This window comes from Solanum dulcamara, chromosome 12, assembly GCF_947179165.1.
Source record: "Solanum dulcamara chromosome 12, daSolDulc1.2, whole genome shotgun sequence".
NCBI lineage: Eukaryota > Viridiplantae > Streptophyta > Magnoliopsida > Solanales > Solanaceae > Solanum > Solanum dulcamara.
The window spans coordinates 65,382,219-65,443,166 of NC_077248.1; the positions used below are offsets into that span (position 1 = coordinate 65,382,219).

Consider the following 60,948-nt stretch of genomic DNA (forward strand, 5'->3'; position numbering starts at 1 on the left):
AGTCTTATTCAAGGATTTTAGATATCTATATTAAGTATGCACCTTATTAGGCAGGTTTTGGAATTTACCTTATACTTAGGAATGCTGCTTGGATTATTGAAGTCTTTTAGGCAGACCTTGGAACTGTATATAGGCAACTGTTATAAAGGGGTATTCTGATGATAATTGACTTGCCTGGTTCATGTCTTCGATAACCTACCTGCTCAATTCATACATGTCATATGGACTCTACAGCAAGGTCAGACCAAAAGTAGATGCAGAATACTTGGTCTAGTTTGGAAAGGATAGCTGTCATTGGGTACTTGACTACAGTTAATCCCCACTGTTGCATAGACTATGCCTCATGGATTCTAAAGCTTCTGCATGCCTATCGTCCTCTTTTTCCTCTCTTGTCGCTCTCTTATTCAGAAGATGATTTGTGTTTAGATTGTTGTTCCAAACTATGTATGTTTGTCAATGTGCACTCTTTTTGATAGAATCTCCTTTCTCTTTTTCCTGTCAGTCTTTTCAGTTCATATAATCCAAATACGCTGATGTCAACTGCATATTATCGAACAGATCTATACCCTCGTCGACTAGAAGAGGTACATAGTTAAAAATTATTTTTATGTTTGTTTCTATGCCGTTCAACCTTCCTCTCCCTCCCCCGAAGAAAAGGAAACAAATGGAAAAAAACCTCAACGGAAAAGAAGAAAGAGAAAAGTAAAGGACTTAGTCGAGATGGGTTAAACTAGATGTAAGGAAAAGTTGCACTTCTGTGGTGCATTTGATGTACAGTTGATTTGCAAGAAGTTTAAGATGTTAGCTTGAATTGCATGATGGTTTTTTAGTAGTAGAAGAAATTTCCAACATAGTTATAAAAAGTTTAGTTTGATAGGAACCTACTCTTCATCTAAATGCTGTGCACTTCATTTCTTTTAGTTACGTACCATGAGGGTTAACTGGTGTCAGAAAACTTGCTTTAGTATGTAGAAATAAAGTATAAAAAAGGTGCTAAAAAGGTCCAAATAGCACAAAAAAAGGGCAGCCCGGTGCACTAAAGCTCCCGCTATGCGCGGGGTCCGGGGAAGGGCCCGACCACAAGGGTCTATTGTACGCAGCCTTGCCTTGCATTTCTGCCAGAGGCTGTTTCCAAGGCTTGAACCCGTGACCTCCTGGTCACATGGCAGCAACTTTACCAGTTACTCCAAGGCTCCCCTCCAAGGTCCAAATAGCACAGAATTCTACAAATCCTTATTACCTTTTTATGTTCAAGATTGTAACAACAGATTGAGACTAACGAGTTTTCAATTTAGATGATTGCCTGATATGGTACTTCTGCAAAACAATTACCTTGTTGGTTTTTGTCACATATTGGGGAAGGGGAATTTGATCTTGGTACTTTGAACTGTAGTGATATTATTCTGAAACTGAAACAGTCAATGACATCTTTACTCTGTCATTGATAGGTACCCGTGACAAACTTTTTTGGTTCAGTCATGGAGACGATACACACTGATTCCGCATATAAAGCATTCACTAGCAAAGACTTCAAAAAGTTTACATTAGAAATGCCTCTTCAGCAGTCCAGCCAAGACTTGCGACGAACACTAGCAAGTTCAGATGTTCAGTATCCAACTAGTGACTCAAATGTTGAGGTCAGTGTTAATTGACGCCTCTTTATAAGCTCTTTGTAAACTTATTAAGTTATTGCCAACCCAATTTAGAAGAAAACAAAGTTTGATTTGGAATGATGCTACAGGATCCACAAAATTCTTGTCCTTTCACAAATTTTTGGATTTCTATGCATGGTAAAATGACCAAGGTTGAGGGTATTGATAGCTGGGTGAACTATGGCTTGTTTTTGATGTTTCCAATGGTGGCAATGTCTTCTTGGCTCTCATCTTGAAGGTAAAAAAAAACCCTCCTTTCTGCTTCATATTCTCTTTGATGAGTAGACTAAATATCAGTGGTAGCAGAAAGGGATTAAATTCTCAGTTACAAGGTCTAAACAAAGTTGTGTCACAACTATAGAACTGTTTGTTTATCCACCATCTCTTTTACGTATCTACTCCTATCACGTGGACTCCAAAAATTACACAAGAAATAAGAAGATATTAGAGGTGTGAAAAACAGTACTTTCCACTCCTTCTGAGGCTTCTTTATCCGAACTGTCTGTTTAAGAGCAGGGGGGATTAATGCCAGATTCCGGTCCTCTCTTTGTTGTTTCTTTTCAGCTTCTAACATGCCGGCAATTGGTTAGTATATTCAGGCATCACAGAGCTGTGCATCATGGTAACAGTGGAGCCATATGTGGTTAGCATCCAGTCTATTATAGTTGCAAAGGAAGCACCTGCTCGTGTAGTTGTAGTCTCTTCAGTTGTGCTAGGATAAACCGTCTCCTTCCTGATTTAGGCTAGGACCTTCTTTTATCATGATGGTGTTCAGACTAGCTTTAACACACCTCGACTATTCCACCAAGTACTTACTACCTCCCACTTTCTTCCATCAAGGTTAGGCAGATGAAAGCACCTAGTGTTTTCCCTTGTCTTCCATGGTTCTCATACCACCTTAGTGACCACTATGCCACACACTTGAGTGATGATTTGTGCTAGGATCTTAATCTGCATCTATTTTCTGTTCTTCCAATCTGTATAGTTTCTACATTTCTCTTTTGGTTTTCTTGACATTTGAACTCTCTTTTCAGTCTCAGAAGTGGACACAAGACATCAAATGGATACTCTAAAGGAACCCTATGGTCCTGCATTGTTTCATTTCCATGTTTGTTGGGAACGTTGGCGCGGTGGAAGGTGTTCTATCTCACCAAAAATACGCGAGCTACTAGTTGAGGCGCCTCCTTTGCACTGTAAAATAGAAATTACAGTAAATCATTGTCAAATAGTGCAAAGTAGAAATTCTTCGTAAGTTCTCTGATTTGGAAGACATCAAATAGCTGAGCTATTACACTTTATTAGTTTGTATTTCATTTAAACTCTAGGTAGAAGTGACACTATTTGATTCCAAATTTAGGTTTAGCTTAGCTTTTTCATTCTTTAACAATGATAGGTTTTTTGAAAATTCAGCCCCAAGTATTATCGAACAAATAAATTTGGATCCATCGGGTCTGGGAGGTGGTCTAATATCCACATAGTACAGTATTGAAAACTTCGATTCGGTAATTTTGATTTTCAATTTTCTAAAAATGCTATCCCATATCAAATTAATTCGGTACATTTTAGTATTTCTAAATTCAATTTAGGTTTTTTGCGGCACCGTATACTCATAACCATAATTTATTCGACTTCAATTTATATATATTCAAATAATAGAGAATTATGACTTTGATTTTTCTAGAAACGTCTCAATTATATCATACTACCATCTTATACATGTATAAATTTTCAAAAGAAAGTATAAGTAATTCTCTTCCTTAAATCAATTACTCAAAAAAAAAAAATTCAATCAAGATAAAATAGTCAAAATTTCAATGTCTAAGCAATTAGTTTTGTACTAATACGAGTCTACATATTTATAAGTATTATCATATGTATACGAATTGTAAATATAAGTATATAACTAAATACTTAGGTACACTATTCGGTATTAGAACTTATTTTGATTCGATCAGTCTATTCTATGAAATTTCGACTTAGGTCGGAGTATGGACAGGAAAAAAAAACAATGTTGATTGACATAAAGCCTCTGGGATGAAATTCCCTACCAAATGAGTCTAGCTAGCATTTACTTATTCATATTCTACTTGACACATTAGAAGAGCTTACCTACAAATATCTCAACGTGATTTTGCTCCTTTTCCACAATATTCATCTCCACTACAAACAGAATAATGAGAATCTCGTAAATCTTTCCATACACCATTTTAAAAAAGAATTCATATCAAATACGATACTATATAGTATTAAAATATCAAAAACACAATATAAAAAACGAAAAAGGGTTAAAATGCCCTTAAACTATGTGAAATGAATAAAAATATTATTTGTTTATAGTTTGGTCCAAAAATGTCCTTACCGTCAATACTTTGGTTCAAAAATACTTTTATTGTTATTTAACGGGTCAAAAATGTCCCTTTTCAAATAAATATATTATTTATTTTCTTTTCGAACACATTTTTTTCCTAATAATATTTCTTTTATTAGTAAATGTTTATTCTACTTCAATTAGAAAAAAAAATTAAAAATCTTATTTTATTATAATTATTTGAATAAAAAATTAATGATGGATTTATTATGATCTTATATATATGATATATATTATCCGTTAAAACTTAGAATATATGAAATTATTCTACTTTAATTGATAAAATGAAATTAAGAAGAAAAAAAATAGTTTCCTATATTTTTATTACTTAAAGTGGTTTAAAAGGAAAGAAAACAAGAATAGAGTTCCTTAAAAGTAATATTTTTATAACGAACAATTTTTTTAAAAAAGAAAATATATACATATTTGTTCGGAAAAAGATATTTTTTTACCCATTTTGCAACAATAAAGACATTTTTGGATCAAATTATCAACAACAAGGATATTTCTGGACAAAAATATTGACAACTAAGATATTTTTAGATCAAACTATAAACGAAGAATATTTTTATTTATTTTAAATAATTTAAAAATATTTTTAATCTTTTTTTCGTATAAAAAAATTAATTTTAATATGATAATTCGATATCAAAGCCCAACCCACCCAACCAAACAATCCCCTCCTTAAAATGGATAAACCCTGTTAAAAGAAAAATCTTCATCTCCTTCACTCACCATTAGCACACTGGAAATGCTATCTTCAGTTCAAACTCCTCGTCTTCTCCGTTTCCAATCCTTCTCTCTCAAATGCCTCCACACCCACCCCACCCCCTCCCCACCCCCACTTTCCCAAATCCTCACAATCCGTAAATCCCTTTTATCCCGTGAAATCTCAGCCGTTGATCTCGCCGGAACATTCTTGAACCGGTTACGCAATACCGAACCCCACCTCAAGAGCTTTCTGTATGTATCCGAAGTTGTATTGAAGGAAGCTGAGGAGATTGATAGGAAGATTGCGGAGAATGAGGAATTAGGTCCTCTTGCTGGGGTTTTGGTTGGGGTTAAGGATAATATTTGTACTTTTGATATGCCATCAACTGCAGGGTCAAAGATTTTGGAAAATTATCGACCCCCTTTTGATGCTACTGCTGTTGGGAAGATGAAAAAGTGTGGTGCCATTGTTATTGGGAAAACGAATATGGATGAATTTGGTATGGGGAGTACTACTGAAGGCTCTGCTTATCAGGTGTGTGTGTGTGTGTTTTTTTCTCATTTTGCTTCGAGTTTAGGAATTGTTATTTACAGAAGAAATGAGTATTCCCAAGATTTTATTTTGGTTGACATTTTCGAAATGCATTAAGGGTTGTATAGTTTATGGACTAGATATGTATGATAATGATTCCGATAGGAATTTGAATTGGTAATGCAAAGTTCTATACTCAAAAGCAAAACATTGTATTGACTAAAGCAGAATTCTGTGCTGGGATATCTTTTGATTATTCATCAAACTTAGCGAGCCCCATGTTTCTCGAAATGCACATGAGTTATACTTTGAAATTGGGCGAACATGAAATTTTGAATCTTCTGTGTGGACTGTTTTACAGTTTGCAACAAGTTGAGTAGCCTAGTGTTCAATGAAGTGGGTTGAGAATCAGGAGGTCTCAGGTTTGAATCCTAACGGGTTCTTTATGTTTGTCCAAGCCTTGATGGTTAGAGTTACCTGATACGTAGGTGGGAGGTAACAGGTACCCTGGAATTAGTCGTAATTAAGGTGCGCACAAGTGTCCCCTGCGTATGGAAAAAAAATAGTTGTGCTTGAATATTTTCTTGTCCGGCGGCTTAAGGTCTGCTTATGGACTTGAGTTAGGGAAATAACTTAAATTCTAATTTGTGGGCAAAAACAATTTCAAGTTTTCATTTTTCCTGTTTAATGGAAATAAAGTTTCCATCTTTATCTCTCCAGCCTCATTTATTTGGGGATTCTGAATTGAATATATCTAGGTGTATGCATTAGAAGGGATAGAGTGAATGCCCTACCATGTTGAATATGTGAGTAATGTATGGCATAAGTGTAGTTAAAGAATCTGTTCAAACGAGTCCAGTTTGTAACTTAACATGGTTTACTCAGGTGATGCATCTTGGTATTATTAGGTGACAGCAAATCCTTGGGATTTGTCCCGGGTACCAGGTGGTTCATCTGGGGGCTCAGCTGCTGCTGTTTCTGCTAGACAATGTATGGTATCATTGGGAAGTGATACTGGTGGAAGTGTTAGGCAACCGGCATCTTTCTGTGGTGTTGTTGGTCTGAAGCCAACATATGGGCGTGTCTCCAGATACGGACTTGTGGCATATGCTTCATCTCTAGATGTTATTGGTTGTTTTGGCTCATCAGTTGCCGATGCAGGCATTCTCCTTCATGCAATTTCTGGTCACGACAAGTTTGACGCAACAAGTAACAAGAAAGTAAGCTTCCTATACAAGTTTTTTTTTCCTTTCTGATAAGGTCGTGAATTCTTCAACAAGCTCCAAGAAAGTACTAAATCCAGTACAAAATAATGGATTTGTTCAATCCTACCTCATAAGGGGATCAAACAAGTCCATAGCTTATCATACTAGTTAACAATTTATTCTTTCAACCAAAACACTAAGTTCTGAATGCATCTATATTTAGACAGGCAATAAAAGATAATTTATAGTTAAATAAATATCTATAACTTCTTTTAACTTACAAATTTCATTTTTCTTAAAAATTTCGTGCCTTAATAAATTGAGACGGAAGGAGTAACAATTGAGTCTTTCTTTCCATCAAAACATGTACTACTCCTTTCTAGCTGTACTGTCCATGTAATGCAACGGGGAATGGTCTTCCACATCTTTTTCTGTCTCTTTCTGATGGTCTGTGTGTGTCAGCAGTCAGCTGCATAAGAGGCTTCTAAACCTCTGTGGCATCACCCAATAAACACCAAAAACATTTTCAAAAAATAAAGTCCAAATCTGCCTATCTGATCACAATGCAAAAATAAGTTGCTCACTGCTTCAGAAGAGTTTTCACCCCAAAAAAAGGTATCTGGTGCATCAGCTGATTCCTTTTCTCTGCGACATATTTTGAGACTTGAGTAAGACGTGCATCATGGGCACTTTGGGTGGTGCTATGGTCTTCCATAATATTTTCCAAGGCCAGTGTTTATCAACATTCCCACAACTTTCCTGCAACAAGTTATAACATGACGTACCAGAGAACAATCCATCACCGTATCTGAGAATCCTCCTGATGTTCAATTGACTTCACCTCCTGATGTTTCTGCAGGAAAGGACCCATCTCAGTAAATTTTCCTTCTTTTAAAACTTTATGAGGAGAGCTAACAGTTTTTGGTTTCTAGAACTCGTTTTTCCCATATTTATTAACAATGACATTCTTCCAAGTTCTATTTTTAGTCTGTACAAGCACTTTTCTTGCTGTACTTCATGACTCCTCCTAGATCATTTTTCTATTTTAAAAAGAGGAAGAGAATATCATCTCTATCAAGTTCTGTTCATTTTGACACAGTTGATCTGCTATGTTCAGAATGAATACGAAGAAGATTGACATACAATGCCAGAGAGTTAGTTCTATGTTATTAGTGAGTGGCTGGGCAGGTTGGGCTAGTACCTTACCTGCTGATTGCTTGTTGGTGTATATTAGAACGGATTGATGATACTGAGACCCTGTTACAATTCATTGAATCTTTTGTATAGATGGTCAGAGCTTTACATTTTTTTATTGTTCTTTTTTTTCAACCATTGAAGACCCAAAACGTTGGGGATTCATCTAAGTTAACAAAAATAAATGTTAGAGTTAGCAACAATATTATTAACTCATAATAAAATAAAGAACTAATTAAAGTAAAGAACTGAAGAGAAAGGGGCATTCTCTGGCTCATTTCTGCTTCTGTTGCTGCCGCTATGTTCAAATTGGACTCTTCTAAGTCCAAAATCCCAATTTCTTAGTCCTTTGGGACTGCCCCTGCGACCTGCTACTGCTCATGGATTTTAACCCAACAATATTAGCTTCCCTTTCAACTACTTGATAGAGGTTGACTCGAAGAGAGATCGAATGCAAGGATGGGGAGTCCAACGGACTCAAACAAGAGAGCTTTGCACTTTTTGGGTTCTGTTTTGCGTACTTTTTGAAATACAGAACTTTCTTAGTGCTATCTTTTGACATCAATAATGAAAAAATGAGTAGCTGGGGTGGCGTAATATGATCCGATTCAAGTCTAATGAGAGTTTGTTCGCATTTCCTTTTATATATTGTCTGCTAGTGGTATATATTTATAGGTTTGCTTTAATTATTTGACAACATTACTTTTCAGGAAGTTCCCGACTTTGCTTCCCAATTTATTGCAAGAGATCATTTGGACTGCAAACCTCTGAAAGGACTGAGAGTTGGTCTAATCCGTGAAACCATTGAAGATGGTGTTGACCCGGACGTAATTTCTTCAATCCGTGGTGCTGCTAGTCATCTTGAAGATCTTGGATGCACTGTCAGTGAGGTATTCTTCATTTTCAGTATTTATGACCCTCGTGTTGACTTTACCATATTCTTTGGCATTCCTTATTTGAATTATTTGGAATTTTGTTTTTTGCAGGTCTCTTTGCCATCCTTCTCTCTTGGATTGCCAGCTTACTATATCCTGGCTTCATCTGAATCTTCTTCGAATTTGTCCCGTTATGATGGTGTCAGGTAATGGAGCGAAGAATTATTCTCAAACTATATATATATATATATATATATATATATATATATATATATATAAATTCTCAGAAAATGCAGCGGAGATTTTATTTTTTGCATCTGACCTTTCCTTTCCATTCCTCAGAGCAAATATAAACATAATCCTAGAAAATGATAGATGAACTCTTTGGATATTTGTATATTTGGCTACCAGCATAGCTTTTATGCTGATGAATATACTGTACCATTATCAAAAAAATACAAGTACATAACAATAGTACCATCTTCACTTCTGATATTTCTTAGGATTCCTCAGCTCTAACCCTCAGTTTTGGTAGCTAAATTGAAGGAGGATAACTAAGTAATTTCTTGTTAATTCCAACCATTTAAAGAGAATAGAAAGCAGTGGGGAGTACCCATGATGAGTTCGGATGGATATATTCTTTTAATTACTCCATACTAGTTGCAAGAGCGAAGAATTTACTGCCATTTTGCTAAGAGAACCAACCATAATTTAGACAGAAGATGTAATTGCGGAGACTGCCTTACATTAGTAACGATAAACTGTCAATAAACTTTCAAAATGTTAAACCTCATAATGTTTGCTCAATTTTTTATGAAGAGCCAAGGAATAATGTGGTGTCAAAAATGCAGGTATGGGAAACAAGTTGTTGCTGATGAGCTGAACTCCCTATATGGGGAATCCCGTGCCGGAGGCTTAGGTTCTGAGGTACTAAGGGAAAAAAAAATTCTGTGTAAAGTAGTTCTATAATTGTTACATCTAAAAGGGGTCTCCTGCTTCCCTTTCTCATAATCTTTGCATGCAAGCTGGCCCCAACACATGGTCAAAAAGAACTATTGGACTGACTGTATTAAATATTTTTTCAGGTGAAAATGAGAATCCTAATGGGGACATATGCTCTGTCTGCTGGTTATTATGATGCATATTACAAGCGAGCCCAGCAGGTTGTACATCTATGTCCTCAGAATAGTCCAAGTCCTCATAGCTATTAGAGTTAAAAGTGCAAACGCTTTCTTGATATTCTCATGCATCTTTAGATACTTGATACTAATATAAGCCAATCAGAACTAAGTAAATATTCAATCACTTCAATGATTCTCTTTTATATCTCTGGATAAATGATTATACAAGACATTCTTCACGTCAGTTATTCATTGTGTCTCTTAACCGTTAAGTTCTAGATCCAAAAAATTTGTCAAGCTGAGTTTGGATCATGTGTCTATGTGGCAGTTAGAACTAACTGTTTGGTTGATCCATCTATTAGACTTTTTGCTACTCTCATCATCTCACAATGATTCACATTTTAATGAGTTACGTAACCCCAATTTACGAGTGCTTTGATAAGTTCTTGCTTATCTTAATTCTTCAAGATGTTAAAGAGTGAGTCTGTTCCAGGTTAGGACTTTGGTAAGGGAAAGCTTCAAGGCAGCATTAGATGAGAACGATATTTTGATTTCACCTGCTGCACCATCAGCAGCTTACAAAATTGGTACACTTCTTTTAGCTTTCGCGTTTACTGATGAATCTACTTTGCAGTCTTGCTTAAATACCTTTTTTGTCCCAAGATCCTTCTATTGAAAGGCGATGCTAACTCTCACTATGACATGTGAAATTTACAGGTGAAAAGAAGAACGATCCGTTGTCAATGTATGCTGGTGATATTATGACTGTAAGTAGTTTTTCTTTTTGCTTCTTACATTTCTCTTGGTGATTTTCTTTCTTATTTTCCCTTCTATTCAGATGATGATGAACTTGTTCAGTCTATTTTCTGGTCTCTTCAATTGATGATTATTTTTATCATCGGCAGGTCAATGTCAACTTAGCTGGTCTTCCAGCATTAGTTCTCCCTTGTGGGTTTGTTGATAGCAGTGATGTGTTCCTTCCCGTTGGTATTCAGATGATTGGTGCTGCATTTGAAGAGGTGAGTTTCAGTACTCCAACTATTTCCAGTGTTAAGCAAAAAAAAGGATATTTGAGTGTGGGATAGTTTGAGTTATCTAGATATCTCTTTTGAGAAAAGTTAGAAAGATCTGTAAAAGAGGGGTGATAAAGCTACTTAGCTTGAAAATGGAATCGAGTTAAACTGGAGCATCTTTAAAAGAGGTGTGGAATATATTCGCTTTTTGTATGACTGTAAAAAAGAAAAATGGAAACTATGAAAGCACCAAGCGTTCAAATTTAATGCTAGCAAAACTGAAGTAGAATATAATTAGAAAGGAAATGAAAACACCAAGGAGTTTAGAGTGCAGTGAAGGATATGTTTGTCTATATTACAACAACAACAACAACAACAACAACCCAGTGAAATCCCACAACATGGGGTCTGGGGAGGGTAGAATGTACGCAGACCTTACTCCTACCAAGGTAGGACGGCTGTTTCCTGGAGACCCTCGGCTCAGTAAAAGCATAAATGCATAAAAAAATGTTAGATAAGAATAGAAAATTAAAAGCTTTATGAGAAAAACAACAAACAAATAACAAATAGATAACAAATAAATACAAATAAATAAAGACTAATAACAAATAACGATTAAATAAATAATGAAAGCGTCACAGGTAAAGTTTGTCTATATTCTGAAGAGATTTTTAAAATCATTTTAATCTTGTCTCACATGGTTTCTAGCTATGTTGCTCGAACTCTCCAAAAATGTTGTTGTATCCTCCAAAGTGCGCTTGCTTGTTTGTTTCTAAAGTTCTTCATATTTTACATACTAAATTGAATGCAGGAGAAGTTGCTTAAGGTAGGGCATATCTTTGAGCAGACACTGCAAGGCTGCTCTTTTATTCCTCCTCTAGTAGCTGATGAATTGGCATGCTAGTTGTGAATTCTTACGCAGTTATGTTCCAGTTAACCAATGTAACGATTTCATGAAAAGTGCTCGCGAAATAGCTATGGTGAAAGCTCTGAGCTGACAGCAAGACGGATGCATCTATCTGGTATCAAATGTTCCACCATTCTTTCTGGGCTCGTGCCACTGTTTCCAAACGAATCGTTACGTTCAGAAAACTTTCTTGTGCTTGATTTGTTTTAGGAGAATTGGCGTATAAAAATATGCTCCAATTGAAAATTCAAAACAACTCTCAATATCTGAGATACTTGTAGCTTTATTGCAAGCAATTCTTTTTTGTAAATTAGCATGCATCAATTTTGACACTTTGATGTATACATTTATTTCATATTTATTTTCTGGAAAGTTGTTTTCAAGTTTTTTTCCCGGGGTGGTCTTTAATATTTGCATTTGCTGTTTATTTAATGAAAATTTTACCGGCCTAAGTACTCTTATCTATGACTTTATTTTGCAAAGCATATAAGTTTAGAGAATATTTGTCTTGTTTGGCATAAGTTCCGTAGAAATTAACTTATTTGGTTTAAGTTGTGTAGTATCTAATTTCTTTGGCATAAGTTCAGAGATTTTTGTTTAAAACGTAATTCAGATGTTGGATAAATGCGTTGATCAAACGTGATTCTTTCCATCTGTCCTCGTCTTGGTGGGCGGAGTTACTTGGTACATGTTGGTTGGTTGAAGGTTGCAGGTATTCCGTGGAATTAGTCAAGGCGTATGAAAGTTGATTCGGACATCATGGTCATCCAACCCCCCCCCCTCCCTTTCCTTCTACCATTATAACCCATTGCGATCTATAGATCACACAAAGATAACTTTATTCTTACTTGAAAGATCTACTTTTGCTATTGTTACTATGTTGCATACATTATATTTGTATTATCAAAAAAGATCAATTAGATTAGATTTAGTAAGATCGCGTCGTTACATTCATCATATTTGTATTATCATTACATTACTTTTTTTTCTTTGGCTTTCTAATCCCTTCACAATTAGGTGAGAATTGAAAAAGGAAAAGACAGGTTTTCCCACGTGAGGACTTTGACGTTACTATGTTTTCTTGTCCCCAATATGATAGTAATAATTACTGAATGAGATACTTCATTGAATATTATTTGAATTTATGGAGCAAAACTTTTTATTTTTTACCTTCACAATATATAATTACTGTTTGGTCCCATTTTTAGCAATGAGTATTTATATTAAATTTCCCACAGTAGCATTGCAGTGTGTACACTGATTCCTCAATGTTTGGTGTGTTTAATCTATGAACAAAAGGGACCATTTCCAAAGATACAATGTGTACAAAACTGCAACAAGTGCTTAAGTGAATTTTTCTCCCAATGATCTAACATGGTTCGGATACGTGAAAAGGAGATGCAGTACGGTTATCTCCATGTGAATGTGTGAGATGTTGGCTATGAATGGTTTTGGGAGAGATAAAGGTAGATCGAAGAAGTATTGGTGAGAAGTGATTAGACATGACACAACTTTAGCTTACCGAGAACATGATTTTAGATAGAAAATTATAAATGGAGAACACAAATTAAAGTAGAAGGTTGATAGGTAGTTGAGTGTTTTCTCGCATGTCTTTATATACTAATAGTCGTAGTATTACTCTTGTAGTTTCTTGTTCTTCGAATTCTGTTACTGTTTACTGTTTCTTGTACTTCAATTATGTTATTTGTTTTCTCACCCAATTAAAGGCAACATGATTTATTCCCTTTAATTTATATTATTTGTTTTTTTGTCCGAAATAAATGATTTTATATAATTTAAAAAGTATTAATTTATATTTTAAAATTTACTCTTAGTTCATTTCGAAGAAGTTTTTCTAAATTATATTTTTTTTTATGAGTATATTAAACAAACAGATATTCTTACTGTTTCTTTAAAAGACATTTGATAATATTATTTCATATTGCTTTCCCTTTAAGAAGATGCACATAATTTTATGTCATACACCTCAAATTCCTATGTTCTTCAAACTTGTCAACAAATTATAAATATGAAAATTTAATTAAGGTAATTCAATCAAAAATTCTTATTAGTTTCTAAGAGTAACTTGAAAAATATTTTTTCTTTCCATACCAAACACATCCTATGTTGCCATTATTTTTTCGGAAAAGGGACAAAAATATCCTCGAACTATTGAAAATAATATAAAATTGTCTATCATCCATCTGTTGGGCCTAAAATGCTCTTGACATCCACCTTTAGGTCTAAAAATGACTTTTTTCTTTAACGGAAAAGGGCATTTTAGGCCCAATAGATGGATGAGGGGCATTTTTGTATCATTTTCAATAGTTCGAGGATATTTTAGACCCTTTTAATAGAATTTTAATTAAATAATTTGAATAATTTTTTAAACACGTGGCGGCCATCTATTGATTACAATTTAATTATTTAAAAAAAATTATAAATTAAAATTTATTTAAAAGAATTTTAATTAAATAATTTTTTAAAAAAAAGTGGTGACCATCTATTGGTTACAATTTAATTATTTAAAATTAATTATAAATTAAAATTTATTTAACAGAATTTTAATTAAATAATTTGAATAATTTTTTTAAACATGTGACGGTCATTTATTGGTTACAATCTAAGTATTTTAAATTAATTAAAAATTAAAAAAATTTAAATAAATTTTAATTAAATAATTTTTTTAAACACGTGGCGGCCATCTATTGGTTATAATTTAATTATTTAAAATTAATTATAAATCAAAAGTTATTTAACAGAATTTGAATTAAATAATTTGAATAATTTTTTAAAACACGTGGCGGCTATCTATTGGTTATAATTTAATTATTTAAAATTAATTATAAATTAAAATTTATTTAACAGAATTTTAATTGTGAAAAAGAGCCTAAAATGCACTCAAACTATTGAAAATGGTACAAAAATATCCCTCATCAATCTATTGGGCCTAAAATGCTCTTTTCCATTAAAGAAACGGTCATTTTTTGACATAAAGGTAGATGTCCAAGACATTTTAGGCCCAATAGATGGATGAGGGTCATTTTTGTACCATTTTCAATAGTTCGAGGGCATTTTAGGAGAGCTTACACAAATCTCACTAGTTTAGGAGTCAATTACTTAGATATACTCTTATTTGTAATATTATGTATCTTACCATATTTTTATGCGTCCAAATACATTCAGATACATCCAAATACATGTATCTCCAGATACATGTAACGAGATCAAAATTAGGTGTAACTTGTTCTAGATACATTGTATCCAATTGGATTTGCATGCAGTGGCGGAACCAGGAATTTTACGAAGGGGGTTCAAAAAAAATTAAATACGCTAATCGCCTAATCATATTCATAAATAAACGGGTCGGGTCAAAGATACCTGTTTTGCAAGAAGCGGGGTCTTTCTCTATTTTTTTCAGTTTCTTTTGAATTATCTTTAGCTCCTGAAAGTGCAAATGGAGAGCAAACATAAACTTTTACATTTAAAAAGACTTAAAATAAACACCATCTCAAAATAAAAGCACTCTTCCTCCACAAAAAAATGGCATAAAATGGCTTCAAAATAATACAAAAACACCCTGAACAATATAAATTATTATATCTTGATATGTATTACAAAACATAGTGATAATTACACCACCTTGAAGGGGGATTAAGAAACCAAACATATGAATAAGCCTATCAAAATATTATTTTGCAATTAAAATTCAACCACATACACTATTACAATTGTATTCTACGAGGTTTCATATCTTGAAATGTCTTAATAATAGCATCATTAGAAATACTATCAAATACATCTTTTTCTAAATAAGGCACCAAACAACCACTAAAAAAATCATCACTCATTTGGCTCCGCAAGTCATTCTTAATAAACTTCATTGCCGAAAAAGCTCTTTCAACGGAGGCAGTGACAACTGGTAGAAGTAGAGCAAGTTTCACTAAACGGAATACCAAAGGATAAGTAAAATATTTCTTTGTCTGAACTAATCTTTTGGAAAGATCACAAAGCCCATTTATATCGGAGAACCTTTCATCAACATCACGAACATCAACAATATAACTTGCAAGTTGATTCCTAAGAGCATTCATATTAGATTCATCAAAGTCATCTGGATATAATTCCGCCATTCTCATTACTTTTTTGATGTCAAAACTTGAAAATGAGTTAATTGGATTCAAGCAAGCAATTCCATGGAGCAAATCGGTAGTCACCTCATCAAAACGATTATTAAGTTCTTGAAGTTGCCAATCAATAATATTGCAAAACACTTCAACACGATAATGATGTGAGATTGTATAGTTAGCAAGCTTTCGTCGTGATCTTAAAGAGCTAATATATGGCTCATCAAAGTTAGGTATCAAAACATCATGTTGGATACAAAATGTAGATACCTTAGCAATAAGAGAGTCTCATTCATCATCCCTTAAAACTTGCAACCTTCTCTTTGCTACTTCAACAAGTAGCATGGCATTTGCAATATCTTGCTCCTTTTTTTGTAAGCATTTATTAAGCTCATTTGTAATTCCTAAAACATCTCTCATCAAATGCAACATGAAAGCAACCTCATATGTTCGACAAGCTTCGAGATGTCCCATTGCCTTAGCTCTTTCATCCAAAGTTCGTGCATCAAGAGCAAGTGATTCAAGAACATCAAGAATAGAGCCAAACATAATAATAAAATTATTAAAGGATTTATAATGAGATCCCCAACGAGTGTCACAAGCTCTTGAAAGACCAAGTTGTTGATTCAAGCCCCTACCGGTTGTAAGTTCACCCATATCTAATGCCTCTTTAATTATTTCTTTTTGAGAATCACGTAATTCATCCATATGTTTAAAAGATGATCCCAATACATTTAAAATATTTGAGACCAATACTACAAGTTTTCCCACTTCAACACACTTTTTAGAGACCCCAACAAGAGTTAGTTGAAGTTGATGAGCAAAACAATGGATGGAATGAGCCGATCTACTTTCTTGCCTAATCAACATTTTAAGGCCATTGATCTCACCTTGCATATTGCTTGCCCCATCATAACATTGTCCACGCACACTTGATGGACTCAAAGAATGTTGAGCGAGTAAATTAACAATTGCCTCCTTTAGAGATGGAGCACTAGTATCTTGAACATGAACAATGTCAATAAGTCGCTCCATCACAAATCCCTTTCTATCAATATATCGAAATACAATAGCCATTTGCTCCTTGCGTGACACATCAAAGGATTCATCAACGAGCAAGGCAAAGTAATCACCATTTAATTCATCAAGAATAACTTTAACGGTCTCTATTTTACATGCACTCACAATTTCTTTTTGAATCTTTGGAGAAGTCATTTGATCATTTTGAGGAGCATGTTCTAGTACATAATCACAAATTTTATCACATTTATTTGCATATCATGAGAGAATTTCAAGAAAGTTACCCCTACTAAGTGATGATTTAGATTCATCATGACCTCGGAATGCAAATTCCTGAGTTATGAGAAGTCTTACTACATCAACCGAAGCACTTAAGCGAATCCAATATCCATACTTGAGTTGATTATATTGCCTCTCAAATGAAAATTGAATAGATTGCCGTTGTTGTAATAAATCTTGACATTTCTTTTTTGATTGATTATGTATGCTATTTGGTTGACCAATATGTTTGTCAAGACTACTCTTTTTATTCCAACTCTTAAACCCAACACTTGAAAATACTTCACCTCCTCCTTGATGAATGTTATGGTCTTTAAATAGATAAAAATACAAACAATAGACTGCATCTTTACTAACACTATACTCCAACCAATCATGATATACATCATCAAACCATTCATGATTAAAACGACGTATTGATCCAGAAATATTTGTTTGAGGATACTCATGCACCGCTAAACGAGGTTGGCAAGGACCATTTAAAAGGTATGCTCTTCTAATAATATCACGATGATTTGGATGATGGTTCAATATTGAGATTCTTTCACCGGGATCAAACTTTAAAGAACCCAAATCAAATTCTTGAGAAGAATGTAATGATACTTCCGAATGATTAGCATTTTCTTCTTGGTTAGATTGACTATGACTTTGAGAGGCTAAACTTGATTTTGAAATTTTGGTGAAATACTTCTTCATTGAATCTTGAAACTGAATCGTAAAGACTAAGAGCACATAAATAAGACAATAAATATCATTATACCAAAGCCAAAGCCATATAGATTTTTTAAAAAAAATTCTAAAAATTTTAAGAACAAATAAAATGAAGAAGAATTAAGAACTTACTCTTACCGGCAGTGGACGACGGACTAGCGGAGAATGGACAGCAGGGCAGCCGGCAGCACACAGCAGCACACAGCAGCAGCACACAACAGTAGCCAGTAGCAGGCACTCAATTTGAAAGAGAAGAGAAGAGTTGGGAGAGAAAGTGAAAAAATGAAATTCCTAGAAAATAAAAAAGAGGGGATTTTAATGTCTTGACTTTTCAATTAAAGAGTGAATTTTTTTAAAAAAATAATATGTTAAGAAGTCATTTTTTAATTTAAAAAAAGGATAAAAACTAAGCCTAAAACGTAACTAAAATCGGGAAAAAAATATGTTTGTCTGGATTCGAACACGCGATCTGTGACATCTAAGGAGAAATATTGAACCTCCTTTGCCACTGAGCTAGTCCTTTGGCTTATACTCAGGGGGTTCAATGTTAAATATATACACATAAATTAAAAAATTTATCTTATATACACAGTGTAATTTTTTAACGAAGGGGGTTCGGATGAACCCCCTGAACACCACGTGGGTCCGCCCCTGTTTGCATGTATCTGGGATACATAACAAGTCTCGCTCGCCTCCCTCGCCTCTCTTCTATCTCGCTCATCAGTCTTGCATGTATCTGGTATTTCAGATACATGTGAATCACATCAAATACATACAGATATATGTATCTAGTGTATATTTAATGTGATTCGCATGTGTCTGCAATACATACGAATCTCTCTCTCCTCCCTCTCCATATCGCTCGCCTCTCTCCCTATTTTAATGTATTTGGTAGTAAAAATACATGTATCTAAGTGTATCTTCCTCAATATATGGTAGAAAACTTTTCATTAGTGGTAAGATACGTAATATTTTGAGAGTATAGGTAGTAATAGTAAATATGGTAGTGAACTATGTGTAATTATGTAGGTTTTCCTAAAATAAAACATATGTATAATTTGTTGATAGTTAAGGTCAAGTATACTGTCACACCCCGGGAGGGTACCCTAGACGTGCCGACACTCAGAAATCATTACTAGCTCCCAAGCGAACCACTTGGCCTGATCACACATTCGTTTATTCATTCAATCGGTGGAAGACTTAAAATAAAGAGATAATTAGGTGGGCAATTCCAATCAACAATCTAGCTCAAGGAAGAAAGGTCATGGGGAAATAAATCAAACTTTAATCTATGTCATTAAATAGTCTGACAAGAACAATTCAAGAAAATATAATACTCCATCGACCCATCAATATTTAGTCTACAAAGCCTTTATCACTACTATCTAATTGGTGTCAATGATAGGTTCATGGTTATCTCAAATCAGAATGAAAAAACTAAACTCAATGCCAAAATAACATAAGTAGTATCCTCCGAATGTAAGGGAGGACTCACCAATAAGCTGAGTGTGAACAGATCCTCAATGGTGCGCCTATTGATAACCTCTTAAACTTATTTCTGCATCATGAAACGATGCAGGTCTAAATGGACATCAGTACGTGGAATGTATGAGTATGTAATATGACAGAATAAAACATGAATCAAGGTAGAATAATATCAGTTCAGATATCTCAAATCAGAAAGATAAGAGAGACTCAATCAAGGTGTCATAAGTCTAAAGTAAGAATGTGATTTAGACAAAGACCAATCATATACAATCCAATCCAATCATATACAATCTAATTCAATCCAATCATATACAATTCGATCCAATCCAATCATATACAAATCCGTTCCAATCCAATCATACACAATCCGACTCAATCCAATCACATATCATCCAATCCAATCATATACAATCTGATCCAATCACATATCATCCAATCCAATCCAATCATCAACTCAACGAATAAAGTCAAAGGACTCAACTCAATAGACATGTGAATTAGAATTTAGAAATATTATACAAATCGACTCAATCATCTACAATACCAATCAAACTAATCAATCAAGTATTCAATCAATTCAATAATAAACTCAAAGGACTCGACTCAATAGATATGCAAATTAAAATTTAGCAATGTTTTACAATTCGACTTAATCATCTACAATCTCAATCAAACCAATCATATCATGTATAATCCACTCAATTTAGGAGTTTATCTAACCGATAATCATCACCTATGAGTCAGTGATGTGCAACAAGCCAACGTTATTGCCACGTCCGTCCATACTTTGCCAGAGTATGAACGAATCAACCAATCATGGATCCATCAATCAACCAAGTCCTATCATGTCAGGACAATGAAATAGAAAAATGGTCATAACTTTTTACTCCTAACACCAAATGAGGCAAACTTTGTGGTGTTGGAAAGAGGACACATATATCTTTAATTGGATAGTCATAGGACACCTAACTCTTAATATTAGGAGATATATGGTCATTTAAAGTTGATTCTTATAAGATGTTATATGAAAACTTAATCGGTAAAGGATCTTTCAACTCGACTTAGAGCCTGTTTGGATGGGCTTTAAGTTGGTCAAACCAACTTATAAGCCCTTTTTTAGCTTTTGGACGTGTTTGCCTAATACTAACTTTAAGCTATAAAGTTCTTAAAGTCAGTCAAAAATAAAAAGTTAGGATTTCTAACTTTTTTTTTAAGTGCTTAAAGCCATTTTGTTTGATCATGAAAATTATTTTTATATCTCTTATATTTTAACTAAATTCTCAAACTACCATTTTTATTCTTTTAACCCTAAAATTCAAACACTTATTTTCAACATAAGCATTTTTATCCAAACAATCAACTGCTTATTTATAAAAATAACTTTCAGCACTTCAAAGTTCTAAAAGCACTTCATACATAAAAGTTACTTTTTTAAGCTCATCCAAACGGGCTCTTAGTACTAGAGGTTCCTTATAACCATAATTTACCTCTAATATACTTCAAATACTTAGGAATTGATCCTAACTCATATATACAATTAGAATTCATCAAGTTCGAGTCTATACGCATATGAAGAATGGTTCGAGTCTTGGCGAAAAATTTTGGATTGTTACAATTTCTTAGCATTTAGGGGTCACTCAACATGAATTAGTCAATTTTTTTAGTTTTTCGTGTATGTAGCCCATGAATTTTTTGGTGGCATTGCTTTCGATAAATTTTTTACAAAATATTTGCAGGACCCTCCGTAATTACATAGGAGAACAGTATGTGCGTGTGACTGTTCTGGAAGGTTGCAAACTTTCAAAAACAATACATTTGTGGCTATAACTACATTTGATTCCGCAGACTTTTTACTACGAATTTTCTTAACCTTCTTCTTCTTCTTTTGTACAAATAAAATCTCGTGTAATTTGCTCCCGTTGAGTGGTTCGTTGACACCATTATTTTAGGTATCAATTCATTGATGAGTAAAAATAGTTTTATCTCGGAAAGATATATTCCATTAACTTCGGGTATTTGAAGAAAATAATTTCCTTAAGAACACATTGTGCATTCACTAGGCTTGATTTTCTTCTCTTCAATATTGTTTTTGATTTGTTACTGATTCTATATTTGTTTACTGGTTTTTAACTTTCTGGTTTTGAAATATGCTTTAATTTTGTTGTTTTTTACTAAGTTCTGCAAAGTTGTTCTAAGTATCTTAAAAATACAAATATGCTAACAACCATTACTAAAATAGGCCAACTTTGCCCTTATTTTCAAACGGAAGTTTAGCACCTAGTGATGCCATATGTCCCACAATTAAAGATTATTTTAAAAAAAAATTGAAGAGCAAATTTGAACCTTTTGCATAATTTAGGGACAAACTTGACATTTCTCCTTAATTTTGAGTTTAATTTTTTTATTCCTCCTTTCTCTTTTCTCACTACTATGTCATCACCAATCACCCTTTCTTCCTCCTCATCCTTTATCATTTTTCTCAATGAGTATTTACTAAATTTCCCACAGTAGCAATAGTAGTTGTGTACACTGTTTCCTCAATGTTTGGTGTTTTAAAGCTATGAAAAAAGGGACCACTTCCAAAAAAAAAATGTGGACAAAACTGTAATGAAGCTTGGGAAAAGGCCTATTCATTAATAGGCTATTCGTTCACTTTTATTTGTTCATTCAAAAATATTTTTTTATTTTTACTTGTCACTTTTAATATATCTAAAATGAAAAAAAAAATATTTTATCCTCAAAATTAATTACTTATTTCTCAAATTATTTTCTAAAATAGAAACTATACATCAATCAATATGAGCATTATAATAAAACACTCTTATTATTATTTCTGAAGAAATGTTCGAAGTCCATGTATAAAGTAAAAGTAAACGGAGGAAATATAAAACACAAGAAAATAGTGTAAATAATTGATGGTCCTTTGTGACAAGTGATTGAGTGAACATTACTTGCACTCCAATTGGAAAATGAAAAAGCACAGACTTTAGCATTTGTTCCTTCTCTTAAAAAAAAAAAAAAAAAAAAAGGTAGATTAATTCATTTCATAATATAGCCCTCGTTGTTATTCAGGGGAGCGACTCAATAAGATCGGTGACATTATTTTAATTTAAAAATAACATATATATTCATATTAAATATATCATTTTTAGGTTTTTTAAAGAAAATTTAACCCATAAATTTATAATAGGTAAAAATTGGGTCTCATCCTTCCTTAATTAGAGATCTTTCGGTTCGAGCCTCAAAATGAAAAAAATCTTACTAGGAAGAGCTCTCCTCTTTAATCGATCTTGCGTGACACAAATTTAAATAAATTGAAAAATTCAATATAAATATTAAATATCGAGTGAAATAAACTGCCATGCTCCGGGAGGGTACTCTAGACGTGGCCAGCACTCAAAAACCATTACTGACTCCCAAGCGAACCATTTGGCCTGATCACACATCCGTTCATTCATTCAATCAGCAAAAGACTTAAAATAAAGACATAATTAGGTGGGCAATTCCAATCAACAATCTAGCTCAAGGAAGAAAGGTCATGGGCAAACAAATCAAACTTCAATCTATGTCACTAAATAGTCTGACAAGAACAATTCAAGAAAATATAATACTCAATCGATCCATCACTATCTAGTCTATGAAGCCTCTATCACTACTATCTAATTGGTGTCAATGATAGGTTCATGGTTACCTCAAATCAGAATGAAAAAACTAAACTCAACGCAAGAACAACATAAGTGGTATCCTCCGAATGTAGGGGAGGACTCACCAATAAGCTGAGTGTGAACAGATCCTCAACGGTGCGCCTATTGGTGACCTCTTAAACCTGTTTCTGCATCATGAAATGATGCAGGTCTAAATGGACGTCAGTATGTGAAATGTACGAGTATGTAATATGACAGAATGAAACATGCATCAAGGTAGAATAATACCAGTTCAGATATCTCAAATCAGAAGGATAAGAGAGACACAATCAAGGTGTCATAAGTCTAAAGTAAGAATACGATTTAGACAGAGACCAATCATATACGATCCAATCCAATCATGTACAATCTAATTCAATAATATACAATCTGATCCAATCCAATCATATACAATCCGATTCAATCCAATAATATGCAATCCGATTCAATCTAATCATATACAATTCGATCAAATCCAATCATATACAATCTGATCCAATCCAATCATATACAATTCGATCCAATTCAATCATATACAATCCGATCCAATCCGATCCAATCCGATCATATATCATCTGATCCAATCCAATTATATATCATCCAATCAAATCATATATCATCAACTCATCGAATAAAGTCAAAGGACTCAACTCAATAGATATGTGAATTAGAATGTGGAAATATTTTACAAATCGACTCAATCAACTACAATACCAATCAAACCAATCACATCATATTCAATCAACTCAATAATAAACTCAAAGGAGTCGACTCAACGGGTATGCAAATTAGAATTTAGAAATGTCTTTCAAATCGACTCAATCATCTACAATCTCAATCGAACCAATCATATCACGCACAATCCACTTAATTTGGGAGTTTCTCTAACTGACAACCATCATCTATGAGCAGTGATGCACAACAAAGTGATGTTGTTGCCACACCCGTCCAATACTTTGTTAGGGTAAGGGACGAATCACTTTCATTAGATCCACAATCAATCAAAGTCCATCGTTTTGGGACTTAAGAGGTTTAACGCTCCATCCTATGTTGGCTACGTAGTTCATGGGATTTGAGTCATACTATACTCTTATCCAAATCGGTACTCAATACTCCTCCAAGACTCAATATTCTCATATCTATCAGGTAAAATATTCAAATTATCTCATTTGGTCTTATTGGACCCTTTTCAAAACTCAATCTATCTCAATCATCACGTCTTTCAATCAAATAATCCTTTCAAGACTCTTTCATAACTCATCACGACTCCGAGTCAACAATCATTAATATTTTCATTTAAGACATGCTTTCAACTCAATCATGCAATAGATATTAAATGTATTTAAAATATAATTTTAACTCATCAACTCATTCGCAAAATAGATGTTTTAATGTAAAAATGTTCAACTCATTTATACTCAAAATACTCATGCTTAAACTAAAAATTAAGAAACTTCTCAAACTCAAATCATACCTTTCCAAAACTCCAACTCAAACAATCATTTATGACAACATCCAAGACTATCAATTAATCAACACTGTCAATACTATCATCATGCTCACATTTCAATCACAATCATACATTCACAATTCAAGGCTCTAGACTAAATCTTTAATCATGATGCTCTTTCAAATCAATTCAATCAAATCCACTCATTTAAATTAAAAACTCAACTCTTTTAAATCTCTTTAAAAACATGCAATCTCGACTCAAAATGATGTATAGAGAAATCAGGATCACAATACAGTTATAATCTTAAAGACTCTTTCCACTTCAGCTCGGGCTCGGTTCATGCTCGTCTTATCAAGTTCTTTCAGTAATATATATATATATATATATATATATATATATATATATAAATTCAAAATAATGAAAAACCTTCAAAGACTCCAAAGACTCAACTCATGTGAAAACTCAAACTCTTATAAAATCATTGTTCAAAATCAAATATAATCCTCAATTAGGGTTCATGTGAATGAAGACATGAACATACATTCAAATCAAATACTCAATCCATAAACAACATCAATACGTATTTAAATAAGTACAAGGAACTCAAGAGACAATAGATAACTCAAGAATTTAATTTAGGAAATTCGAAAACTCCAACTTAACTCAACTCGAATCAATAAAGATGAAGGGGCACATGGACGCAGTCCAACATTGTGGTAGCTTTACATACCTGAATCTTAGGAATTATTGGATAAAAGTATTGGGTTTCGAACCTTATAGCTTGAAGTTAGAAACCAATCTATGGATTTGTGAAGAAAATCTTGAACTTGGAGTCTTTAGATCTCCTAATATTGAAGAAATCCCTTTCTAGAAGTGCTTGATCTTTGCAAGAAGGAGAATTTGGGATCTTGAGAGTATCTCTACGTATAAGAATGTTATTAGGTTGAAAGATTGAGAAAAATCACCTTTTAATAAATTCCATCAGCAATTTCGGCGAGCTGGAGGTCTCCTCGCCGAATCATTCAATGAGTCGCCAAAGGATGTTTTACCTTGCCTAAAATAACAGTTTCTGGAGGATTTTGGATCCATTCGGTGAGCTAAATTGTCTTGTCGTTGAACCATTCCGTGAGTCGCCAAATTGGCAGGTGAACTCGCCGAAGTGGCCTGTCCGAACATGCTTCAGTAAAACTATCATAACTTTCTACTCCGAACTCCAAATGAGGAAAATTTGGTGAATTTGGAAAGAGGACACAAAGATCCTTAATTTGATAAGTCATGGGACACACAACTCTTAATATTCTGAGAGATATGATCATTTGAAGTTGATTCTCATATGATCTTATATGAAAACTCAATCGGTAAAGGATATTGAAACTCAAATTAGTACTAGAGGTTCCTTATGACCCTAATTCACCTCCAATAAACCTTAAATACTTAGAAATTGATCCTAAAATATATATACAATTATAATTCATCAGGCTCGGACTTATACCATAAGAAGAATGGCTCGGGTCTTATCTTAAAAAATTTTGGGGTATAACATAAACAATTTGAGTCTCCAAAATTAAGCCATTGATTTTGTGGCTTGACCCTCTAGCATGTCCTTGTTGTGAATCTACTTGACATACATCTAAATTGGTACTCTATGTTTTATCGCTTTTTTCGAAGTTTCATAATTTGTATAATATAAGTTTAATTCATATAACATAAGACGGGGGCAAATTACTCCTACACACGTCCACAACTCTACAAAATATACAAGGAATCAGTCAGAGTTCATTAAATATTTAATGAAAATCAATAGTGTTCAATTTTAACAAAATTAAATGACTAAAACTGTTCAGAAATATATCTAAGAGACCATTTTTATCATTTTGTCATGAGAATTTATTATACATCTCAAGTAGTATTGCAGTGCTGTAATTTGTTTCCTCAATGTTTGGTGTATTTAAGCTATGAAAAAAAAGGGACCATTTCTTAAAGAACACAATGTGGACAAAACTGTAATGAAGCTTGGGATTCATTAATATACAACACATGAAAATAGTGTATTTAATTGATAGTCCTTTTTTGTGACAAGTGATTGAGTGAACATTTACTTGCACTCCAATTTGGAAATTAAAAAGTATAGACTTTTGCTTTTGTTCCTTTTCTACAAAAAAGTGCAATGTGGAATATTTATTCCTTTAAGAAATGGCTCCTCAACCGCCCCCACCCCCTAACCCTTCAATCTATTATGTATACAGTCAGCACAACAGTACAATGATTTAGTAGCATTTAGTTCAAGCTATATATATATATATAGTCCGGAAAAAAGTATAACGGATGGGGTTGCTCTTTCCTTGATTAAAGATTTTGATTTCGAACTTTAGATATGAAAAAAATAAAATCTTGATAGGAAGTTTTTTCTTTGGATGGGCTTTACATAGCGTAAATTCGAATTAATCGAGTTCCAACATGAATACCAAACACTGAATAAGAAATCAAAATAACAAGTATAAATCTGATAATTGATTTTGAATCTAATAAATCAAAAGAATTTTTGGTAAAATTAATTCCATATTCAAACTTCTAGAATTAAAATTCTGAATTCGTCTTTAAATACCTCTATTATCATAAATGAAGGGCGAAACTATATCATACATTAGGTATAAGTTTGGACGAATCTAGTAAGACTTTTTCTTAAAACATATATTTGTATTTAAAAAATTCATTAAATATATGTGTATACACATATTTAATTACGGGGTCAATAACTAAAACGAATTGTAAATTTGATAATAACTTCAGAACACATAAATTCTAATTTCAACTTTATTAATACATGTACTTGATTGCTACCATTCACCCATAGTTGGTTATTAAATAGTAGTGAAGGTAAATAAGGTAAAAATTTATGATTATGCAAGTATATAGGACAAAAATTGCAGCTAGATATATTTGAAAAATGTTGTATTATTTTTTTAAAAAAAATGAGATAAGAAGCTGGAATTTAGTACTGATAAGAATAGACTGAACTGGAAGTGGCATCCAACAGCTAATTCTCAGTCTTTTTTTAAAAAAACAAATTAAGTGTCCTTTCCTGTTCTGAATGTCTTGTTTCTTCATTACACAGCACTCGTGTTCGTGTCCCTACACAAAATATTGGAAATATATTTGTTCATGCACTCTTGTATTTCTTTCAAATTATGTTTCCAAAATATCGAAAGTCTATCAAAAACAGTTTTTCTATCTGACAATAATAGAGGTAAAGTTTGCGTATATGTTATTATTTCTAGATCTCACTTGTGAGACTATACTGAATATGTTATTGTATTGTATATATCATTTGGTGCGAGAACAAATTTTCATAATAGAAGTTGATCAAAATATTTTTTTAGGAAAGGGTTAAAAATATATCTTATGTATAGAGGTTTCTTGATTGTCATACATAAACTATTTGGTGTGCGAGTTTTCTATCTGAACTGTTTTTCAAAACATATCTCAACTTTCAATTGTTCAATTTTCCTACTTGAACGGTGTTGATATTTCAGGTATGAAAAGGTAATAACTGATAGTTACTTTAGTGATAGTTCATATAGGAAAATCACACACTTGATAGTTCAGGTATAAAACTCACAAAATTAAAACACTTTAAGTGTTTTTTTTATCATTAACTCATTATGTTTTTATAAGGTATAAGAATATAGTAACTAACATATTTTAATAAGTTAAAGCAACATTAATAATGTAATTTTTTTTAACAATATTCTTCTTTTTTTTTGTTTTTCATTGTCTGATATTTATATTGAGCCGTGATTATCTTTGGACTATTAGCAAGAGGAATAGTTTGAGTCATTTTGCTAGTTGAAAAATATATTTGAGTCAAAAATATAACGATAAAGATATTTTTGAGTTAAAAACATAAGAGAGTATTATGAATGGAGTAATTGATATCCTTCATTTTTTTAAAATATTTTTTTAATTCTTGTTTTTGGGTAAAACTAAGGCATACGCATAATATTTTATACTAAGAGACAACTCACCAATGTATGACTCCCTGTCTGTGCAAATAGTTAGCTGCTCAGAACTACAAAGTTAGATTCATTGGGATCATAAAATTGTCTAAATAAAGTGTAACTATGTTTAGTGTTGATCATAAAATTGCCCAAATAAAGTGTAAATGAATGACATAATCATGAATATGCTTTGATACTTTAAAGTAATAAGTGTGGTTGTCGATCCGATGTATAAAAATAATATTGAATAAAGTATATGAATAATATTAATATTAGTTATACTGAAATTATTTTTAAGACACAATAAATAAAAATAAAATAATTAAATATTCTTCTAATTAATAATATTCTAGCATGTAAGTGAAAAACACAACTAGTATTTTGAAATGGAAGAAGATACCTTTTAACAGAAATAATCAATAACACAACCAAGCCTAAAATTCATAAACAAAGAACAATTCCGCTAAGACATAAATAAGGGTAAATATTCTGAATGATTATATTTCAAAATATAAATAAGGGTAAATAAATCAAACATGATCGGTATTTTAAGATAGAGGAAGTATCTTTTACTGGAAAAAATCAATAATTCAACCAAGCCTAAAATTTCTAAACAAAGAACAATTCCTTCTAAGACATAAATAAGGGTAAATATTCTAAGTAATTATATCAAAAGACATGAATAAGGGTAAAATAATCAAACATCTAATTAATGTTTGTTAAAAGGGCGCGTATAAATGAAACATACGACAATATTTTGAGATGAAAGAAATATCTTTTACTAGAAAGAATCAATAATACAATCAAGCCTAAAATTCCTAAACAAAGATCAATTCCTCTTGAGATATGAATAAAATGGCAGTCCGGTGCACTAAAGCTCCCGCTATGCGCGGGGTCCGAGGAAGGGCATTTTGTTAAGGAGCGTGTAAATGAAAACAACTACCATTATTTTGAGACAAGGGAAGATACTTTTCACTAAAAGAATCATAACTATTATGAGCAGTGGTAGAATCAAAATTTTCATTAAGAGAGTTCAAAATTTGAAGAGTAGACATACAAATTAGTCTAAGGGGGTTCGACATCTACTATATATACATAAAAAAATTATTTTAACTATGTACAAATAGTATAATTTTTCGTCGAAGGGGGTCGGTTGAACCCCTGGACTCAAGGTGGCTCGGCACCTGATTATGAGTGATTATATCTTTAAGACATAAATAAGAATAATTAATATCCTATTAAGTAGAGCGTAAACAAAAAAACACGATAAGTATTTTGAGACAAAGTGAGATACCTTTTACTAGAAACTAAAGAATCAATAATACAAACTCCTAAACAAAGAAGAACAATTCTAAAATACATAAAACACAAACAAGAAACAATGATGTAATTACTCCAAATGAAGCTTCTTCACATCTATTCTTCAATGGCATAGTTATAGAACTACTATTATTCTTGCTCCCACACACATTAACTCCAATATAAATTCCATTAACCCCTTCATGTGGATTCAAACATAATCCTGGATTTCCACTTAAGTCCAAATTCCTACCAAGTCTTTTCAAGAAACTTGAATTGAATGGAACAATACCATCTAACAAATTTCTGCTCAAATTCAAGTGGTACATATGTGAAAGTCTCGAAAATTCCATCGGTATCTCGCCTGTTAATAGATTGTTCTGTAATGACAATGTAGTTAAGTTTAATAGCTGAGAATAACTTGATGGTATTTCTCCTGAGTAACCTGAAGCAGAAAGACTCAATTCTTGAAGTTTGTGTAGTTGACTGAATTCTTCAGGGAGTTTTATGGACATTGGATTATCATCCATAAGAAAATATTGTAGCTCCTGAAGCTTATTCATCCCTTTTGGGAAATTCCCAGTTAACTTGTTGTTACTCAGGGCTAAGAAGTTTAAAAATTGTAAATTTTCAATTGTCTCAGGGATTTTTCCTGTGAAAGAATTCGAGCTCAAGTCGAGTTTTTGAAGAGTCTTGAGTTGGCCAATTGTGTATGGGATTGGACTAGTGAATGAATTGTAGCTTAAATCTAAGCCTACAAGATTGTTGAGACTGCCAATTTGGTTTGGGATTTTGCCTGTGAGTTTGTTGTAGCTTAAATCAAGATGAACAAGTGAGTTAAGGGTGAAAATTTGTTCTGGGATTTGTCCAAGAAGATTGTTTTGTGACAATGTGAGGATTTGGAGTGATTTTAGTGATGAAATTTGAGGTGGGATTGTGCCAATTAGTGATGGATTTGATCTTAAACTAAGTTGTTGGAGAATTCTGTTTTCTTGAACAGAGATTCTTGTTTTTGTTTGTGTGAAGCATTGGATGAAGAAAACAGATTCAAGATTTGGGAGTTGGAAAATGAGTGAAGGGAATGTTGCTGTTTTCTTGCAAGTGGGGTTTGGATGTGTACCAAAATCAAGCCTAGTGACATGGTAAATGTTGTTGTCATGATCATTATCAAGATTGGTATTTTTTTTGCACTCAATTCCAAGCCAAGATGACCCTTGTTGGCATGGATTTGGATGTGATTTTCTCCAATTTTGATCATTGGAAATGGATTCCATGATCTTGAAAAGTGTTTCTAGTTCATGGGGATTCATGTTTGGTTGTGGTGGTGGGAGACTCTTGATGTTTGTAACATGTTCATTGGTGGAGACAGAAGGGGTGGTGGTAGATAAAAACAACATGAGCAGTAGAGGAAATAAAGAGAGTTTGAATGGATACATTGTGTTGTTGTAAAAGTCTATGAAGTTTCTCATCAATTGTTGGAGTTCTATTTGGTTTTTAAGAAAAGAATCATTTTTTTTATTTGCAAGAACTATTTGGAGGGTTTATGGGGTTTAGTTTTCATGAGAGGTGGGGGAGTGAGGAGATGTGACTGATATGATGGGTGGGGGAGTGGGGACATGAGCTTGAGTAAGAATAGAATCATTATGCAAGAAATGTTTAGACTTTGGAAGGCATTCACAACTCGGAGGCGGAGCTAGAATTTTAATTTACATGCGGCACAGCTTAATAATGTTTATTAAAAATATTATATTTGTATCAAATATTTTGCTTACAATTATAATATATTCAATATAGTTTCATAGAGTAGAATTTAAAACGGTAGAAGATAGAGAGCAAGGTTATTTCTAATAAATCTTTGTTTCAAGGAAAATCAATTCAAAACAATCTAGAAAGCAAGTCAACAGTAACTACACAAAATAATATGATAATCAAAATACAAGAAACAACATATAGTAACAAAAAATGAAGAACAAGAACCTAGGGGAGTAATATTATGACTGCTAGTACGGACGAATAGTGAGACAATGCACTACTGCCTACTCACCTAACTTAATCCGTATCTTTCACAATCTCTTATCTATGATCATATCTTTGATAAACCGTATTAAATATTTTATTTAATATATGTAGTAATTTATTCATAATAAATAAATTATTATTTTAAAAAAATCAGAATTCAGAAATTAAAATTTTGAAATCTGTCTGGGATGAGGGTGGGGTTGGGGTTAGGGTGAGTTTGAACTGAGGAGACGTGAGTGATATGATGAGTGGGGTACATGATGCTCTTGAGTGAGAAATTGAAACCAAGGTAGGGTCAATAGGACATTTGAAGCCACGAGGGGAGACAGAAAGAAAAGAGGGGTTGATGGAAAATAGCAGAGAATATATTTCATATTTTTCATTCAACTTAAGATATATATATATATATATATATATATATATATATATATATATATATATATGTTGCTTAACTAGTGATGATATGTTATTTATTGTGCTTTTCAAGTTTCAAATTATGCTTGCTAGCTAATTTCTTTTTGTTGTTGCCCTAAAACTTAAATGCTATATCATTTAAGATAGGGGCGGAGGTACAATACGAGATAAGATTTGAACGATTATGTAGCTTTTATTTAGATTTTTTTATTTATATTAAAAAATTTATCATATATATATATTTAAGAATCGAATAACTAAAACAAACAATGAGCTTAATGAAAAATTTAGAACTATATATAAACTTTAAATTCAGGCTCTAATTTTTGTTTAAATGGAGTTGAACTAGCCTTTTAAAATATAGGCTTAAAATGTAGTAATATTTTTTGAAAATGATCTAGTAATTTCTTTATTTTATAAATCGTGTCAAAAATGTCAGGTTCAATTGAATACGACATTTATGAATTATCCTAATTAAAGACTCTCCAACTAATAATATCAAAATATCAATTAGGGTTGTGGTAGAGTGATAATTATTTTTTTATTCTTAATCAGCAGTTTCGAGTTCTAGTTCGAGCTTGATTTCGAGTCCTTCTGGGTAGGGAATTGTCATTGTTAGGGAATATTTTACCCCAATGTAGAACTTTCCTATACGATTTCGAATTTAGTCCCCAATACAAATACCAAACACTGGACAACTTCTTTTTTTTAAAAAAAAAAAAGAACTAGTATCAAAATAAGATGCACATAAAGTTGGAAGCTGTTCAGAATGCAAATGTTTCATTTATGTGGAAGTGTTATGAAATTCAAAATACACAATGATATAGTCCTTCACTAATACATTTCTAAATTATACTCCATTTTTGCTCTCGTCTCGTTCGTAGAATTACACTGAATATGTTGTTGCACATGTTGGGTCATATTATTTTGATGGTATTGTTTTCTTCAATGTTTCTTTGCTTCTCTCTCCGCCTGCAAACATGTCATATTCGGAATAAGAATGACTATCATCATATTATTTTTTCTATCAATACTGTCGATGCATAAAATTTAAACTGATTTGAGATTTCGTACCGCTTTGACCACCTTATCAAAGGCATCTGGTCCATACTTCTCTATGTATCTTTCAACAGCTTTCCTTGCATCAAGGCTCATCATTTGGAGTGCTTTCCTTTGATTTTGTGGATAATTTGAGCTAACATGACTCCCAACTTTGACATGTTTCCTTATGAAATTCTCATGTACATAAGCTGCTCCATGGAAAATTGGTAGCACTAACCACATACAACATACAAGTTTGATGTATGGCCAGAATGGGAGCCTGAAAATGACAGTATAATCGTTAATCCGTCACTAAATTCCCCGTAGCTAACAAAATTTTATAATAATTAGTCGCTAATTCATCGCTAAATAGAATTAGCAATGAATTTTGTTATTTAACTACAAAATTTATCTGTCCTTAGTTCTATTGTATTTAGTAGTAACTTGTTCAAAATGCATCAAGAAAAGTTACAATGAGGATGTAACTCGTTCAGAATGCATCTAAGAATGTAGCCTAACGATCAACGAGATGTGAAAATATCGTGATGAGAGATTATTGTTTGAATTTGATGACTCAGGAAAAAAGAAGTTAAGTGACTTCTTCTCGTTTGTTTAAAATTTGGTGGTCATGCAAAGTTATTCGACACATGTAATGACAGGATCATATTTAAATTCTAGGAAGAAAATTTAAGAATTACTCCCTAAATAGAATTGGTATTAGTGGACAAACTTTGTTGCTTAAAAGCAAAAAATCATCACTAATTCTATTCAATGAGGATAACAACAAATTGTTTTAAAAAATCATGTTAACTACGAGGTATATAATGACAAATGATCAGCAATAGATTTCATAGCTAATCATGATTGAGGCATGCACAGACAAACTGATTCGAATACCAGAATACTACTATACTAATAATACTAATCTTTTGACAATATAGAAGTTATTGTTACCATTGGAGGATTTTCCAAAAAGATAACTCAAATAGAGTTATGAATGAGTATAGAACCCAATAGGTTAGCCATTGTTGATCATCTAATGGTGAAGGGCTCTCAATTGCTCTCATAGAAGAATACCTGTTCAATATTGTATTCAAGAACAATTAGTTAATTAATATATGTTGTGCATTTTAATTTATTGAGGATTTTTTACTTGCAAGAAATTAATTAATAATTGATCAAATTGAAACTTACAAAGGATAAAGAAGCATCACTCCAGGACTGTTAAGAAAAAAATAATTGAAAAGTTAGTTCTTAATTTACTAAAAATATAAAAACAAAAAAATGAACCCATAAAACAAAAACTTACATCTCTATATAGGAGGTCACTATTTTATGATTATTCAACACAAAGTAAATCCAAAAAGAAAAACATGCATGTTGAGCTTATATTTTTGGGGGATTTTACACGATATAACCTTCCTTCAAAATAATAGCCTACAAATATATATACACATATAATATACACAATTTATACGTAAGTAGTCTATCTTTTTCTCTCTCTTTTTTTTTGTATATATGACAAATAATTTGTAATTATTTTTGGCTTGTGACGTTCCCCATTTTTTTTTTTACAATACAACAAAAAATTGACATATACGTGTACATCGTCGTAGATATATTTAATTAATAAGAAAGTTGATGCAAAATGTCAATATTAGCAACAAAAAAAAGTATACATTTTATATAATTAAATTAAATTTGATTAGGTCAAAAAAGATATATGTATCATCTAATAGATAATAAACTACAGAAATTTAATTGAAGTACGTACCCTATTAATGCATTCAAACTTTTAGCAATAGTACCAGCAGCACCCATTGGAAAATACTTCTCTTATTTTACTCTTCTTAGTTTGATCTCTTTAATTTCTTTTGAGGGAAATATGAGATATTCAAAATAATTTGCAAGATTTTATAAGTTAAGAATTTTGTAGATGAAAGCCCTTAGCACAAGTAAAGAACATCTTTTTCAAAGTAGAGAGTCTTCTTTTCTCCTCTATGAAGGTATTGAAAGAGGGCGGATCTAGGGTATGGGGTGTGGTTTTTCGAGAATCTAGTAACAATTATGTTAGAAAAAGAAAAAAAAAAGTACAATTATGTTAGATGTCGTATTTATATTGAGAAGTTAAATAAATATATTAAATCTATCTGTTAGAAATTCAATAACAAAGTAAGTTCTTGTTTTAGTGATAGAATTGAAACTTGTTTAAGTTTTATTGCCATCCTCGGTGTGATTTCAATTTCCTTTGGATATTTATACGTATACTTTTTTGATATCGTTAAAATCCATAAACTTTATATTTTGAATTCAATTAGTCTACGATCTCACCCATGGTAAAAAAAACAAAAAAAAAACGAAGAAAACACGTGAGAAAATTCATACAAAATAGTTTAGTTTTCTTTCCTATTACACTTACCTTTGCTTCTACTTCACGTTAACCACATGCAACATAAGAATCTTAACATATTTAGTCGACAGGTTAACTTTTTTGTTGGAGTATATTTAGTAATTAAGTTACTGTTGCTAAAGAGAATTTTTGGTGGTGAATCTTTTAAAAGAAAGAAATTAATTGGGGACTTTTGCTAACGTTAGGCCTTTTTTTCTTTTTACTCTGATGATATACATACAGATGTTCGATGAATTTGAAGCAACAGATCTGCAAACTAAGGACTTTTTTTTCTTCTCAATTTAAAGAGAGGAGAGGAAGGGAGACGAGTTGGCATTTGGTCACTAATAGCCTAATTAGTCATAGTTTACTTCTTCGTAAAGTTTATTTAACTTCTCATTAAACTTAGGGTTGTTCAAAATCGAATCGAAATTGATAAATCTAATCAAAAAAGAGTTGTTGGTTTAGCGGTAATGGATTATTGATTTAGCGGTTTCAGTAATGGTTTTAATTATTTTTATTATCGGGTTATTGATTCTTAACTATTTAAGATTTTTTCTTAATGGATTAACTGATAACCCGATAATAACTTCATAATTTATATTTATTATCATTCGATATATAAAATCCTTCACTTAGGGTTTATTTCGTGTTGTCTCAAAATCTTGGATATTATACAATGTTCTACATTTGCTTTTGAGGAAGACACAATTTTTCAACTCATGTGCATGGTTCATTTGGTTTGTCACCTTGTTTCTAAGTGATTTTTAATTGTTTTATTTATCAAATCTTAACGGTTAAACTAATAACCGAATCGATAATGATCAATAGCCGATAAATCGATAAGTCAATATCTTAATGGTTCTATAACAGTTTGGTATGTTTATAAATCGATAATCGATAAACTTGAAAATCTAACCGAACTGACCGATACACAGCCTTAATCCAATTTGAGATCAGCCAGATGGACTTTTACCTTATTTACTCATACTCCTCGAGCCTCAAAGTATTTCACGTGTTAGCTCAACCCCTAATCCACATAAATCAAGAATGAACACTCATCGTTTACAATAAGAATTATATGATAATCGGTCAATGTATATAAGTTAAATTCTTGGAGGTAACATGGAGTTAAATATCGATATCTAACAAAAGGTATGTCCAACAGAACATAAAATGGGCCAAATAGCTCTTCCTATAGGCCTCATTCACTGAAGCCCAAAACAGTTGGCCCAATCGATTGTTTCTCTTCGGGTTGGCGCCTTAGATCCATTTACCCAAAAACAATCCTTCACTCTCATCTCTTTCGTTTTTTCACACACAGTTACACCTTCACTGTGTGAGAAATCCTTCACAAAAAATAAACCCTAAATTTCTCCCTCTTTCTGTTAACAACGCCAAAAAGTTCTTCAATTCTCGTAAGTCTCTCTCTCACATAGTGTTTCTCTGTCTTGTTTCTCTCTCTTTTACGCCATAATATATGGTAGTGTTGTTATTTGGATATGTTTAAACCCGAAAGTCCGAATGAATTTTGGGTTATATGTATGTTTTACCGATCCGATGTCTATAGGGTTTTAATAATTCTGCTTCTCTGACCCGACTTTTTTTTTTTTAATTTACCCTAATGGATCGGATTATGGATTCGGGTTACTGGGTCATGAAGACCCGGGTTTTGGGAATGCAAAATTTGGTAATAGATTGAGCTTTTTACTCTTTGAATTTTGCATTTGGAGCACTAATTTGTGCTTAAAGTTTCCATTTTTTGGTTTCCAAACAATGTTCCGCTGACGACCGCACTTGTGAGATTATACTGGGTAGGTTGTTGGGTAGTAATTTTGGTGTTTGGTGGTTTTGAGGATTCATATGAAGTAGAATGTACCTGGTAACTCTGTCCATCAAGGATTTTGACTGCACTACTCGTTTAATTTGTGGTTAAAGTTTCCATCTTTGGTTTGCAAACAATGTTGTGCTTTGTATATTAATGAGTAATTTTAGTGTTTTTTGTTGGCTAGAATTTCGGAGTGCGTAGTTTTATTAAATATTTCTTCTTGTTGTCTTTCGTGGTTTTGAGGATTCATATGAAGCAGAATGTACTTGGTAACTCTGTCCTCTAAGGCTTTTACAAAATACTTGTTGAATTTCGTCATTTCAATATTTAATGCGTGGTTAAAGTTTCCATCTTTGGTTTGTTAACAATGTTGTGCTTTGTAAAATTAAAGAGGAATTTCGGTGTTATGTTGGCTAGAATTTCTGAATTGTAATCTATTGTCTTACGTGGGTTTGAGGAATCATATGGAGCAAAGTGGATATTAATGTTCATATTGCTGACCCCAACTAGTTTGGATTAAAGTTATAGTTGTCTTGTGTTGCCTTAGGTGGGTAATTTGAAATTTAAGGGCTATATATAGCAGCTTAATACACCTTTAGAAAAGCATTTGATAAAGCTGTAAATTTTTATGTAATGTGTGCAAATAGGTGTTTTTTGTAATGTAAATGGACGGTTTGATGTGATGAGTGCAAATATGATAGGTGTTTTTTGTAATGTAAATGGTAGAGAAGTCCGGTCTAGGTTTATTGGTAGATTTGATAGTGTATCTGGAATGTAAATGGTAGAGAAATCCGGGCTATGTTTATTGGTATACTATATATACTGTGCCTCGCCTAAAAATTAGTCATATGTACCTACATTTTTTTTGACTATCATATAATGGTAAACATTGCACAGCTGAAGGAATGGGCCTTAGATCATTTGCTTAGGTATATGTCTAGAGTAACAGCTTAAAAGAACATTAACTGCAGAAGTCGCATACAAATAGTGAAAATTATTGTCACAATAGCATACCAGAATTGGTTCAACAGGCGGATTTTGAACTTGTGACTTGAGCCTATCACACATCCGCCACTGTACTACCTTTGCCCTTGAACCAAAGCCCTGCGAGTCTGACACAATAGTTAGTATGGACAAAGAAGGCAGAATGCATGCTGTTAGAGCACAGTGTATAGTATCATGATACATCCTTCTTTTAATAAAGTGAACAGCCAATCAATCCTCACAAATGTTCTGATTAATTATCCGAGAAAGTTTTTTTTTGGGTGAAGTATGAGAAGTCTTATTTATCTGTAGAATAAGGTGTTGGTGAAACTTATGGTGTATTCTTTTTGTCTGTACAGTATTGAAACGTGTGTTTGAAATATTCTCTAGTTGTGTGTCAGTTTAGGAATGGGAATGGTGAAAGTTGTGCTATTTTGTTTCATAAAAAAAGTTATCGTTTTTTTTTTGGTTGACAGTGAATGATTTTATGTTGAACACTTTGTCATTGTTTTCATCGGAACTTTTCACGAGTTCGCTTCCATTTTTCTTGCCTATGACATTTTTCATAATTTCATTTTTAACCACTTTGTGATTGAAAATACTTTACTAGTTGTCGATGCTACTAAAGTATATGGTTAGCACAGTCAAGATTCTAACAAGGAGATTAAAAAAATGTCAGATCTGGCTCTTGAACCTGCAACTTGAAGCAATTTTTGAGCCACCTTTACTGCTGCACTAGAAGATTCCCTTATGCCAAGGGGATTCAACAATTTATATTTTAAAATAAATTATTTTTACCCTATATGCTTAGTTTAATTTTTTCTGTTTTTCCTTGAGCCGAGGGTCTATCGAAACAGTCTCTCTACCTATGTGGTAGGGTTAAGGTCTGAGTACACTCTACCCTCTCCAAACCCTACTTTGTGGAACTACACTGGGTATGTTGTTGTTGTTGTATGCTTAGTATAATATAATTTTTGGGCTAAGGGGATTTAATTGAACCCCTTCATGCAATATAATTGAACCATTGGGTATGTTGTTGTTGTATGCTTAGTATAATATAATTTTTGGGCTAAGGGGATTTAATTGAACCCCTTCATGCAATATAGCTCTGCCCATGATGGTTAGTATGTACTTCCTTTTTCTCCCAAGTATTACTTGTTATTTCTTTATTCAATCTTTTTTAGAGGTTGCTTTTATGTGCATTGAGACCTTCCAATTATTGGTGAATATATATAAAGGGTTTTCAATTTCTGGCGAGATATATATGGCGTCCTTGTACTAGTGTGATTGACACTATTATTCCAATTGGTAATTTAAAGAAATGTATGATTTCAATTAGTCTGTGTTATTGAAGCTTTGTTGTTTCTTCATTTATTATGGTTTAGAACTAATAATTATCTTGTCATTTCCCCCTGCCCACCTAAAAAATATCCCAGGTATTGCTACAGTACTGGAAGCAATGGAGATAGAGGAGGAAGCAGTCATAGTCAATTCCAGTAGGCTAAAATCTGTTGTGTGGAATGACTTTGATAGAGTAAAAAAAGGTGATACTTTTGTGGCTATCTGTAGGCACTGTAAAAGGAAACTTAGTGGGTCTAGTACCAGTGGGACTTCACATTTGAGAAATCATTTGATCAGATGTCGTAGGAGATCAAACCATGATATAAGTCAGTTGCTTACACGGGGAAAGAAAAAGGAGGGAACTCTTGCTATCTCGAATTATAGTTTTGATCAAGAGCAGAGAAATGGTGAAGCAGTCAGCATTGTGAGGACTAAGTTTGAACAAGGACACACAAGAGATGGGTTATTCAACAATGGGATTGTTAACTTTGATAACAGGCGAAGCAGGCTTGATCTTGCTCGCATGATCATATTACATGGCTACCCCTTGTCTATGGTTGAACATATTGGTTTCCGTATATTTGTCAGAAATCTTCAACCCTTGTTTGACATTGCAACATTTGATGGAGTTGAGGCTGATTGCCGGGAAATTTATCTGATGGAGAGACAGAAAGTATATGAAGAGTTGGACAAATTGCCTGGGAAAATCAGTCTTAGTGCTGATACATGGACTGCAAATGGCGATGCGGAATACTTGTGTTTGACGGCGCATTACATAGATGACTCTTGGCATCTTAAAAAGAAGATTCTGAATTTTTTAACAACTGATCCTTCCCAAACAGAAGACATGCTGTCAGAAGTTATCATGACTAGTCTAAGAAATTGGGATATCGACCGAAAATTGTTTTCAGTGACATTTGATAACTACTCGACATATGACAAAATTGTAAGTAGAATCAGAGAGCAGCTTTGTCAGCACAGGTTTCTTTATTGTGATGGTCAATTATTTGATACACGCTGTGCAGCTAATGTTATCAAGTTGATGGTCCAAGATACCATAGAAACAGCAAGCCAGATAATCCACAAGGTCCGGGAAAGTATTCGGTATGTTCGAAGTTCACAGGCAACCCAGGAAAAGTTCAATGAGATGGCTCAAATTGTTGGGGTTGATTCCCAGAAGTGCCTGAATCTTGATAATTCATTTTATTGGAACTCAACTTATTTCATGATTGAAACTGCTTTGGAGTACAAAGATGCATTTCCCCTTTTGCAAGAACATGATTCTCGGTATGCAATGTGTCCAACTGTGACAGAGTGGGATAGGATAAGTGCCATTGCTAGCTTCCTAAAGCTCTTTGTTGAGGTTTCCAATGTTTTTGCAGGAAGCAAGTATCCTACGGCAAATACGTATTTCCCAGATATCTGTGATATTCATTTGCAGTTGATTGAGTGGTGTCAAAACTCAGATGACTTTGTTAATTCTTTGGCTCTTAAGTTGAAAAGCAGATTTGATGAGTACTGGAAAAAATGTAGCTTGGCTTTGGCGATTGCAGCTATCTTAGACCCACGATTCAAGATGCAATTGGTTAAATATTATTATCCACAAATATATGGTGATAGTGCTCCAGACTGCATTAATATTGTCTCAGATTGTATGAAGGCTCTGTATAATGGCCATGCTATTTACTCACCATTAGCTCCTAATGGTCAAGCTGAAGCATCTCAAGTTGGTGGTGCTAATAATGATCGGCTGACAGGATTCGACAAATTCATCTATGAAACCTCAGTGAGCAACAACATTAAATCAGATTTGGACAATTATTTGGAGGAAAAGCTGTTCCCTAGAAAAGACGATTTTAGCATATTAAACTGGTGGAAGGTTCACACTCCAAGGTATCCTATTCTGTCCATGATGGCACGCAATATTCTAGGTATGCCAATGTCAAAAGCTTCACTAGAGTATGTGTTCAACACTGGGAATAAGGCTCTTGAGCCATATCGCAGTTCGCTAAGATCAGATACCTTGCAAGCTTTGATGTGTGCCCAGGACTGGATGCGTGATGAATTCGAAGGTCAATACTTTATAATGTAGTTTACAATTATGATATATTCTATATTAGCTGGAAAGAATAATTCTGAATCTTTCTTCAACAGATTCGAAGGCTTCATCAAGCACCGTCACTCTGGCCCTGTGTTATGATGCAAAATAAGAGCAAGTCTTTGGTATGCTTTAGGTTGCCATTCTTTGGCATTATCTGTGTATATTAGCACCTATCAAACAGTCTCCTTCTCTTATCCTTATGTTAAGATTTTGTAGAAATTAGTTCATTTGAAGATTTTTCTTTTCCAGAGCTCCCATAAATTAGTTCAAGATGGGTTCTTTTGTTCAAGAAATCTATCAGTTTTTTGACATCTTAGCCCCCATCAATTAACTGACTTATCTGTATCTACTTCTCTTTTCTATTCTGTTCGTTCTCGTTTGGGGTTCTTTATGGGTATTGAACGTGTCAAGGATCATTCGGAATTAGTGTCAACACATGCTCATTATGGTCTCGGTTTGTTCATCCGAGCCAGCTGAGAGAAAAATTGCAAGGTATTCTGGTATTTTTGCAGCTTTCGTTCCTACGCTCCAGCCTACTGGGAGATGGTATTGTCTGCTGTTTAGTATTTTTCAGTCTCTTGAGTTTTGGACCATAGCAGCCTAATAAAGGGTGAAGATAGTGAGTTAATTAGTCAAGAGAAAATATCCAAGGAATTTGTAGGGCTTTTGCTTACTTATGAATATGATACCTTACTTGAACCATAATATATAGTATGCCTCTAATTTCAGTCTTTGAAATTTTTGGTATATTCTGGCAAAAAAAAAAGAAAACAATATTTGCAACATAATGACTTCCAACTTATAGATACTGCACATTTGAAGAATACCAATTTCTCTTTATAAATATGTCCAGACAGGAAATGTAAGAGATTTGGGTTAATGGCACTTTTGGTCTCTCGGTTATTGGTAAATTCTTATTTTAGTCTATACGTGACTAAGCACGTTTAACCGTTGATTACTTGGAATGTACACTTTTGATTTCATTGTTTATAAATATTCACAAATTTTCAGAATTGCTAATCGGTCCACCTTATAAATTATAAATATCCATTTGTTACTTTATATATCTTTGAGAGTAACGAGTTAAGGGTATCAAATCACACATTTTTATCAAGTGTATATTACCACTATAAGGTTATACCTAAGGCAGCCTTTTAATGAAAATATCTAATTTATATCAACTCCTCAGGATGCAGACACCTCTTGTACTATAATCAGTCTATCAATAACTAAAACCAATCTTAATCACTACATTTATATAGTCTCTTATGCACAAATTTTAACAACTAATTGAAAAGAAAGAAAAAGTACTTTATTTTTTTCCCTCTCTTTCTTCCTTCTACAATTCCGGTAAAGTTTATACGAAGATTCTTTGAAAACTTCTTTTTCGCAAACCTGTAACAAGGTATGATTTTAGACCGTGATTTTATATGGTATAGTTCAACTTTGTATGTGATTACACTTTTCGATTAGTGTAACAATATTCATTGATCGTGAAAACTAAAAATTTGATTAGATTCTTCAATAAGACGATAAAATTCAAAAGTCATCACATAAATCAAAAACAAGAAAGTATAATAAAATATGAATCTCAATGTGGAGTTGACATTAAAAGATTCAGCTATTTCGATCATGGCACATGCTTCCCCATCTTCACTATTTCATGAGCAGCTCAATATTTTTCCGGCGACTTCTGCTAAAACGACTCAACAACTTCGATTCTAAAACAACTACTTTCTCCGGTTCAATTTGACACGAAGTTCAAGAAAGTAAAGAAAAACTTTTGAATCGTGTAGTGTTAAATTAAAGATACGACGTCAAATGTATCAAAATGTTCTTTAATCTAGTCTTATGTGAAAAGTTCAAACTTAAGAGTTTATCGGAAAAAGAAAGAGACATTATTTTGAAACGGATTAAAAAGGTAATTAAGTAGAAGAAATATATTGAAATGGAGGGAGTATTTGCCAAAAAAAAAAATAGGTATTAATTTGAAACTAAAAAGGTTACACTTTAGCTACTTCGGTGGTGGCAGAGTTGGTTGAGTAAGGGATCTCTCAAATAGGGGTGCCTGGGTTCGATACCACCCCACCTACATGCGTTTCTCGATCGATCTCATCGAACAAGGCTTGCCTAGTGTTGTATTTTCTGTGTAATTTGCGGGCTATTATACTTGAGCTGAGTTTATCAAGAGGGTAGCGACTGCGAATTCCATGATTACACACTAAAAAAAAAAAACTAAAAAGATTAGAATCCCGAACTCATAAGAGGTTTCATGCAATTATGAGCTGAGACAGATTTAAGATGCATGAAACAAAATCTTAGTTCCGCCGCTGCATTCAGATGGAAAATACTGTGTAGTCATTTATATACTGTTTAGTTGTTGAGTGTCCATTTAAGTATTGATGGACCATGATGCATATAATTTAGTTTAAGGAGTTGATATGCATTTAAAGTGATGTTGTATAAGTAATCCTTTTCTCGAGCCAACGGTCTATCGGAAACAACATCTCTATCTGCCAAGGTAGGGATAAGGTCTGCGTACATCATACCCTTCCTCACACATTTATTGTGGAATTACACTGAATATGTTGTTGTATAAATAATCCTGCACTTTTTAAAGCATATAATGTGGTGAACCAAAGGTCTAATGTTGTGTACGACTCTTTCGTTACATAACAAAAGATATACTAGGTAACACATCAAATTAATATTCTACATGTATTAAAATCAACCTTTAAACTAAACTCAGAAGAAATCATAATGAAAACTGAACATAATTGCAAGATACAAGGTGATTTTTGAAACATGATATAAGGTTCAAGTTCTACCGGTCTGTCAGGATACATTGCGAATGAACAAGATCCTGAGGAAATGTATGTCCATACGTAGAAACAGAATTATTGATACGGGCCTTTTTTTTCAAGCTCTAGGCTTGAAGCAACCCTCGTTAGCTATCTTAAATCGCGCTGCCTGAGTTGCAGCTGCCTTGTTTGAACTAAGTGCTGCAACAAAACTATCCCTGACTTGTTTGGTAGTGTAAGGGAACTTCTTGCTCACCATGGAGTTCAGCAAAGAAGCTGTTCCTTCCCTGTAGAGTTCCCCAACACCATCGGAATGAGTGTTTGAAAGTGCTTGCAGCAAGTTAAAGTTTGATCCGAGCCCCGGAGCACCAGCTACACCAAATGCACTACCAACAGTTGCCCACCAGCCAAACAAGCCCCATATTAAAGCCGGGTTAGTCCTCCAGTAACTACAAAATTCATAACATTTCATGTTAATATGCTACATTTCAATTTTATCATAGTCCCTAAAGGGAGTCGCGTAATGCAAAATTTACTTACTCGATTGAGAAAGGTGGTGAGTTGGGATCAAACAGAGGTGGAGGCATGTAGATACTAGGGGTGCCTTGGATGCCCGGGTTGATGATAGGAGTAATTGGAGGGAGAATTATGGGTATACCGGGGGTACTAGGTGTAGGGAAAGTTGGAGGGGATGGATAGTATCCGCCCCCTCCAGAAGGTGGTGAATTGGGATCAAATGGAGCTGAAGGAGTGAATATATCGGGAATGCTAGGAGTGTCAGGGCCGATGATAGGAGTAGTTGGTGGGGTTTCAATGATTGGTGTGGTAGGGGCACCATAAGTTGGAGGGGATGGATAGTATCCGCCCCCTCCAGAAGGTGGTGAATTGGGATCAAATGGAACTAAAGGAGTGGATATATCGGGAATGCTCGGAGTGTCAGGGCCGATTATAGGAGTAGTTGGTGGGGTTTCAATGGTTGGTGTGGTAGGGTTACCATAAGTTGGAGGGGATGGATAGTATCCGCCCCCTCCAGAAGGTGGTGAATTGGGGTCAAACGGAGCTGAAGGAGTGGATATATCGGGAATGCTCGGAGTGTCAGGGCTTATGATAGGAGTAGTTGGTGGGGTTCCATCATTAATTGGAGGGGAGGGATAGCAACTACTCCCTCCAGAAGGTGGTGAATTGGGGTCAATAGGAGGTGATGGTACGGAAACATCCGGTGTACTTGGCGGACTTCCAGAAGAAGTTGGAGCGGATGGCGAAGAGTAACCACCTCCAGTTCCTCCTGAAGGAGGAATTGGGGTGGGAGTATAGCCGCCACCCCCTCCACTTGGCAGATTATCACAGCTAGCATGTGATTTTCTGCCACGGCTACTGCTTCCATGTGAAGGTGTTTTTTGAGAGCCACCACCTCTTGAGCCGCGTGTTGAAGGTGTTCGCGAAGCTGTCATAAAAATAAAATAAGGAATTTGATTTAAAAAGTTGAAAACAGTAAGTAATAAACTAACAAAAATACTAAAACAGAAGTGTTCTGAGAAAGATTTATCATCCGAACAGAGGAAAAAAGCAGAGTCGTTTGTCTAAAGAATACGTTGAGGAAGGACAGATGTATAAAATCTTTCAACGAGATCGTGCCTTTTCAATTCTCAGCAAAAAATTAGTAGTAATAAGAACATTTCTTATTTGTTTCTTTGTTGGTTTTCCCTTTTTAACAAAAGGACTTGAAGCAAAAACAGCATGATATATAGAAGTAATTAAGGAGAGACTTCTGCAAGAAATGACAGGAGTGACCAAATTCTGCAAGAGTAATGCAGCAACTGTAGCCCACAGGATTACAGAAGTCTTCTTGCTTCTTTTCTTCTCCATCTTGGTTTGCTCTCAGAGGAACTGAATGAGAGAAAAGGAGGATGCGGGGTGGAGGTAAAGAGCTTAACTGATGCATAGTGATACAAGAAAAGAGTTGTATATAAAGAGTAAAAGAGGACGTACTTGTGCTGATGGGAGGTAACAGCTATCCCGTTGAATTTGTCAAGATGCGTGTAAGCTTGTCTGAACATCATGGTTAAAGATTTTAATTGATGCCTAGTAAAACAAGAGAAGAGTTGTATATAAAGAGTAAGTAACAAGGATGTATCTGTGTTGGTGGGAGGTACCAGGTACTCCGTGGAATTAGTTAAGATGCGCGCAAGCTGATGTGGATACCACAATTAAAGAGTATTAATTGATGCCTAGTGATACAAGAGGAATTGTATATGCGCAAACTGGTCTGGAGATCATGGTTAAGGAGTTTAATTGATGCCTAGATACAAGAGAAGAGCTATATATAAAGAGTAATGAGGATGTACCTTACTGGTGGGAGGTAGCAAGTACTCCGTGGAATTATTAAGGTGTTGGTGAGAAGTAGCAAGTATATACCCTGTGAAATTAATCGAGGTGCACGTAAGTTGATTCATACACCATGATTATCTAAATAAAAATGAAGTGTAATAAAGACAGAAGTTGTTAATATAAGCATAAATGAAAGAGTATGAGGTCAGCTGCATATGTTGCAGGTTGCATTTAAGGTCTCATTTAAAATCTCACATATAACATGGACAAATGTCCTTCGTCACTCTAAACATATCCAAGTTATGTCATTGTCACAAACACAAAATACTTTTTATAGTACAATTAATGAAGTTAATTTCATTATAATGTATGTAAGAATTGAAATGTATCACTCATAATGGTGATTATTTGAAAGTTCGAGCGCTACTAAGCCAACCAACCCCTTCTCTTCACTCGATACAAAGCAGTCAAAGTACCTACGACTCTGCCACATGCCTTGTATAATTATCACTCACCTAGGCTCTTCTAGCTCATCTCGTACAATACGATGAAATACGTGAAGCAGTTGAGTCATAGCTCCTCGATCGCTATATTCGTGCTATATACCAAAAGCTATATATGTGTATATATACAGCCTGTACATACAAGTAATCTGTAGCTATAAATTCTTTATTTCCTGACAAGTTTCTCAGGTTTGGGAGTGTTGGAGAAACTTATAATGAGTCGATGTCCTGTTTCATCAGCTCTTAACAAACTCTACAAATTAATACTAAACTAATGGAAAATTGAAATATCATCAAACCTCTTTATAACAATGTCATTTGTTCGAATTTTTTTTGTTGTTTGTTACAGAAAAATAATCTTATAAAGAACATATAATATAACATAACATGAAAAATTGATCCCGAAAAAACTTAATTGTTATAGTGAAGTGTTATTATAGAGAATGGTTGTTATAGAGAGGTCTAACCATATATCTTATGTATCGTATTGCACTATCACATTTCCTTCTCGAGAATCAAACTGTATGAACTTTGACTAACATTTTAAGATGTATTTTTTTAGCATTTTAATATAAAAAAGATTGCAACTTATATGAGAGTTTCCACAAAGGAAATACTTGTAAGAAAATTGCATGAGTAAGACTAGTTTTGAGCTGACATGAATAATGTAAGACTTTAAGCCTTCTCAGACAGGGTAGGTGAATGAATACACATTGAAAGTGTAGTAAATGAGAAAGCAAAGTTAATTGTCAATTTTTGCCCTCCCTTGGGACTTTGAGCTTTTAAGTTTTTTGTCTGTCTATCTATGTCAAAGACACCTCTAACCAGGGCGGATCTATAGTGTTGATTACAGGTTTACGTGAACTGAGTAGTTTTTGTTTCGGCCTTGTTTATCTATTAAGAAGTTTACTAAACATTTGACTGTAAACTAAGTTATTATTATAGTATCAACTTGAATAACTTGAAGAAGTTGTAAGAATTCAAAAGATTCAAAACCTGAACATCTATTGTTTGATTATTTTTTTTTCTAAATGGTAAAATTGTGGTTTTTGATCACTAGGCCACTTCCCCCTTTTCTGCTCGAATCGAATCACAAGGGTCTATTATATGCGATCTTACCCTTCACCTTTCATTCTGTAAGAGGTTGTTTCCACAGCTTGAATGCATGACCTCCTGATCACATGACAACAATTTTACCAATTACGTCAACACTTCTTTCAAACCATATATCTAAATAATTCGAATAAAAAATAATAAATTTATTTGAGACTACAAAACTCGCTCTTCGTGCCTCCTTGACTTCTCAAACTGAACTAAGACTGTTCAACTAGAGTATAGCCGGAAGGAGTCTTAGATCCGCATCTAATTACAGCTAAGCTCTAGGAAAGGAGCAATATAGGCTGCAATGGAACTGTACTCAATTCGAGTTGTAATAAATGTATAGAGACAAGACCATCATTAATATGAGGACACACCCATATCCCTTGGCATTATTTGCACATATACTTAATTTAATAATATGATATCTGGAATTAGACTTGACAAAGTTAAACTTCAAAAAAATGCTTAAAGTTACATGTGGTGGGACTTTGAATAGAAATGACTAAACTTCAGTCATATATGATTTGAGGCTGAAGTTGATGCAAAAATAGTTGAATTTCAACTGTATGTGCTTAACATCAGTCAACTGTGAGTGAAATTAAATTTTGTCACGACTAACTTCGAATATTATATGTCTTTTAAGTTATCCCAAAGTGGAACATGTGCAAAAATCAAACGGTTACGTCATTGCTTATGACTCATTAAAGGAGAAACACTTTCTACTAAAAAAACAAAAATTATTTCTATGAGTTTAACTTGAGACTTTTGATTAAGGTCGAAGAGATTTGATCCGTCTCATCACCACACTTCTCAGATGATTAATATAAAATGTATAGACATAGATGAATTAGAATTAGTAGATCTGTTAGGGTCATTGTAAGTAGTTTCCCTCCTCTTTCTTCTTATTTATCTCTTGAAGGCTGCCAGCATATCCTTAATGAAGAAGAATACAACATTATTACGATTTAAAAAAATAATATATATATATATATATATGTGTGTAAAATGACCAAATTTCCCTTTTTAATCATTTTACCAAATATGAGACAGTTTGAGTGCTTGCTTGGGATTGATGTCAAACAAGGACTAATTGACACATTTGACTTTGACAGAGTATTGGAAGGGAGGTTTTCTCCTACATTTAAGTTACCAAAGGTTCAAAATTTCAAGAGCAATAGGTGCAAGATTAGGAATAGAGAATTTACTTCTTGAGGTTGTGAGAGAGAAGAAAAGAGAAATAGAGTTGGTAATGTCAAAAATTCTATTTACTTCGGTCGAGGGTCTACTGGAAACAACTTTTCTATCTTTACAAGGTAGCACCCTCCCAAAATTTCGCCTGTGAAATTACACTAAATACCCCGCGCATAGCGGGAGCTTTAGTGCACCGGGCTGCCCTTTTTTATTTTATTGTTATTATTATATTATATCTGATTTCATCTACAAAAGAAGGTCAACGTGATACTCAAATTGCTCTCACTGACATTAGTGCAGGTGCCAGCATCGACATAAATTCCCCACCATGTTTTTGATCAAAAAGAGTGTGTGAAACTTCGAAGGGACATTCACGCTTTGATTCATGAGCAATTTTACGAGAACATTATGAAAGAGGGGAATGGCGATTGTCCATGCACTTTCAGGAAGTGACGAAAATATATTCCAGCGCCGCGAAAGACAATGCCATTGAAGGACATAATATAGGACTGTTCACCTGCATAAAGACATCAAATTAGGTCTCAATAAAAAAAAAGTTCTCAACATTGGATTAGTTCTCAATGAAAAAGGTCTCAAGTCAAGAATCTCTTTGCCATGTCATCTAATATATAGCTCAAGCTCGAACTTTTCATTAGTACTTAATTATATTACTACTCTCTCAGTTCCAATTTAGGTGACACCGCTCAAATTTTGAGAGCAACCAATTTAATTTTGATTGTGTATTAAGACATCGAATCTTTACATTTTTTAAAATAAAATTTACATTTGCAATTTTTCATATCTTCTCTTGGGAATGATCATTGCAGATTTGAGAATTTGTGCTTCTTGATGATGCTTTTTCATATTCAATCAGATAGTAGCAAGTATATAATGTATTCATGTGAACTATGTTGCTAAATGGTAAAGTTGTTGGCCTTGGAGTAACTGGTAAAGTTGCTGCCATGTGACCAGGAGGTTACGGGTTCAAGCCTTGGAAACAGCCTCTGGCAGAAATGCAAGGCAAGGCTGCGTACAATAGACCCTCGTGGTCAGGCCCTTCCCCGAACCCCGCGCATAGTGGGAGCTTTAGTGCACCGGGCTGCCCTTTTTTTTTTTTTATGTTGCTAAATGGTCATTGGATGCATGTCAAACCCTCTAAAAGTAGTTATTTTTGAAGAATACAACACAAATGCAGCAACATTTTTGAAGAGTACGAATAACATAGTATGTCAAAGTGAAAACAAAAAACTAATCCCTATTATCCAATGACCATAGACATCCAAGCTAATTGAGCAGTAGATTCTCACTGAAGTTTGAATGGTAACAAATAGCAAATATAATGTATTCATGTCAGCTATGTTGCTCGCTCGGGCTGTTCAAAAATGTCACTAGTTGTGTGGTAATACTCCAAAAGTAGTGCATTTTTGGAGAATCAAATATGGATACAACAATATTTTTGAAGAGTCCGAGCAACGTAGCATGTCAAGAGTGAACAGAAGACTAATCCCAAACAATAACCATAGACATTCAAACTAATTGAGCATTAGACTTTCATTGAAGTTTGAATGGTAACAGATTGATCAAAACTCAGAAAATATAAACCTGAGTAGCTTATATATGCAAGAAAAAATACTTCATCCACTATGAATAATTGCTACTATTGTCAAAATATGATACAAAGCTTGATATGCTTCGCGGACCGATGGCTTCATTCCCTACTTAAGGAACAATGTACTTACAAAAGTTCACATGTTCCAGAAAAGCACAAGGAACAGAATATTCAACCAGGTTTAACAGTTGAACACGTCAAAAACTCCGAAACAAGCTCTGCTCCTACTTCTCTATCTAACCTGCAATATATAAGTCAAGAAACAGTCAGAAATCGACAAAAGGAACACAGCATGGGGCTGCATAACCATAGCATTGAACAGTTCAAAAAGGATTAATGCTTATTTTTCGAGAAGAAAAATAAATGGGTCGAGCATCAAGAAAGTACAAGTCTCAACAAGTCCATACACCCTTGCTCCAACTCTGTGCCCAATATGAGGTTTTTGCCAACCTTCACCGTGACAAACAACCCATTTATTTATCAGAATCCCCTGACTGGCATAAAGTTTCAACCGAATACAAGGTTTCTGCCTTGGGGATTTATGTTCTATCGAAAAACTCTAGTAACTCAGCGCCTTTTCCAGATTATCCAACTTTTTCCTCTTCAACATGGATGAAAAATAACCTTCTCCATTCTAGTTACACTTTGAAAATACCCTACCAACCATCTCATAAAGAAATGTTTAGTTCTCTGACTCCACCTACTAAGAGCAAAGGAATAGTTGACTGTTTTTCTGCCCCTTCGCTTGAATCTTGCCTTTTTACTCTTCTTGTAATCCCCGGCAAATTCTGGAAGATTATAAATACTAGATTACTCAACTGTCTATTCCTCCAACTACCAGTACATGAATTATAGAATTAGACTTGGCAGATAAAGAAAATTGCACGTCCTTTGTAAAGAAAACCGCAAGTCCTTTGCAACTGCAGGTCATATGCATCAGAAGAATTTTGACCTCCAGCAAGAATTATTTTTTTTACCTCAAACATGAGCTCTACCGTAATTATTAATATCACTGACCACTCTAATATCCTCTGTAGTGAAATTGAGAGAAGTATTCACCTCAAGATCTTTGAATAACCCAATACCGTGGTCCGTGGTGCAAAAGTTATAAACAGCTTCTTCGAATTCACTAATGAGTAAATATCCAAATAACTAAAATGTGAAATTCTTACAACTTTTTCTAAAGATATCCACTTTCCTCCAATTATAATCTCACTGCTCCAAAGTTCCTCATTTTTATAACAGATCTCTTGGTTCCCTGGGAAGGGAGGCGGTAGGAGAAGAAGATATCCTACTCAAAATACACCTTTAACATCATCCAGCTTATATGTTTATATATTAAGAGTTCCATTCACTACATAAGTGGCTTCTCTGAGCAAAAATATGTTTAGAAAAAAATAATCAATATTTCAGCCTACAAGAGAGTCACTTCAAGTATATACAGAAGATACCGGGTCAAACAGAGTTACAGAGAATATGCCACAGCCAACAGAAGCTCCTCAAAATTTCCCATTTGAAAAAAATGAACAAACCAAAAGAAAAGAGAAAAGGGCTACAAGAGTGTAGATTCAAGTATACACAGCAGATACAGTGTTAAATAGAGAATTCTAATTGGAAAAGTGCCATAACATGTGAGAAAAAAAATGCCAGTGCCAACAGAAGCTCCTCGAAATCTCCTATTTAACAAAATGAACAGACCAATTTTGAAAGAACAAAACACCACAGCAAAAGTGAAAAAGGGGGGTTACACAATATGTTCATACAAAATCAAGAAATGAGCTTTATGGGTTCGGTCCATAAATTACACCTTCAAATCATCCAGCTTATATATTTATCAAAATAACATCTTTAAATCATCCAGCTTATAATCTACTAAGAGTTCCATTAACCAATAAGTGGATGCTCTGAGCAAAAATATGTAAAAAAAAATTCAATCTTTCATCCTACAAGAGAGTAGCTTCAAGTATATACAGCAGATACAGGGATAATATAAAGCTCCAATTGGAAAAAGTGCTACAACATAGAAGAAAACAAATGTTAAGGCCAGAACAGAAGCTCCTTAAATTTCCCATTCAGGAATAGAACTTGATGAAATTGACAAAATGAACACACCAAGATAGAAAGAACCTAAGTTGCGCGGACTTTGATGCATCCTTGTTGGATTCTCCAAAAGTACACTACTTTTGGAGAACCCGACATGCACCCATTGACATTTTTGAAGAGTCCCAGCATCGTCACAACTCAAAATTACACAATCATACTATCCAGCTTATATATCTACTAGGAGTTCTATTCACTATGTAAGTGGCTGCTCTGAGCAAAAAAAACATGTAAAAAAATTTAAAAAATCAATCTTTCAGCCAACAAGAGCATAGCTTGAAGTATATACAGCAGATACAAGGATAAATAGAAAATTCTAATTGGCAAAGTGCTGATAGAAGCTCCTCAAATTTCCCATTTGACAAAATGAACAATACAACACACCAAAAGGAAAAAAAAAGGTTACAAAACTAGTCCATACATAATCAAGAACTGAGCCTTATGGTGTTCTGTCCATTTTCAGAAGCTTAACAAACAACAGCAAGAACAAACTGAAAGAAAAGTATGAAAATTACTAAAAAATGAGCAAAAGGGTGTTCAATGCTTTACCTTTCTTGAGGAAAAAAACACCTGCCTGAAAAATGCAGTAGCAGTAATGCCATAGCCAAGAACTTAGAGTTGGTCCAAACAAACCCTAATTAGTCAAACTGATTTTAACACACACACACACACTCTCTCTCTTCTTGAAAAGAAAAAAAAAACTTAAAGCTTTAAGCTTTGTTCTTTCTTCTTTATATGTCTTGTACTACCATTAAAGACACTGAGTTTTCAACAGTGAAGACTAGTTCTTGTTTTGAAGATTTGTGAGGGTTTAAGAAGAGGGGTTTTCCCGAGGTGCACGAATTACGAGAAAGAAAAGGAAAGAGGGGGGCGGGGAGGGGGCCAAAGTGCATAGGGAATAAGTTTGAAACGGCTACACACAGCACGGCAGCAGCAGAGAGCTCGTAATTTTCAAAAGTAGTCAGAAATTGTTCCCACTAATGTTTGTGGTAAAATTATGATCGAGGCGTATTCAGAATTTAAAAACGACATAATCCAATGTTACTCGTTACAAGTGCACCAAATCTACTTTTGTATTTTATAGTGTAACAAAATATATGATCCTTCTTTGAGCATATAAACTTATATATACATCATTTTTTTCTGAAGTTAACGAATGTATGCGTGCTCCACCTCTTTTCATGTGGATTCGCCCTTACCTCCTATGTGAAATTTGCAAGTACAACAAATTATAATGTATGAATTATTTATATTGGTGAGTAATATAGAAATATAAGTTTTTTGCTTTGCATCGAATTTAACCACTTGCATGTGCGGCCCCTTGTTGGTGCTTCGTTTGTTGCAATGCATGACTCAGTACATATAATGCTTAGTATCTAATTTTATTCGCTCTCCTAATTTTCGTTTCTTGGTGTTAATGTCATCCCTCCCAACAAAATGCTTTCTCCTTTAGTGTTCTTTTTGCTCTATACATTTCATCGATCTTGTTGAAATTTTTTGAGTCTGTGTCATACTCGAGCTTGATAATTTTCATCATTTATCTGTCGATGAGATTTGAAATTTGATGAATGACTTAAAAAGCCAATTATAGACTATTTACGCTCAATAATTTCGGATAATACTTGCATTTCTATGTATTATATCATGATACGCTTAAACATTTCGAATAATACTTGCATTTATGGAATTATCTTACACCGAATTATTTTGAATAATTCGCTCTTCTAGTTTTCGTCTTTTTTTGGTATTAATAACCAATCTAACAAATTTAAAATTGAGACATAGTTAATTTTATATCCTTATATAAAAAAAAATGTTCATCCATAATCCACCCAATATATCAAATTCACAATTTCTTACAATAACAATCGCCTGAATATATGTTCACAACATTAAAATCTCCTATTAAACACAATTTGTAAAGGACAATTTAATATATCACACATCTTTAATTCACAAGATTCAATTATTTATTTTTTACTTACTTTTTAATATTTTGTATTCAGCTACACTCGAACAAATAAATTAAAACGGAGAAAGTCAGTATTTAATGAAAAAACCTTTGCCTTGATATTCAAGCAAGGCCGATTGTGTCAGCCAGTGGCAATTAATTGCTTGATTTCACCAGACTAGAAAGTAGCAGCTGCTATTTATTGCCTAGGCCAAAAATTGCATGGCTAGCTTACAACTTTTTTGAGCAGATCCGTAACATAAAACACAGCTTAAATCCAGTCTAGTCTGGTATTAATTAAGTAGAAATAGCGTTCAGTGGTCACTTCACGGAGTTATAATTTCATGTCATTGGCTTATTTTCAATTACATGAGCAAATAAGTGACTATTTGTGGGTCTCTTGCATGTTCAAAAGTAGATTCAGAAGTTTAAGTTTATGCATTCTGAATGATAGGACGACTACTAGGTTCGGGATAAGTTACATACACATAATAATAAGTGGATTTATAAATAAAGGGTCTAAGCCAAAGCCATTGGATTCTACATAACTCTCAACTTCAACGGTAGATCCGTGCCAGTCATTGTCTTTTTTGGAAATAGTAAACAGTGTTCACTAGAAAAGCATTCAAGAGGGTAGTTATAAAGCATATACTAGTAACAACAATAACTACGTTTTAGTCCCAAACAAGTTGGAGTCGCTATAAAATCTCCACTTTCATGTCATTTCATTTCAATTCATGATGAATCCTAATGTACCGCTGTAGTCTTATAAAATGACTTTCCCAAGTGAGGCCTCTAAGCCAAAACCTTATACAGAATTTAGAAAATGAGAGGTTGTGACAAGAAACAAACAACAACATACCCAGTGTAATAGAGAGATTGTTTCTGATACATCCTTGGCTCGATGAAAATGAATGACAAGAAACAATCAAAAATATTCGAAGCCAGTAGGGAACAGAAGCAAGTCTGAGTAACAGCTTAGCAAACATAAATCAGCAACGATATATTGCGCAATGTGTAACAAAAAGGTTTTATTATTGCCATGATGAAGCAAGAATTCTTGAACTAATATACACATTTGAACGTAAAATAAAAAACACATGAATCTACAAAATATTCAGCAATTGGCTTAGATGAGAACTTCAGGACTAGTTTGCAGGACGAAAGTTAAGCACGAGAACTTAAAAGAACTTAAAATTCAGGCCATTTTTGAGTCGATCTCAAGATATACACCGTAATCAATATAACTAACAAGTGAAGGCAAAAGATCAACCAAAGATACTAGAGGTTAGTAATTTCACTGCAGCACCTCGTTTATCAGATCAAAGTCACTTCAAAGAATATACGATTACCTCTACAAAACACGCATACAAAATACTGAATTAGAAATCTTTTCTAGTTTCCCCAATGCTAAAGCGATTTTTCAAAGTAGACAGGCATCAGTCATTAATCTAATCATTAAGCTAATCAGAAGGAGTTGTCATATGATTGCAACAGCAACAATATGGGAGCATAGCACCAACACTCCAGGTAGCCAAAATAATCGACTAAAGTAGAGTTATATACGAACTTCATTATTAGAGACAAATCAGTACTACATATGAATTCAATGCTTCAGTGCAATACAAATGATTTCTTTGAATGGTTACACCAACAAACTTGTTTCAATGGGGAAAACAATGGTTGCAATAAAAACTCCTGCAGCTGAAAGAGATGTACTAACAGAATTATGTAGCCTAGTCCACTTTAGCAAACAAAATGCAGTTCATGGAACTAGCTAATCAAGATAACAAATCCGATCTAGTATCAGGTGAGATAACAAAAAGCTAAATACGAAAGCCCAACATAACCAAAGCGCTATCAAAAATTGTAACGTCCATACTTGGTCAGGTTAAAAACTCAGACTTCTTCAAGACAAGCTCTCAGTTTATGGTTTTCTTGCATATCGAAGAAAGCACAAAATACCTACCACAGCAATGGCAGCAACTGAAGAAGCAGCCACCACTAATAAGTCTAAACTGCCACCGGGAGATTTAACCTTATCCTCTCCTGAAATACCATTAATATTGCTGTCGACATCTCTTTCAGTAACCAATGTTTCCTTCTCCTCCAACTTCTTCTCCAACTCGGTCACTTTACTCATCATTTCTATTACCCTCTTCTCCAACTGATCTTTCACCGTATGAAGCACCTCCTTCTCCTTTTTCCACGCCTCGTTGTTCTTCACAGTGGTCTTTAAATCCTCAAGCTGTTTCTTCAAGCCCCTAATTTCTTTCTCTTTCGCTTCTACTTCAGCTCTCTGATCTTTTTCACTTGCTTCGAACTTCTTGACTTTCACCAATAACAAATTCCTTTCACTCTCAATGGCATCCAATTTCACACTCTTCTCATTCTCACAACTCTTTAACCCCTCTAGGGCCAACTTCAGTTTCGATAACTCAGAATTCGATTCTTCCAGATCGTTCATTGAAGTTATGAGATCATGCTGCAGTCGAGACTGTTCACCCTCGAGCTCTGCTGCTCGGGCAGCTACCGATCCTAAATCCCTATTCTCCGACTCAAACTTCTCTGCCTTCTTCTGCAGCTCCACTTTTTCGTTCTGGATTTCCTCGATTGAGTGTTTAGATTTCTCCATCCTCTCTTTGATGACTTGGTTCTCGCGAAAAAGCTGATTATTCTCTTGCTCTAAAGCAGCAATCTTGTGTGTCAAAGGAGCTGTTTTCAATGCAGCATCAGAATCTTCCTCTCCTTCGATCTCCACTGCATCATCAAAAACATCCCCATTGGCAGCATTCTCATCAGCCATAGTTAAACCTGAAATTAATCCACCAAACATTCAACAACAACTACGCCTCAGTCCCAAATAAGTCGGAAATCCGAGAATATTCCTTTCAATCACTAAATCCAGAAAAATAAAACTTCAAGAAAATCGAAAAACACCCAATTCACTGACCCAAAGATGATTATTATTTTTTTGTCGAAATCACTATTTGATGAAAACTAAATTAATCAGAAAATTTGACAAGCACCCAATTCCACTAACCCAAAAATGAAATTTTTCATAATCACCAATGATGAAAAAAACTAAAATTAATCGAAAAATTGAAAAAACACCCAATTCCACTAATCCAAAAATGAAAATTTTCATAATCACCCAATGATGAAAAAAACTAAAATTAATCGAAAAATTTGAAGAACACCCAATTCACTGACCCAAAAATGAAAAATTCCAAAATCACCCAATGATGAAAAAAACAAAAATTAATCGAAAACTTCGAAGAAAGAAAAACCCAATTCACTGACCCAAAAATGAATTTTTTCATAGTCACCCAATGATGAAAAAAAACTAAAATTAATCGATTTTTTTTTTTTGAAAAACACCCAATTCACTAACCCAGAAATGATTATAAAAAATCATCTAAATCACCATAGAATTCAAATTACAAATACAGCATTTCCCTTCTTAATATGTATTCTACCAAAATAACATCAACCCTTCAACCCCAAACTAACAAGATCCTCAATATTCATTTTCATTTCATATATATAATCAAAAAAAAAAAACTTTAGGGAATGTGAGAGCTAACCTGAGAAATGAAGAATGTGAATTCGATTGGGATTAGGGTTTTGCTTGTTACTGTATTTGAGTCTAAAAGATCAATTTTTGTTCTTATTAGATTGTGATTTTTTGATTGAGCCTAAAAGGAATCTTGAAATGATTTTTGATTTAGTGGGGCTTTATGTGCCTAAAGAGATGTTATAAAAAGCCCAAATCTATTGGGCCTAGTTTAGGGGTAGTAGGGTAATTGGGCCATCTCCTAATAGTAACCGATTATACTTGTCGAGAGTCTATCATAAACAGTCTCTCCATCCCACAACAATAAGGGTAAGATCTCGTATATGATACACCCACTTGTAGAATCACATTGAATATATTGTTGTATGTTGTTATAGTGTATAATGTATATCTGGATATTATATATAGATTATTCTGTAATTATATTGGTCTATTGTCTTAAACCTAAAGAATATATAGAGTATTTCTTTTGATACTCATGATCTTATAGTAACTTTTTCCTATCGAATTAAGCGATTTTGTGTTGGGTGGATTTCGTGACACTAAAAGTTGAAAGAGCTTCAACATAATTTCGTGATGAAGAAATGATGAGATTTTTCTATTGTGAAATCAGTTTAAAGAAGAAATTTCTTGTTATCGTATTATTGAAGAAATCAATTTGTTTGTTTTGTTTTTGACTCAGTTTTTTATTATTCGTACCAGTTTGATCAAATTTAATTTTATTATATGTTTCACTTGAGTTGAGGGTCTATTACAAATAATTTCTCAATCTACACAAGATAGAGGTAAGGATGCATGCATACATACATACATACATATATATATATCACCCTCCTCATATCTTACTTGTGAAATTACACTGAAATATTATTGATGTTGCAAAATGCAGAGTCCATATCTGGAGACGACGTTTCTTAAGATCACTGATTAAGGATAGAGGGATCTCAACCATCCACCATAAATCATTTATGTGTGATTGATAATCTATGTTCTATTTTCCTCCATCTTTATTTTCTGCATTAACTCAATCAATATGATTGTCCAATCTTGTGAAAAAATTATTTTAGAAGTTTAATTAGTGGATCCACAAAACTAAGTTAACCATTGTTTGTTATTAATTGGAGCTAACAAGCTATTATATTCAAATTCATGGAAAATTAATGCTTATTAAGTCGATGACTCTTGAGAAAATTTTCTTCTTTTACACTTGGATAAATAAAAATAGTATTGTAATGGAGTAATAAGTACTTATTCAATCATTTATTAAATGTTTTGAGTTTGTGCTATGAGTAAATCACCATTTTTTGTTAAGAATCGTTTTATTAAATTTAATCAAACGTCAATATAAATATTAAACACCAAATAAAAAATTAAAAAAAGAAACATTCTTAACGAAAATTGACACTGTACTTGAGGTCGATGAAAATATCAATCTCCTAAAAAGTTCTTTATGTTAAGGTCACATGATGTTAAAAGCTTCCTTTTTTTTTGTTTCCTAATAAGATTTCTAAATTTAGACAAATTAGCATATTTTTTTCCTTAAATTCAAAAACAATTTATTTTATTTTATTTTTTATTCGATGCTCGAAATTTGTTTTGGAGCTTAATTAATTTGAATTCATATCGTGAACTGGAAAGTCTCATTTGTAGGGATAGATAATCTCTATCCGAAATAATTTCATACTCAAAACTCAAATTCTTAATTTTTTTAATTTAAAATTAAATAGTACTTATCACTCCGTCACAATTTTGACGGTGATGCAAACAACTTATAACTATATCTTGGACAGGAAATTTCCAAATAATCAAAATATTATAAGGTAGTTGCCAAGTCTTATGGGATGTGTGTAATTAAGTCAAAGATAATTATGGGGTTGCTTTCATCCTAAAGTTTGACAAGGATATTATACATTTTACATTATACAACTCATATAAGCTATAATTTTGTCTTTTTTTTAATATATAATACGAAAAAGTGGCCCATCCACATTTTTATGACTTAATTTAGTTATAAAAATAAATACATAATTATTG

At 33.6% G+C, this 60,948-nt stretch overlaps 8 protein-coding genes and 1 long non-coding RNA gene across 11 annotated transcripts in view; 3 read left to right on the forward strand and 6 right to left on the reverse strand.

Moving 5' to 3' along the window:
• Positions 1-3,171, forward strand: part of LOC129876215 (uncharacterized) — a 9,117-nt gene extending 5,946 nt beyond the window's left edge. The window contains exons 8-11 of the mRNA XM_055951580.1: positions 503-584; positions 1,449-1,637; positions 1,742-1,890; positions 2,687-3,171. Of these exons, the coding sequence (XP_055807555.1) occupies positions 503-584; positions 1,449-1,637; positions 1,742-1,888 (418 nt within the window). The 3' untranslated portion in view covers positions 1,889-1,890; positions 2,687-3,171. The remainder of the gene's footprint in view (positions 1-502; positions 585-1,448; positions 1,638-1,741; positions 1,891-2,686) is intronic.
• A 1,522-nt stretch (positions 3,172-4,693) lies between these two features.
• Positions 4,694-11,961, forward strand: LOC129876972 (glutamyl-tRNA(Gln) amidotransferase subunit A, chloroplastic/mitochondrial). 2 transcript variants are annotated; one of them, XM_055952446.1, is made up of 10 exons: positions 4,694-5,266; positions 6,172-6,483; positions 8,373-8,552; positions 8,649-8,743; positions 9,389-9,464; positions 9,623-9,700; positions 10,152-10,245; positions 10,376-10,425; positions 10,564-10,677; positions 11,483-11,961. In XM_055952446.1, exons 1-10 carry the CDS (start codon positions 4,772-4,774, stop codon positions 11,573-11,575), a joined length of 1,587 nt encoding a protein of 528 aa, XP_055808421.1. In that variant the 5' UTR covers positions 4,694-4,771; the 3' UTR covers positions 11,576-11,961. The 2 variants fall into 2 exon arrangements, with proteins under 2 accessions (XP_055808421.1, XP_055808422.1); XM_055952447.1 differs by lacking the exon at positions 6,172-6,483.
• Positions 11,962-15,303: 3,342 nt separating this feature from the next.
• On the reverse strand, positions 15,304-16,920 carry LOC129875853 (uncharacterized). Its single transcript, XM_055951076.1, has 2 exons — positions 16,022-16,920; positions 15,304-15,913 (listed from the first exon to the last, which is right to left on the reverse strand). The coding sequence occupies exons 1-2, from the start codon at positions 16,918-16,920 to the stop codon at positions 15,304-15,306; spliced, it is 1,509 nt and encodes a 502-aa protein (XP_055807051.1).
• A 12,688-nt stretch (positions 16,921-29,608) lies between these two features.
• LOC129876837 (receptor like protein 29-like) lies at positions 29,609-31,190 on the reverse strand. Its single transcript, XM_055952320.1, has one exon. The coding sequence runs from the start codon at positions 31,103-31,105 to the stop codon at positions 29,669-29,671; it is 1,437 nt and encodes a 478-aa protein (XP_055808295.1). The 5' UTR covers positions 31,106-31,190; the 3' UTR covers positions 29,609-29,668.
• Positions 31,191-32,830: 1,640 nt separating this feature from the next.
• On the reverse strand, positions 32,831-34,979 carry LOC129876809 (HVA22-like protein f). 2 transcript variants are annotated; one of them, XM_055952304.1, is made up of 5 exons: positions 34,885-34,979; positions 34,305-34,331; positions 34,065-34,187; positions 33,156-33,390; positions 32,831-33,041 (listed from the first exon to the last, which is right to left on the reverse strand). In XM_055952304.1, exons 1-5 carry the CDS (start codon positions 34,929-34,931, stop codon positions 33,015-33,017), a joined length of 459 nt encoding a protein of 152 aa, XP_055808279.1. In that variant the 5' UTR covers positions 34,932-34,979; the 3' UTR covers positions 32,831-33,014. The 2 variants fall into 2 exon arrangements, with proteins under 2 accessions (XP_055808279.1, XP_055808278.1); XM_055952303.1 differs by having other exon boundaries at positions 33,144-33,390.
• A 2,281-nt stretch (positions 34,980-37,260) lies between these two features.
• On the forward strand, positions 37,261-42,050 carry LOC129877271 (zinc finger BED domain-containing protein RICESLEEPER 1-like). Its single transcript, XM_055952756.1, has 3 exons — positions 37,261-37,313; positions 39,748-41,724; positions 41,807-42,050. The coding sequence occupies exons 2-3, from the start codon at positions 39,771-39,773 to the stop codon at positions 41,860-41,862; spliced, it is 2,010 nt and encodes a 669-aa protein (XP_055808731.1). The 5' UTR covers positions 37,261-37,313; positions 39,748-39,770; the 3' UTR covers positions 41,863-42,050.
• A 2,404-nt stretch (positions 42,051-44,454) lies between these two features.
• LOC129877204 (protodermal factor 1-like) lies at positions 44,455-46,451 on the reverse strand. Its single transcript, XM_055952689.1, has 3 exons — positions 46,321-46,451; positions 45,095-45,998; positions 44,455-45,003 (listed from the first exon to the last, which is right to left on the reverse strand). The coding sequence occupies exons 1-3, from the start codon at positions 46,418-46,420 to the stop codon at positions 44,673-44,675; spliced, it is 1,335 nt and encodes a 444-aa protein (XP_055808664.1). The 5' UTR covers positions 46,421-46,451; the 3' UTR covers positions 44,455-44,672.
• Positions 46,452-51,199: 4,748 nt separating this feature from the next.
• On the reverse strand, positions 51,200-54,369 carry LOC129876751 (uncharacterized). Its single transcript, XR_008763409.1, has 2 exons — positions 53,936-54,369; positions 51,200-51,527 (listed from the first exon to the last, which is right to left on the reverse strand). It is a non-coding gene; the product is annotated as an uncharacterized LOC129876751 (long non-coding RNA).
• A 2,511-nt stretch (positions 54,370-56,880) lies between these two features.
• Positions 56,881-59,051, reverse strand: LOC129877528 (peroxisomal and mitochondrial division factor 2). Its single transcript, XM_055953045.1, has 2 exons — positions 58,925-59,051; positions 56,881-58,151 (listed from the first exon to the last, which is right to left on the reverse strand). The coding sequence occupies exon 2, from the start codon at positions 58,141-58,143 to the stop codon at positions 57,265-57,267; it is 879 nt and encodes a 292-aa protein (XP_055809020.1). The 5' UTR covers positions 58,144-58,151; positions 58,925-59,051; the 3' UTR covers positions 56,881-57,264.
• Between the last annotated feature and the right edge of the window lie 1,897 nt (positions 59,052-60,948).

Excerpts from the sequence above, each read along its gene's own strand:
- LOC129876972 (XM_055952446.1), top strand. The coding sequence starts at position 4,772 with ATGCTATCTTCAGTTCAAACTCCTCGTCTTCTCCGTTTCCAATCCTTC. Across the intron at positions 8,744-9,388 it reads TCCCGTTATGATGGTGTCAG|GTATGGGAAACAAGTTGTTG; the intron begins GTAATGGAGCGA and ends TCAAAAATGCAG. Across the intron at positions 9,701-10,151 it reads ATTACAAGCGAGCCCAGCAG|GTTAGGACTTTGGTAAGGGA; the intron begins GTTGTACATCTA and ends AGTCTGTTCCAG.
- LOC129875853 (XM_055951076.1), bottom strand. The coding sequence starts at position 16,920 with ATGACTTCTCCAAAGATTCAAAAAGAAATTGTGAGTGCATGTAAAATA. Across the intron at positions 15,914-16,021 it reads GTTGAAGTAGCAAAGAGAAG|CTCTTTAAGATCACGACGAA; the intron begins GTTGCAAGTTTT and ends GCCATATATTAG.
- LOC129876837 (XM_055952320.1), bottom strand. The coding sequence starts at position 31,105 with ATGAGAAACTTCATAGACTTTTACAACAACACAATGTATCCATTCAAA.
- LOC129876809 (XM_055952303.1), bottom strand. The coding sequence starts at position 34,931 with ATGGGTGCTGCTGGTACTATTGCTAAAAGTTTGAATGCATTAATAGG. Across the intron at positions 34,332-34,884 it reads AGTTTGAATGCATTAATAGG|TCCTGGAGTGATGCTTCTTT; the intron begins GTACGTACTTCA and ends TTTTCTTAACAG. Across the intron at positions 33,042-33,143 it reads TTGATAAGGTGGTCAAAGCG|GCGGAGAGAGAAGCAAAGAA; the intron begins GTACGAAATCTC and ends ACATGTTTGCAG.
- LOC129877271 (XM_055952756.1), top strand. The coding sequence starts at position 39,771 with ATGGAGATAGAGGAGGAAGCAGTCATAGTCAATTCCAGTAGGCTAAAA. Across the intron at positions 41,725-41,806 it reads GATGCGTGATGAATTCGAAG|ATTCGAAGGCTTCATCAAGC; the intron begins GTCAATACTTTA and ends TTTCTTCAACAG.
- LOC129877204 (XM_055952689.1), bottom strand. The coding sequence starts at position 46,420 with ATGGAGAAGAAAAGAAGCAAGAAGACTTCTGTAATCCTGTGGGCTACA. Across the intron at positions 45,999-46,320 it reads TCCTGTCATTTCTTGCAGAA|CTTCGCGAACACCTTCAACA; the intron begins GTCTCTCCTTAA and ends TTTTTATGACAG. Across the intron at positions 45,004-45,094 it reads TCACCACCTTTCTCAATCGA|TTACTGGAGGACTAACCCGG; the intron begins GTAAGTAAATTT and ends TGAATTTTGTAG.
- LOC129877528 (XM_055953045.1), bottom strand. The coding sequence starts at position 58,143 with ATGGCTGATGAGAATGCTGCCAATGGGGATGTTTTTGATGATGCAGTG.